The 53555-nt window shown below is 38.3% G+C and overlaps 1 long non-coding RNA gene and 1 pseudogene across 1 annotated transcript; both read left to right on the top strand.

Annotated features, from left to right (window-relative positions):
- The first annotated feature begins 24482 nt into the window (after window positions 1-24482).
- On the top strand, window positions 24483-31656 carry LOC103271972. The gene is made up of 3 exons (XR_505092.1): window positions 24483-24654; window positions 24820-24916; window positions 31192-31656. It is a non-coding gene; the product is annotated as an uncharacterized LOC103271972 (long non-coding RNA).
- Window positions 31657-45478: 13822 nt separating this feature from the next.
- LOC110596664 lies at window positions 45479-45744 on the top strand (annotated as a pseudogene).
- The last annotated feature ends 7811 nt before the right edge of the window (window positions 45745-53555 follow it).

The following is a 53555-nucleotide window of genomic DNA, read 5'->3' as shown; positions in this document are numbered from 1 at the left end:
TGCTAATGTTTTGATTTATTGTAGAGATGAGGTCTCGCCAAGTTGCCCAGGCGGGTCTCGAACCCGTGGGCTCAGGCAATCCACTCATCTCAGCCTCCCAAAGCACGGAATTACAGGCTGAGCCACCGAGCCCGGCTACACTGATGATTTTCTACTCAAGCCTGTAGGCTTATTCATCCCCCCAATATCTGCAACTAAACAGATTTTGATCATGAGAAATTCCCTTTCTTCCTTAACATAACTAAGAGTCTATTTCTTGTGAACTAGTAACCCTCTTTTATTATGGTAAGAAAACACTTGTCTTCCACCTCTTAAGTTTGTCATTTTTTTTCCTCTCTCCTTCTTTCCTTTTTTCTTTCCTTCCTTTGCAGAGGTGGTGGTGGGAGACCAGAAGATATTTAAACTTAGCTTGTTATATATTGTATTTGCCTGTAGCAAAATTTCCAACAAAAATCATTTCTGTTACTGAAATACAATTCCACAAATTTTTACTGAATGTCTTCTATGTGTTGGGCAATACCTAGGTTGTGATTGTTCAATGAACTAGCATTATAAAACTTTGCCAGAATTGGCCAAATTAAGGGGCCTAATATTTGATAATGAAATCAGGATTTACTCCAATTAATAGATTATTAAACAAAATCAGTTGCATGCAACACAGTCAGAAGGTTTGATTATTTTGGTACCAATCTAGAAGTATTTCTTCCAATGCTCTCTGCACCAGTGTTCATTTAACTAACCAGTGTTGATTGAGCACCTAGTATATTCCAGGTACTGTATTAATTATTGTGGCCACAATGATGAAAAAGATGTCCCTATATCATGGAGGAGGCAAATATATGTACTAATAATCCATTATAATGTTTTAGTGATTTAATCAAAGTATGAACAATTAATTCATTGTTGAACAGTTATTGCAGAGGTTGGCAAATTGCTGGCCAACTGTTTTGGTGAATAAGCTTTTTATTGGAACATGGCTGCACCCATTCATTGACTTATTGTCTATGACCACTTGTGTGCCACAATGGCAGAGTTGTTGTAGGAGAGACCATGGCCTAAAAATTTAAAAATATTTACTCCCTAGACCTTTACAGAAAAAGTTCACAGACTCCTAGCTTAGAGAACTTAGGTCTATTGAAGGTAACCTGGAAAGTGTCAAAGAGATTATGTTTGAGCTGGAATTTTAGAATTAGTCTTACTTTTTCAGGTGTACAAGAGGGGAAAAGAGATTATAGGCAGAAAGATCAAAAGCAGAAGTTGAACAGAGATATGAAAGTATAAAAAAGCGAGACCTTTACTAAAATCCACTGACATATACTCTAAATGGGGGAATTATATGGTATGTGAATTGCATACCAATAAAGCTGTTTATTATTTTTTTAACATTGCCTACTTGGGAACTCGTTCAGTGTGTCTTGATGGAGCACTTCATTGAGTGGAACAATTTTATGTTGTGCATTACAAGATGTTTAACCTCCCTAGTTCCCACTTATAAATGTTAGTAAAGTTTTCCAAACTTTATGAAAACCAAAACTACCCTCATACACTTCTAAACACCCCCAGGAATGCGGTAACAAGTTTACTGAGAGCCACTGATAGTCCAGTGTGTCTTAAGCACAGGGTGTATGGAAGAAGTGGCAGGCAGTGCCAGACGAAGGAATTTCAATGGACTATCCAGTAGTGTGAGTCCTTCTCCAAGTCTACAGTTCATGGACTAAGATCTCTCCGCTTAGGAAAAGCTGCCACCTCCCTATAAAGGAAGGCTTTCTATGAGATCCCAAGTGTCAACCTAGGGCAGAAAGTCCAGGAAAAGTAGATGTTTCCATAATTCCATCCCTCACCATTGCCCATCCTGCAGAAGGCTGACCATACTTCCGAACTGTGACCAACTGAAGTGAACAAATTTGCAACAATCATAGAGACACAGCTGGAATATGCAGCTCTATAGTGAACAAACTGGATCATTAAGCATGCATTAGCAGCTGGTAATCCATGCTTTAAAACCGCTATTAACACGCCGATAAGACATTTTAAACAATAAATAAAGGACACCATTAAGAATGATGTGAATGTATTTATATATTCCAAATCCCCACAAAGTAAGAATGATTTATTTTCATCAGTGCTTTTAATCCTTACAACTCTGCCTTTTCTAAATTTATTCACCATTCACTTGAAAGAGGCACAAAACATTCTCATTCTCATTCCTGAGAAGCATTCTCAGGAAGGAATGGATAACATTTCAACATGCTAGAGATATTGGGAGGTAGAAGCAGAGGTTTCCTCCCCAAATCTGAAGGTCAGCCAACTCTAGTACACTCTAAGCAACAGTAATATATCTTAGGCCTTGAGAAAAGGGAATACGTGGGTTTTGAATAAAATGACAGCCACACTGTAACATTGGTTAGGTTGTGCTTCTGAAAGCACTCAAGGACAAAGTTTATTTTCCCAGTATATTGGTGGGGGGGGGCGGTTAGTGAGGTTTTTAGCTGCTTCAATTTTAAAGACAATTTCCTAAATATGTTGCAATTGTATTCCAATCAGCCTACCTACCTTCTCTCTGTGTCTCCATCTCATTCACAAATTAAAACCACATTTTATGAGGCCTAGTTTATTCGAAATTGTTGTAATTATTGCTTCATTGATTACAAACCAGGAACCACCCACTTCTCTTAAATGCAGACAGCTGGGCCATCTGTTCCCTATGAATCATGTAAACAGAAAAGACTTGAAAGAAGGATTTAAACACTTTCCAACCTGGTTTTGCCTTATTTCAAAAATGCAATCAACTGTCCAGATACTTAACAGATGCAATGCTTAAGATCTGACCTTCCAACTTGATCCTCTTGTGTAACATAGAAAGTTCTGGTTAGAAAATGAGGTCAAAGCCTCCAACCTAGTAATATTTGTTTTTCCTGCCCATTTAATTAAGAATTTTTTTAATTATATAGGAAATGCACACAGGAAATAAAAATTTAAGCAGCACATAATAGTACAAAATGACAAGTAAAAAGCTTTTTCCCTGCTCTTGCTTTTGGACAAATCCCTTTAGACCTTTGACTTTTCTATTTTTAGTATCCTTGATATTAATTGCATTATTCTAGTTCTGGGTTTATCAACTTTTAATCTGTATTGAGACTTCTCACTAAAAAAGGTAATGGATTTGGCAACGTCCTCCTCTCTCTTGACGTGGACAAGACCCCTAACTCATTAATTCTACCTCTCCTTTCCTCCTTGACATGTGTGTTGTAGCTTTTAGTTTTTATATTAGTTGTGTAATTCCAAATAACACACTTAAGCCTTGATTTGTTAATTCACCTACTTGGTTTTTATTTTATTATATTTTAATGCAGTCAAATTTAATATTTTCCTTTTTTATAGTTTACACCTTTTGTCTTGCTGAAGAAATCCTTCCTTGCTTCACAAGTATAAAAATATTCTCCTATATTTTATTCTTAAAGTTTTGTCTATTACACTTAAGCCCCTAAACCATCTGGAACTAATCATTGTATATAATATGAAGTGGTGATCCAATTTCATTTTTTCCACAGGGATAATCATTTGTTTCAGCACTATTTATTAAATAGTCCAAGCTTGCCCCACTGTTTTGTCATGCCACTTCTGTTGTATATCAAGTGTTATACACACTTTCAATATAACAGCCTGTATCTGGAATCTTTATTCTGTCCTTTGGTCAGCTTGTTTGAATCGAATGGCTTGCCTTGGGGTCACCACACTCTCTGCGCCGCGGTTTTCTCATCTTTAATCTGGGCTAACAATATCTTGACCTAACTACCTCAAGAGAGTTGGTAGGACATCAAATGGAAAAATGCAAAGACGTTTTGACAACTGAAAAGTGTAATTACAATTATGGAACCTTAACATGCTGGCATCAAAGTGACTTTAGATATCACTTTGTTAAGTTCTATATGTTTACAGAAGAGGAAACTAGGATGTAGAGCAGGTGAGTGATCTGCTCATATAAAAGGCATAATTATTATGCTCCTAGAATATGCCTCCTGAGGCCTCAGCATAAAGCAAAGGACATTTTATCTCATCCCACTAAAAGATCTAGTCAAGGACTTAATCCTCTTGGACTGTCTGTTGGACATTGTTCATGTTTTCCCCAAAATGTGATGTGATTGCTGGAGTCTAATATATTACTTCCTGTGCTTTGTGGCCAATTTCAAGGTTGAATTGTGCAAATGCAATTTTGCATAGGCCACCTCTGATTTAACAGCAGAGATTGATATACATCATAGCCACTTAACAAATGGCATCTATCCAGTTGGTACCTGCCACATAGCTATTATGTGTTAAATATAAGGCACAGTTAGATGATTTATATTGACACTTTATGTAAAACAAGAACATCTGTTTATAGAAACTGGCCCATCTTCAAATTGGCAAACACACCTGAACAAGAAGACAAAAGTTTGACTTAAACATTAAATAGCAATAAAGATAGTTAAAATATTTCATTTTCATTGAGTTAGAAAAAAATTTGTATCAGTCAAATACTGAACTTGGGCAGATAGTCTACAAATGGAGAATAACTATTAGCATTTGATAAAGTGAAGTTATAAAAACATTGTTTCCTCTTTTTACTGTGAAATATATCATTTATACAAAAATATTAAATATACCTACAGTTTAAGGATTAGTAATAAAATTGTTTTTAAAAACCACTTCTGTATCCACCACTCAGGTTAAAAAATAGTGTATTACCAATACCTTAGAAGCCCTTAGTGGGCCCTGTAAAGCACTTCCCATTCCTAGTGGTAACACAATCCTGGATCTAATGTAAATTATTCCTTTGCTTTAGTTTATAATTTTTCCACCTATGTATGAATCCCTAAAAAATGCATTGCACAATTTTGCCTTTAAAAATTTACATAAAAATGAATCATACTGTTTGTACTCTTCTGGCATTTTCTACCTTTATCAGCATTAGAACCTAATTGACTGAGCCTTAGATACATTTTTTACTTATTCAAATTCAACTATATGATAGGAAAGGGAAAGAAGAAAGAAAAATAGTGAAAGAGAGAAGAATGATTACTTAAATAGTGTTGGCAATTTGTCAACATAAAATATAGGCTACAAAGTTAAATTTGAATTTCAGATTTAAAAAACCCAAAATTTTTAAATATAATAACTGCATGGGACCTACTTATAATAAAAATATTATTGACTGCTTATCTAATATTCAAATTTAACTGAATTCCTATTTTATTTTGCTTGCCAAGTCTGTCAACCTATCCCATCACATTCAATGAGCCTGCACCCAAGGTGAATGGGATTGTGGAAAATGTGACTCTTGTATTTTAAAGCATTTTCCAATGTCATGTAACAGTTTTATATGTGAATCCAATACTCAATCATAGGAATAGTAATGTTTTCCAATGATGAAGGTAAAACTGGCTTGTTGGCAGATATGTTGCTCTCTAACATGGCACCTTTCTGGGTTATTTTGAAGGTAATTTTGATTACACACAATTGTATCAGAAAATGAATTCAGTCATTAGTGACAGTTTAAACTAAAGTTTTTTTTTTTTTGAGTTGGAGTCTCAATCTGTCACCCAGAGTGGAGGGCAGTGGCCGCTCCTGGCCACCACAGCCTCGACCTGCTGGGCTCTGGAGATCCTTCCGCCTCAGCCTTCCTAGTAGCTGGAACTACAAGGCGCGCGCTACCACGCCCGGCTAATTTTGATTTATTGTAGAGATGAGGTCTCGCCAAGTTGCCCAGGCGGGTCTTGAACCCGCGGGCTCAAGCAATCCACTCACCTCGGCCTCCCAAAGCACGAGATTACAAGCTGAGCCACCGAGCCCCGCCTAAACTACAGCATTTTAAAAACAAGAACTTATCCCCTCATATGCAGGAAGTCTAGAGATAGGCAGTGCAGTGATGATGGTCTCAAATGTTATCAAGGACTCAAACTCCTAGCTTTCAGCTCCACCATCCTTAGTATTGACTTCTGTCCTCAGGGTCTCTTAATGGCTCACGATGGCTGCTAGAGCTCCAGTCATCAAGCTCACATTAAAGGCAGAAAATATGAGGGGTAGAGGGCAATAAGGGCATTCGCCAGCATTCTGTCTAATTTAAATAGCTTTCTTGTAAATCCCTCCTTATAAGGTACACTTGCATTCCATTCACCATCCTTAGCTTACACATGTAGTTTTAATTTTTTGAGTCGGGGTCTCACTCTGACACCCAGGGTTAGAGTGCAGTGGTACTATCACAGCTCATTGCAGACACTACCTCCTGGGCTCAGGTGATTCTTCCACCTCAGCCTCCCAAGTACCTAGGACTATAGGTATGTACCACCACGACCAGCTAACTTTTTTTATTTTTTATTTTTGTAGAGATCAGGTCTCACTCTGTTACATAGCCTAGTCTCAAACTCCTAGGCTCAAGCAATCCTTCTGCCTCAGCCTCCCAAAGTGCTGAGCCACCGTACCCCACCCAGAAGGGTAGTTTTTGATAAGCACATTACTATCCACAAAAAAACTGAGGGTCCTGTCACTAAAGAGGAAGGGAAAAATAGATACTGGGTAGGCAATTAGTAACCTATGACCCAGTGATTGCCTTATCTACTTAATTAAGAACCCAAACCCTGAGTAAGATAGGGCACTACCATGACTTTTTTTTTTTCTTTTGTGAGTTGGAGTCTCTCTCTATTGCCCAGACTGGAGTAATGTGGCACACTCATAGCCACCCCATCATTGACCTGCTGGGCTCCGGCTATCCTTCTGCCTCAGCCTTCCAAGTACTCAGAACTACAGACACGCGCTACCACGCCCAGCTAATTTTTTATTTATTGTAGAGACAGGTCTCGCCAAGTTGCCCAGGCTGGTCTCAAACTGTGGGCTCAGGCAATCCACTCGCCTGGCCTCCCAAAGTGCTAGGATTACAAGCTGATCCATCGAGCCAGGTCTACCGTGACTATTTACAGGGAAAATTGTCATTCATTGCTTTTTTTGAATCATAGTCAGTCCAATTGTATTAGCATGTTAGGAAAGCAATGAATAAAACAGTATATAAAGATGACATATTTTAATGCAAACTACAACATTGCTATAAATAAGTAGCCTCTTCATTTTAAATACTCCACAAGCAGCATACTTTGTAATATTTAAGTACTAATGGTTGGCACTAATAAATGCAGTCAATCTTTGTAAAGGAACACTTTAGCTGTATTAACAAATCTTAACATCAAGTTTTATACCGAGGAACAATACTGAAAGGATCTTTTACATAGCCCATGTACAGGGACAATCATCATGTCTCCTAAACTCTTTAGAGGGTGATCAGAGATGCACTATTGAGGCATGCTTCTTGTCTGACAGAAGTGTGTTATCTCCTTTACTTCATCAATAAACCATCATATCCAGTGTGGTTTCCAGAATCCTTGTTTCCCCTCAGGGACACTATTTGGTCCTTTATCTTCACCTGAAAGGCATAGAGAGATGCGCTGTAAATAAAAGGCAAACAACTGCATTTTTTCTTTATTAACTGCCGGAGGTGGGGGGACACCTCATCAACAAGGGTACCTGAATAATGAACATTTGTATACCTGACCCTGAATTGTACCTGAATGAGTCTGCAGGTGGGACAATTTTAAAAGATTTCTTTAAAATTAAAAATTAAAAAAAAGAAGTTACAGAAAGAGTCATGTAAGGAAAGAGATGGAAATAATGAAATAAAATTTAATTGTAGAGATATTTGGATATTCAATTTACTAATGATTTCTCACACAGAGTTTGTTTTATGGCAAAACTGTACTATACCCATAGGATGCCAGCTGACTCCAACTTTTCCAAGTGTAAGAGCCAGTTCTGGAAACAGAGTGACCACCAGCTACTCCAGCATGTTCTTTCCCCTAGTAGCCTCCAAAGCAAAGTCCAGGAATAAAGTGATGAGCATCCTTTTGGTTCAGTACTTGGCTCCCACCTGCAGACTCATATTCATTAGCCTGCACAGGTGGCTGCACATATTATGTGCTCCAACTACACAGCAATATAACCCACTATTGTTAAAGGGGAAAGAAACAAAAAATAGCATTTGCTTTCATATGGTGGTACCTTTGATCATGGGATTCCCTCAGCCTGTAATAGTCTTCCTGAATCTTCTTGATCAAATCTAAACTCATTTGTCAAGACCCATGTCAAGGGCTAACCCTTCTGTGAAGCCTTCCCTGGTCTCCTCAAGCAGAACTGATTTAATCTTCCTTTGTACTTTCACAGTACTTTTTATCAGCTCTGATAACTCTGTCTAGCACATATATCATTCTGCTTTGTATAAATAATATTTACGTGTTTGTCCCTTCCACTAGATTGTGGGTAATTTGTGATCTGGGGGGCAGATGTTAATTCATTTTTGTTCATGACCCGGAATCTCTCAGTCCCCATAACTCTTGGTTCAAAGCAGTCTTCCAGCCGGGCTCGGTGGCTCAGCCTGTAATCCCGCGCCTTTGAGAGGCTGAGGTGAATGAATTGCTTGAGGCTGCAGGTTCGAGACCTGCCTGGGAAACTTGGCGAGACCTCATCTCTACAATAAATAAAAAATTAGCCAGGCGTGGTAGCGCGTGCCTGTAGTTCCAGCTACTTGGAAGGCTGAGGCGGAAAGATCGCCGGAGCCCAGCAAGTCGAGGCTGCGGTGGCTGGGAGCAGCCACTGCACTCCAGTCTGGGTGACACAGTGAGACTCCAACTCAAAAATAAACCACAAAACAACAAAGTTGTCTTCCTCCCACTGTATTATTTGGGGAAAAATTAACAGTCATTCCTTTCTTATTCATCATTGATGAGGCATGCATTGTTTGAGTCACAAAGTCCTCCCAAGATATAATTAACCCACTATGAGCCAGCACTTAACAAAAGACTCTCTTGCACTCCATCCAGAGCAGTATGAGTATTGCAAGCACAGAAAGTTCCCTTAAGATGTACCCCTAAAATCAAACCTGCAGAGAGATTGATGGAAAGTCTCCAGTGCACTCTTTGGAAAACATTAGCCAACCACCACTAAAATCTATGCCTACGTCTATTACCTATTCCTCAAAAGCTATTCTTATTATCTCCACAGAAAAGAAGGGATTAAAAACAATGTATAGAGCATCACTTTCCCCATTTTATCAGCCAACTATATAATCAACTGGTGTCTGGAATCAATCCCAGAGGTGAAGTTACCCAGAGTAATCACATATTTTCAACCCATAGATATTGGGAGGAGCAATATGTTGATCTGGCTCTTATTCCAGTCTTGTAGGACTCAAGGGAGGAACAATCTACCCAGTCATCAATTGGGTTTCCTTCTTTCATTATTGCAGACACATCCTTGCAAATACCAAACCTCTAAAGTCAGCACTTTGAACCAGTTTAGTCTACCATCTGGCCCAGTTGAGAATCTAGGAACATAAATTCTAAAATGAATATCAGGGTATTCACTATTGTAGTCCTTTTGGTTGCATGGCACAAGAGATTGAGCAGGGAGGTGCAATAATAAGAAAACTGCTTAGCAGTCTCTACTTTTTCTTCAGTTGGGCTACCAGACAAACCTCTTAGTCTCCAAAGTGATTCATGCTCAATGACACTGTTTTGAGAACAAAAACTCTTTAAATGTGGTGAAGTAGAAAGATTGGGGGGTTTGAAATTAGATAAATCTGGGCTTAAATCTTGGCTCAGTCATTTATGGAAGATTGCTATGTGAGCTTTGGACAAATTACTTAAACTTCTTGAAGTATATATCTATTTTTAAACTGTAAAATGGAATTAATGCCTACCAGATAGGATTGCTGTAATGCATCACTGAGATGATGTAGGACTTAGCACACAGGAAGCATTCATTTAATAGTGTCTGTAATGGGTGATTGTGAGTTGTTAGCAAAGGCTGGTAGGTAATAGGCAGTTCCATCTCTTGAGTATTTTGTATATGTGTGATAGTTTTGGATTTTTGCATGAATTAATAGCTCACGTTCTTCTCCAATAACTATGGAATACCAGACAGTGCCTATGAGGTTGTCTTTCCAGTGTTGTGATTTCTTCCTAAAAGCTTCACAGTCTTCATTCACCTGAAATCTGAAATTTGAAGTTCCCTTTAGTTCCACCTTATGGATCAGCTAAATTGGAAGCCTCAGGAACAATTAAATTTTTATTGGAGTGTTAGTGAGGTACCTGAAAGCAGGTTTTGGTAAAGAAAAAAAATTATGAAGATACTGGGCCTTAGAAGAAGCTAACACCAAAGGGTAGGGGTGAGTAAAGCTAGAAAAAGGAAAACCCTGAACTGAAGCTTGGCCTACATCAAGACTCTTGGGTAAAAAGTCATTATTGAGTAGTGCCTATGTGCCATGCATTGTTCTAAGCCTTTACATGTATTGTTCCATGTAATCCTTGCAATAACCCTCTGAGGTTATTACAATTATTATTTCCATTTTCAGATGAAAATATCAAGGCACAGAGAGGTTAAATACTTTTTCAAAGTCATTTACTGGCAGAACCAGGACTTGGATGCAGGCTGGCTGGATCCTGAGCCCATGATTTTAAGCATCATGTATGATAGCTGATGCTGGGTAAATGTTGATGGCAAAATGTGTGAGACATAGTTCTAAGCACTTCTCATAAATTATCTCATAATGATCCTCCAACAACCCTTGGGAGCCATTGCCATTATTAACCCTATTTGACAGATTAAGAAACTGGTTCTCAAGAAAACAGAAAGAAATGGCTGGATGCAGAGGCATGTGCCTGTAATCCCAACTACTGGGAGGCTGAGGTGGGGAGGATCACTTGCACCCAGGGGTTGGAGATCAGCCTGGGCATCTATCGAGATTCAGTCTCAGAAAAAAAAAAAAAGGAAAGAAATTGTGGTTCAGAGTTAAGTTACTTGTCCAAGTCACACAGCAAATCAGTGACACAGACAAGATTCAGACACATGCATTTTGGTTCTGTGGCATGCACTCATAATAACTGTCTGATACTGCCTTTCCAGGTAGAACAAGTACAAGTTGAATACACTTTATCTGAAATGCTTGGGACCAGAAGTGTTTCAGATTTTAGATTTTTTTCAGATTTTGGAATATTTTCACATGCATAATGAAATATTCTGGGGTGAGACCCAGGGCTAAACATGAAATTCACTTGTTTTATATACACATAGACTGAAGGCAATTTTATACAGTATTTACAATAATTTTGTGCATGAAATAAAGTTTGTGTTAAGTACTTATGTATGAAATTTTCCACCCATGGTGCCATGTCACCACTAAAAATTTTGGATTGGAGCATTTCAGATTTTTGCATTAGAGATAATCGGTGTTATTAAGCACATCTAGTAGATGAGAAACTGGTTTCCAGTGAGTGAGATGCCACCACCATTCAGCAGAAATGGCTCTAAATTCAGGGTCTCCGAATCTTTGTTTTTAGTAGGCTACTTGACCTCTTCCCATAAAGACTGTCCTATGGTTTGGGACTTTAGTTTGCAAGGCCTTTTAAGTTCTGCCTCTTTGTCAAATAGGTAGCTTAAAGGCAGTTCCTCAGTTATTTCACAACACTTTAGTGAATTAATTGCTGTTCTTTTCTGGTATTCCAAAACTGTAAGTTCCTGGGCTGATCTAAGAATATTATAAAAAATAAATTGCCCTAGAATGCTCTTTCCTAACCCTCACCCTCTCCCTCTCCCTCTTCAGGCCTTACAGGAAATACATTGGCAATTATCACAGAATCCCAATCATTCAGCCAGTGCTACCTAACAAATAGCCTTGAACCTATTTTAGAAGTGACAGATGAGTACAAGATCCTGGAAGGCACATGTTCTTTCTTCCTTAATTGCTGCTTGACTAAAAGCATGAGGCAAACAATATTGAGAATCTTATCTCTGAAATGTTCTACCTCAGATGGCAGAATAAGCTCTACATACACCTATTAAATAGGCCTACTGAAATCTCGTTTGCTCAATATTAATTAAGAGATGTGAATATAACCCAGCATCTGTGAACAAGCCGAATAATCTGTTGATTACTGAGACAAGTATTTCATATTTGTACAACCCTTATAGCTTAAGTAATTCGATGTTCTTTTATAAATACTGGAACGTAGTCTTCAAATACACCCAGGATATAAGAAAGGGGCAAATGTTTAGTCCTTCCTATTTGAATTTTAAAAATTGAGACACAGAGATATTAAAAATAAGATAGGTCTCCACATTCTCAACTTACTGCTATGTCTTTAAACTAGAGGTTTTACATTGCAGAAGTGATTCTAGGTAAAAATACAAGGGTGAAATTTGTCTTTGGGCCCTTCTTCATTTTCCTTCACCCGTTCAGCAATCTTCATGTCCAGTCTGTGATTTCTTCTTCCCCTGCTCAAATGGCCTAATGCTAAAAGACTTTAATTATGGCTTCTAATGTGAACCAAATCCATAATCTATGTATGACTCACTCTCTACATCTCCCAGTCTAGAAATCACCTGGGGTCCCATTCCAATAGGACTTTCTACAAAGTATCATGTAGGAAAGCAATTAGATGACCAGTCAATCCCACTCCTGGGAATGAATGTGACAGATATAAAAGTACCAGTTGGTAAAAATAGATGTAGGAAGATGTAAGAGTAAAGTGACCAACTGTCCCAGTTTTCCCAGGTCTGAAGGGATTTTTGGGATGTGAGACTTTCAGTGCTAAAACCAGCATAGTCTCAGATAAACTGAAATAAGCTAGTAACCAAAGGAGAATCATTCATAGTAAGCAAAGAACTGAAAAAATAAAAACCTAGAATGTTCATCAGTCAGGTAATGTTTGAGTAAATTATAAGACATCATTTTATCAAATACCACCCAGTTATTAAAAAATGAGGGAAACCACTGTATATTGAGTAGAAAAGGTGACTACAGAAATTATTAAATGAAAAAGCAAACTATACAATAATATGTCTACTATGATACCATTTTTGTGAAAACTGAAAAAAGACAACTAAAATAGAAAAGCGACATGATCAGATTTGCATGATCCTAAAAATGAAAATAACTTGACATATTAAAAATTCATTTTTGTACTGGATAACACAGGGATGATTCATATATTTTAAGAGGTCATTGGGGTGTTATTAATAGTCATTATTACCTCAGGCCTAGGAATTTTGAAAACAAATATATCCTGCATATATGAAAGAATAGATAAATCTGGAATAACTTGGAATTACAGTATTATATAATACCAGAAAACATGTGAGTATTCAGACAAATGAATGAGCTGGGTATGGTAGCATGCACCTGTCATCCCAGTTACTTGAGAGGCTGAGGCAGGAGGATCACCTGAATCCAGGAGTTCAAGACCAGCCTGGGGAATATAGCAAGATCCCATCTCAAAAGAAAAAAAATGACAAATGAAAAGGATAGTATGACAGAATGAAAATAAACAGGCATTATTATACATGTCTTTTAGAAAGAAGCCTAAAAAGGAAAGCCAAATGCAATTGCTGGTGATGGAAGTGAAAAGAAAGAGAAAAAAACAAAAACCCCAAACATGTAATATTATGTTTATCCAGTGAATAGAAGTGTTAAATAAATAACAATGTAGAGCTGTTTCAATTTGATGGTGATACAGATCTTTGATATAAACAACTTCACTGTACATTATATATGGAAATAAATTTTAAAATGATTTGAAAACTGTTTCAGTGAGGGGACTACAGTCAGTGCAAAAATTGTGTTTTGTGAGTGAAATATGTCATGGAAATATTGAAGACTTTGGGGAGTTGTCAATGTCCTCGATACACAAAACAGTCCACTGTTCGTCAATAGGCTATTGGTTAAATAAATTATGATACATAACAAACAAAGGAATAAATGGAAGACATTTAAAAGAACAAGATAAATATATATGTCATGACATGAAAAGCCATCCACATTATGTAGCTGAATAAAAAACCGGCAGAGGGCAATCCCTTTGGGTTCCCCTTACTGTGACAGCTTTTCTGTACTCTCAATAAATCCTGCTTTCTAAAGTAAAAAAAAAATTTGCAGAGCAAAATGTGTGTAATCCTATTTTTATATGTATACACACACACTTGCATATTTATAGGAACGTCTAGAGGTAAAAAAAAATGTAAACTGTTAAAAGTGATTACTTCTGTAGATGTGATGGAAAAGAGTGGAGAGGACTTTCTCTTTCTCAATGACATATTGCTTGAAGCTTTATTTTTTAATCAAAAACATGTAATATCTTGTGTGTGTGTGTGTGTGTGTTTTTTTTTAACAAAAAATGACTTTTAACCCAAATGAAACATCTGACAGAAAGGATAATTTCTGTATCTGCACAACAGAATACTTAGGCAATAAAATAAATGGGCTATAGCCCTGCACGTCAACATGGGTGAATCTCAAATATAATATTGAGAATAAAGGTTTCAGAAAAATATAAACAGTGGGAATACATGTATGTAAAGATCCAAAACATGCATAAACCCTAAACAACATCGTTTAGAGATACATACATAAAGAAGAACAAGGGAATGACAAACACAAAATCCAGAATAGTCGTTACTTCTGGAGAAGAGAAAGGGACACCCAGGTGCTTCAAGAAATTTCGTTATATCCTATTCCTATTTCTTAGGCTGGGTAGTGGATATTTACGTGTTCGTTTTATTATTATTCCTTAAACAATATGCATATGTTACATATGCTCTTATATATGTGTTAAATTTCATACATACAAATTACATTACAGATGTTATAATTAAAAATATAAACAGAAGAAAAATATTGATGTTATCCTGAAAAATGGCATTACATATACACACATGCATATACAATCAATCAAATAAACTAATTCACATTAAAGTGTTAAAAGCTTATTGGAACTATAAAATCTGACCCGAGATGCAGATGCAATTTAGCTGAGGCTCTATAGAGATGCAAAATCCTACCACCAAGAAATGCATGAATGACTTCTTAGATTTTAGACAGAAAGAAGAGGGAAATATTTTGGGGCAGATTGGGAAAAGAAGTATTCCTGGTGCCTCCACATTACATTTATAACACATAGGCAGCAAACATTTTCTCTTGAAGGGTTTATAAAGTGAATGACTATATTATAAATCTAATCTTCAGGGTTAGTACCAGGAAACCACTCTAATGTCTGATGCACAGACTCCTCCATATTTATAAAGGGCTTCCTGGATGGCTAGTGTCATCCAATGTCTTGGCAAAATATTTCATTGAATTGATCCCAAATATTTGCATTAGTAGCCCTGTGATGGTATAGTTGTGGACACGTACATTCTTCCATGAAACATTATACTGTGAGTTCCTATTCATTAAATTTGAGTTAAACAACATCAAACACCCTACCACCTTTAACTTCCCCCACCATCAAAGAGAAAATAGAAAAGATTTTAATTTGCTCAGACATCTTGATTTTTTAAAAATGATTTTTTAAAAAACTTTTGTTCCTTAATTGATACTTTCCCCCCAGTAATTAAAGCATGACAATAAATAAGGATTTAGCCTTTTATATTACTTGACAATGAAGGGGTCAGGCTCACAGTCTCATATGCATCAGCCTGAGATGGGAAGCAGCAGCAAGATGGGGGAAATCCATCTGTATTTATTAAGACTTGGCACCAAGGGAGCACAGAGAAGAGCTCATTTAGTAAATGGCACTTCCCATTCTGCAAAGCGACAGAACATTTACTGCACTGTCAGCAAGAAAAAGAAATCCACTCAGAGAATATTGTTATATTAGGAAGGTTTAAAGAGAAAAAGCTTTTCAGTGATATTAGAGAGGATAAAAATGTCTACCTAATTATATGTTAATTGAATAATATATAACTAAGTAGAAAAAATTCTTCTCCCAACCATTGTTCATGTTGCCTTTTCCTCCTTTAAGGCTCCTTCTTCTTTTGAACTATTCCTATTTTTTTCCATTATTTAATGCCGAAAACAAGCCTCAGCTTTACCTGAAGGCTTACCTAATTTCAATCCAAACTAACTTCACTTTCTTGCTATCATATTTTCTAGTGGGCATAAATTAGCATTCTAACAATTTTATTATTTCACTATGTCTTTTTGCTTTCAAATTGTTTCTTGTACTAGTTTGTTTTGCCCAACTGATTTTAAGGGTTTTTTGCGTGTGTGAACAGAGACTGTGTCTTAAACACTCTTGGAGCTCCCTTTAGTACCTGGCAGGGTTCTTGACATGTAGTCTTTAACAAATGCTTATTTCTTGATTTTTTTTTTTTCTGCTATAAATCCTATTACCCACAGCAATCATCTTCATATGGCAAAACCAAATAGATTAATTTCTTAAATAACTAAACATTATTTACTGAAGTAATACACACACAGGGTAAAACAAAATACGGTAGGGCTTACGATAAAAAGCAACAGACTTCTACTCCACCATGCAACATTGAATATTTCTGCTCTCTAGGGCAACCCTCTTACTTTATTTAAAGCTGTTTCTTCTTATAGTTACCTCTTCCTATATCTACATAAAATGCCTATGCCACTAGGTCTTACTTATATAATTCCCTCTCCCATCTCCCATTCACCTAATATAATTATATGGTTATTTTGGTTCCTCTCTTAGTTGCCTTTACTTTTCATATTATGAATATAGTACTTTTATTATGTTCCCTTAGTTCTCTTTTCCTCTTTTCCTTTCTTCCAACAATCATAATGAAATCTTCTATACTTTGCCTATAGGTTAACCTGAAAGTAAAAAATCAGTCACCAGTGTTTATATTATTGTGACTACATAAATAGCGCTCACTTCAGAGTCAAGAATTAGATTATATTTTATTTCTTGTACAGCTTTTACCTTTTTTCCTGGAGTTTTTGTTATTGTTTTTGTTGTTGTTTTTGTTTTTGTTTTGCAAGAGTCTCACTGTGTTGCCCAGGCTGGAGTGCAGTGGCATGCTCATGGCCACAGCAGCCTCAACCTGCTGGGCTCAGGTGATCCTTCCATCTCAAGCTTCCAAGAAGCTGGAACCATAGGTGTGCACCACCACGCCTGGCTAAATTATTTTGTAATTTTGGCAAAGACGAGGTCTCACCAAGTTGCCCAGGCTGGTTTCGAACCCCTGAACTCAGGCAATCCTCTCGCCTTCACCTCTCAAAGTGCTGGGATTACAGGTGTGAGCCACCGTGCCCAGCTTTTTCCTGGAGTTTCTAATAACTTTTCCCCCACTCTGCACCATTTGCCTGTATCATATCCTCAGTTTATTGGTTTGTTTTCAAAGTGTTCATCATAACAGGTGAAACTCCCTTTTCTATAGAAACTTCTGTTCCCGCGACTTCAACCTCAGGCTCTACTGTGGGCCAGTTGCTCCTTATGTTTACTCTGTAGCTACTATATTGGGACTTCACTGCTTCCCTGGGTTGGTTACACTCTTTACAAGAATTCATATCTTCCTCTTTCTTGGTTTATTTCCTCTTTTTTTCTGGACTAAAATTTCAATTTCCTTGACTAATATTTGTTGAAGATTAATTTCGGGGGTCCTCACATGTCTGAAAATGTTTTTATTTCATTTTCACATTTGACTGATAGTTTAACTGGTTATAGAATATTGGGTTGAAAAAAGTCATTTTCCTTCAAAATCTTGAAGGCATTGCTCCAATGTTGTCTCACCTGTGAGTTTGTTGACGAGAAATCTGATATCAATGACATTCTCATTTCTTTGTAGGCTACTTACTTTTCTTTCTGGAAGCCCTTAGACTATCTCTATATACTTTCTGAAATTTCACAAGAATATACTCTGAAAATTACCTCATATTGTTTTGTTGATTATTCTCTTTCCTTTGTTCTCTCTTGAATTTCATTAGTCAAATTTTGGATCGCCAGGATTTATTCTCTATCTCATCATTTTTTAGTCTTTTTGTTCTACTTTTCTTTGATACTTCAAGTCTGTCTTCCAGCTCTTCCATTAAATTTTATTTCAGCAACTATATTTTTATTTCTAAGAGGTCTTTCTTGTCCTCTTACTGTTCATTTTCAAACATTCTATTCCTGTTATATGACAGCAATGTCTCCTTGAATACTATTCCTAGTGTTTGTTTTATTTCTTTTTTCTCTCTTAAGTATCTTTTCTGCCTTTCTATTTGTTTACCATTCTCTTTCATGTTGACTATTTCCTCAAACATCTAGTGATAATTTATATTTTGTTTACATAGAAGACTGGGTCAACAAAAAGTAATTGGGGACAGGCACAGTGGCTGATGCCTGTAATGCTTCACTCTGGGAGGCCGAGGCGAGAGGATTGCTTGAGCCCAGGAGCTCAAGACCTTCCTCAGCAACATAGTGAGACCCTGTCTCTACAAAAAAATTAAAAACTTAGCTGGATGTGTTGGTGTATGCCTGTAGTCCCAGCTACTTGGGAGGCTGAGGTGGAAGGATCACCTGGCCACAGGAGGTCAAAGCTGTGGTGAGCCGTGATCATGCCACTGCACTCCAGCCTTCGTGACAGGAAAAAAAAGTGATTGGGAGCTCCATATACATGAGTAGGGAGTTGGCCATGCTGTTGGGAGGTTGCCGAAATGCAAAAATACAAAGGACTTTTCTCTTGGATCTCTCATTTTCTTTAAAGAATAACACTTCCAATTTTTTCAAAGATCATAGAGAATATAGCTAGCCACAGAGTGTTCTGTACACCAGAATGAAGAGGGCAATAGGAGGATCAGCTGTGCAAATATACCTTCATTCTTCACCCCTTCTGCCTTATATCTCATTTGGTCTCTTTGTGAAACCTAGCATTTATGCAGGAATGGCTGACTTTCACTGTATCAACCTTCTGCCAGTATTCTAAACCATGGCTTCTCCTGTACTGCTTCATCAATTACCACCCTCATCTACTTTCCAGCTTTCATCCAACTTGCATCCACCAATAGCCCCTTTCCTTATCATCTTTAGCTTACTTAAATATATATGAAATTTATATTTATATATTAAATTTATATTTATATGAAATTTACATTTATATATTTATACTTATATATGAAATATATATGAAATTTCTTTATTTCCTCTTTAACTTACTTAAATATATAGATTTATTTTGAATACAGGAAGTGGAGCACTAAAGAGTATCATGCTTATTGCTGTGACAGCATCCAACTGATTTGGTAGTAAAAGCCCATTTTACAGTGTAAAAGATTGAAACATTAGAACAGCAAATTTTTATATACTTTGTTCTTAAGCAGAATTTCTGTGCATAGACCAAGAATGTCTCATATATCTTTTAGTATAATCAGTTCATTATATGCCTACCTGTCTGTTCCCTCAAGATGGAGGTCCTTAAACTGGGGAGCTTGTTGAAGTATACAAATTCTCAGGCCTCAGCTTTGCAGAATGTCTGAGAGAGGGCCAAGACTGTGTTTTGAAAGAGCTCCCTGGATGAAAAGCACAACTCTGGTTAAGAGTCATTAACCTGCCGGGTTCGGTGGCTCACCCTGTAATCCCAGTGTTTTGGGAGGCCAAGGTGAATGGATTGCCTGAGCCCACGGGTTCAAGACCCGCCTGGGCAACTTGGCGAGACTTACAATAAATTAAAAGATCAGCTGGGCGTGGTAGTGCGTGCCTGTAGTTCCATCTACTTGGAAGGCTGAGGCGGAAGGATGGCTGGAGCCCAGCAGGTCGAGGCTGCAGTGGCCGGGAGCGGCCACTGGACTCCAGTCTGGGTGACAGAATGAGACTCCAACTCAAAAAAAAAAAAAAACATTGACCATCAGAAGACCAACAAGGCCCATATTTCTCTTCCTCCTCATTTCAACCCCTATTCTTGCTAACTCCAAGAGTACATGGCAGGCTTTAAGGTATTTTTCAGAGATTAGTTGCTGCATGACTAATCTAGCTTTCCAAACCATACTACCTCAATAAAAATCCACCAAGAAATTCAAATAATTGACAGGTTCAATCTGTGCTGAGTGAACACACTTGCCCAACGTCATCAATGTGAGTGATAAATATGGGAACAGTATTTGGATCAATATGTAGTTCAAGCCAGAGTTTGCCATTCCTTACAAATGCCTACATCTGCCTGGCTCGGTGGCTCAGCCTGTAATCCCAGCATTTTGGGAGGCCGAGGTGAGTGGATTGCCTGAACCCGCGGGTTCGAGACCTGCCTGGGCAACTTGGCAAGACCTCATCTCTACAATAAATCAAAAATTGACTGGGCGTGGTAGTGCACGCCTGTAGTTCCAGCTACTTGGAAGGCTGAGGCGGAAGGATCGCCAGAGCCCAGCAGGTCGAGGCTGCAGTAGCCGGGAGCGGCCACTGCACTCCAGTCTGGGTGACAGGGTGAGACTCCAACTCAAATAGATAAACAAACAAATAAATAAATAAATAAATGCCTACATCTATAACAAGAAGGTAAGAAATTACATTGTAATAGGGCTAGAGTTTAGCTCCCAGAAAGAAAAAAAAAACCTTCTGGAAGGATGAAACAAGCACATTCCTTGTATTTGATCAATGTGTGCTAGGTTTTATTGGAGGCAGAAGGTTAGTATTAAAAAGGAAAACTAGAGTCCTAATTTTGACAACCCAACATTATTCACTGTCTTATTTTTAAGATCTGCCAGCCCTTTTAGAACGTTGTCATTTTCATCCTTAGGGGATCAGAAGTGAGCCAAACAGAGCTGCTAATTTGCAAATACTAGAAGCAGATCTTAGACATAGTTATAATACTAGGGCAGGAATATGACACAGTGACTAAGAGCACAAATTTGGAGTCAGACATACCTGGGTTAAGAGGTTAGGCTCTGTCACTTACTAGCCGTGTGATCTTGAGCAAATTACTTAACCTCTCTAAGGTTCAGATTTCCCCTTTTGAAGTTTCCAAAGTGAACCAAACTCTCTCAAGCTTTGGTGCCTCTGAACAGGCAGCTCCCTCTGCCACGTACCTCCATTAACTCTAACTCCTGCTCGTCCTTCAGGTCTCAGATCAACAGGCCTCCTCCTAGAAGCCCTGATTTCCCAGTCAGAGTTAGATAATGCTCTTCTGTGCCTCCTGCCCAAGTCCCCTAAACACATATTCAATTATAATAAATATATGGTAATTGGTGGTTTTAAAACATGAGTTTCTTCTGTAGTTTAGGAGCCAGCAAACTAGGATCCAGAGGCACACATCTGACCCATGGCCTCTTTTTGTACAGCCCTCAAAATAAGAATGATTTTCTTTTACATTTAAAAAAACCTTAGTTAAAAAAGAATATGCAACAGAAACTGTATATAGCCCTCCAAAACCCCAAATATTTGCTATCTAGCCCTTTACATAAAAAATGTGCTGACCCCTACAATAGACCATCGGTATTTTGAGGACAAGTACTCTTCCATTTCACTGTATGCCCTACTTCTAGAACAATGCCTGGTACATAATAAGTACTCAGATGTTTGTTGAATGAAGGAATGAGTTAGTGAATGCAACTGGTATTTGTTTAAGTACAATGTATCATAGAATCAAAACACAACTTTATTTTGTCTCTCAATGTCTTAATAAAATGTTAGCCCGTTAAGGTAAGCTTTCCCTGACCCTGGATGGAAGCTTGAATAGATCACAAGACTTTTCTGCTCACTTCTTTGAAAACAAACAATCTTAAAGGACCCTCTGAGTCACAAAACACAATCTTGATTCAGTAATGGATGTATTCAATCTAAGATATTAATCAAATTCCTCAGTCTTTACTCAAAGATAAGATTTCCACCCCCATTGCCATGCTAAGGCCTGTAATGGTGGCCACTTACCTTTAGAAAAGGAAGAGTGATGGGTTTTCTTCTCTCTACACTTGCCAATTTCTATTTGGAGCTTCGCCAGGGTGGAAGCAGGAGCAGGGAAGAGAGGTAAGGGATTGGTCATTTCTTTCTTGGTAGAATGGCTTCCCAGTCTCTGAGTCTCTGGCTCTTCTGTTACTTCTTCAAAGAAGTCTCCACCAGTGAGGACCTCTCTCTTGTAATTTGGGAGACTTGGAATAATACATTTCTATTTAGGTTGGCAGTTCACAACTCCTTCCTCAGCCCTAGGAATACAATAGTTATCTCCAGCTTCCTGTTGTTGGGTCCTTTAAACCCTCTAGGTGGTTCTATTGGACAGGATCCAGGGTGACCCCACCGTGGCTCTCTATCTCTTACACGGTCCCTATTTGGTTCCCAGAAAACACTCAAACATCCCTTGCCTTGACAAACTCTGGGAATGCAGGTCAAGACAAATAGTCAACAGCATTCCCCTGCCAAGGGTCACATTAGCTTTCTTGTAATGAACTACCTCTCTAATCCTCTGCCTCTATACTGCAATGTAAAGCTCTCTGAGTGGTCTGGTGAAATACTCTCTCACTAGGCTTGAGGTGAAGGAACTAGCTTATCCCCAACCCCATCACTGCTGTGGAAGGTGGAGTGGAGTTTTAACCTGGCAACTGCTCTCTGCAAAGAAATATTTTCACAAGTTTCCCTTCTCACAAACCTCCACAACCTGACTTTTTTTTTTTCTTGGAAGCTGTTCTGGAGCATGCTCTTGTAAATTCTGTATATGATGACCTGGCTTTGGAAAACCCATCTATTGCGAGGTATCTAGTATCCTGTATCAAGTATCCTGGATACTTGAATTTAATATCATGTTAAAAAAAGGTTTTTTGTCTAATTAGGTAAGAAAAGATAAATTATACCTGGTAAAACCTCCAGTTTTTTTTTTAATTTTGTTTTATTTCAATAGCTTTGGGGGTACAGATAGTTTTTTATCTAGGCTTTATGTGTACGCTCTACCCCCATCTGTGCACATTTTACCTGATAAAAACCTCCAGTTAGATTCAAGTAGCCTCATCCTCTTATGACAGCTAAAAATTTGAAACAACATTGACATTAATTAAACATCTATAGAGCATGCTTTAGTGATATTTTTTTCAAATAATCCCTTTTCTATAAATGTCCCTCTTTTATGGAAGAAAAAACTGTCAGATAAATTAATTGAGTACCTTAAGGTAATCCAGAAAATTCAGATCAAAGAGCTGAGGTTAAAACCCAAAACAAAAGATCTATACACCATGATCTTTGAACTTTTCCACGAAAATATCCCAAGTGGCAGAGAAGATTGAACAAGTATCTCTGGGGAAGCCTGGGTAGCCCAAAGAGATCCCACCACAACTGCAAAATTTCTCTGAAGTCTCATGCTTGATCATAAAAAGGCATGCACAATTTGCATATGATTTTATGAGTTTACTGTCATTTAAACTATGTTTAAAATTGTCACTTAAATTATCTATGCTCGATCCAAATATTCAAGTAAAATCAATCCTGTAGAAAAATGCCCTATGTTTAACCTATCCTTTCATGAAGCTTGAGCATACTACTCCAGTTTGAGAAATGGTTGTGCTGGTAACCCTCTATTCATTGTAACCACTGGGATGAGGGAAATGAAAAGACAAGATGCAAGTGTTTTTAAGGAGAATGTGAAAGTAAAGGGAAAATCTCTACAGTAATTTCTTAAAGATTGGTATGACACTGTAATTAATACTGTTATGACTATTGGTACCATAAAAAAATTGTTTATGACCATGTGTTGTGGGATAGATAATGCTCTTATCACAGCAAATTGGAGAAGAAACATGGGAACATTTAGCTGTTTTTAATCTGGAAGCCATGGAGCATGGAAATTATATGCATATTTCTGAGAAAGGGGAAGGTCCCTAGCTTTCATTAGGTCCCTAAAGAAATCGAAGACGCACAAAGGTTAAGACCCACGCTTACAGAGAAAAGAGCAGAGACCTTGGGATCACACTTTGTTTTTCAATGCTAGCTCTAGACTTACTAAACTACAGGGTATACTTTCTCTCTGAGTCTCAGGTTCCTTCTTTGCAAAATGAGATCATAAAATCCAAAGCACAAAGTTGTGAGGATTAAATGAAGTTGTTTTATGTGAACTGCTTGCTACAGAGTAGGCATTCGAGAAATGTTAATCTCCTTCCTCCTGTCACAATATATAAAAGATGGTAAGGGCATTTAAACTAAAGGTGGATGAATCATTTATAATGGAACATATACCCTTGGATAGGTAAGACTTTTTCAAAGTGCTCTACCTAAATCTTAGAACCCCAACCAGAAAATCAGGCTGACCTTAAATTTTCACAAAATACTCAAACCAAATAGCAGTACCTATAAAATTTTTTTCCAAACCTAGAAACATATACATGCATACATTCTGTTTTTAAAGATGGAATTATCTAAATACTACTACATCCTGGCACATTTGGCTTCAATTCTAAGCATATATTACTGTAAGACCTAGGATTTTTTAAAAAAACCCTCTCAAATTGAACAAGAAATCTGATCCTCTTAAATGACATATGAAGCAGCTTTTATAAAGACAGGGAGCCTCAGTTAATCCTACAGATTCATGAAGAAGCCTGGAAGGGGTTAAAGTGGAAAGCTTTTTACAAACTTCGCTTCTCAGTTTCCCCTATCTCCTCCCTCTCAGGCTCCACACTGCTAAGGCAGAGCAGAGCTGAATCACTACCTTTCCGCATACTCTGAACAGTTGCCTGCGAAAGAGGAACTGGGGACTTAACTAATTCAGGCTGCTTCCATTCAAGTGTTCCAGAGGGCACATGCGCATCCAAATAGACTTCTCTTTGCTCTTTGGAGCTTATAAAGGAGCAGGCATCTGAAACTGCACCCTGAAGCTGTAAGTGGTAACTGGCATTTTAAGTAACTAATAGAAGGTGCTTTTCTGTTTTGTTTTGTTTTTCTGGAAAGGGATTACTCTTTAGGGAGATGAAAGAGAAAGCATACTTTGCATGAACATAGTGCTGCTTCTTGGGCAAAAACAAGCTTTCATTCTATTTTCCAGCTATTCCAGAAATGTTCCTGAACAAGTTGCCTGTCGGGGCAAGCTTCAAAAGGGATATTTAAATGGCCAACCCCATTCATACCGTGAGCCAGGAAAGGTAAGAGAGATTTGGAAATATTATAATATTATTCCCAGTGAAGTGAGTGGCATTATTTTATTTATCGGCAGGTGTGACAAATAGGCACCATCTGCCGCAGAAGATACAGCAACTCCCACATGAGCAAGCTTATTACTTAATTGCTCCAGACAGTGAAGAAGCACTTGCCTTGCTAGAATTGTTTCTTCATAGGCAGATGTAGAACTAGATACTCTAACAGCCCTTACCTCTCTTAGTTTTCTCTCCCCCACTAGGCAGATAAATACAAGCAGAATGTGTTAACTCTTGAAAGCTGTTAGAATTGATAGTTTTGACTTTTTTTCTGAATGTTCCATTGATCATTTTCCTTAGCTACTTGGTGAGATTTCTACTCTGGAATTATATAGACAGGTGTCATGCAGAAAAATGTAAAATTGCCAGTGGATTTTTTTTCCAGAAGTTTATCATGTTAAAGAAAATACAAGTAACTAAAAAGAGCACCTCAAAAACTAAGACAGGAATCCAGATACACTTATTTCTATATCCTCAGCACTTAGCAGAGTGTCTGGAACGTGGTTGGCACTCAATAAAGGTTTGCCTAATAAATATCTATCTGCTTTTGGAGGCCTGTGTAGAACTTCGTTGCTCTTGTCAGAAACACATTTCACCTGAGGAATTCCTTTCAGTTGATAGATGGAGAAAGTTCCACATTCCCTTCTCATTTTAAGGAGCAAAATTCATGATCTGGGAATGTATGTTATTTTGTTCCTGTGAGGTTATAAATACTATATAGATGTCAAACATTAGTGAGGACTTGACATTTCAATTATACCAAAAACTCAAGAAGTTTTTTGTTTTATTATTACCAAGTGTTTTATTTTAACCAAGTTAATAACAAAACATGCAATCAGAAAACCGAAAGTGCATTCACATTACTTGTGGATATTTTGATTTACATTAGAAGTTAAGTAAACCAGATGTTCAGGTTAAAGTTGGACATTGGCCAATTATTAATCTCTTTCTCATTTTCCCAAGCTTCTCTTTCTCTTTTTTCATCTTCCCCTTTTCCCAGTATTTCCCCTTCCCTTCCTTCTCTTCCTCTTAATCATTCATTTCTTCCCACCTTGCATCTCCTTTCCACATCTCTCATCCTCTTTATTTACGTCTCACATTTCTTTTTCCCTTCTTTTTCTTTTCCTCTTCCTTCCTTTCTTTTCCCAATTCCTTACTTTTTCCTCATTTCTTGCTTGCCTTATCTCTCAATAGCTTTCAATTGCTTTTACAATGGACTTTTATGAGCTTTCCAGAAAGGACTGCAGGATACGAAAATAATTCCACAAAAATTAGATCCTCCAGTATTAATAGAATTTGTTTCTTTTGAAAGTGCATGGGTTTTTTTCCCAAATGGTGCAGAGTTTTTGACAGAGCAATCACATTAACTGTGTAACTCATTAATTAGTTAGCAAAGAGAGTCATGACAACCCTATTTGGAAAGCATTCATGAGAAATTGTTGCAGATATAGTACTACAGTAACCAATAGGATTCCCCAATACCTAATTTTTTGTTTATTCATTTCAAAGTCCTTAACCAATTTAAAGAATTAAATTGATAAACCTGTGTGAATGATCAGACTGGTTTCCTGCAGACTATAGAGGTTTTAAGAAATTTGTGAGTAATTAGTTCTCCAAATTTTCACAGGAAACATATAAAGAAATTGACAACTGTAGCTGAGATAATTGTTCTCTAAGCTTCTCTAAATTTCACAGAATTCTAATAAATATTTCATAAATATTCAGACCTAAGAAGATTCAGGGTCGGTTGTGTAGGAGGCAGAAAATGTACTATCAATTGTTACTGAAAATAATCTGTAGGCAAAATTGAACTTTTTAACAACTGAGTTTAAAACTTAACTCATTCCCTGTAGTTTTCCTTTGAAATCACGTAATAGCACTTCAAAAGCAAAGTTTTAAACAAAGTGACAGTTCCTTAATTCTGGATTATAATCTGGAATTTAGTCTCCTTTACACAATGAGAGACTACAGAGCAGCAAAGGAGAATAAAAGGAAAAGGAAAATTAAGGCTTTTATCCAAGCTATATCAGCAATCAAATCAGAGATAAGACTGTATTTCTCTTCAAATCGTCAGTGCTAAGTACTTTTCTTCAGTCAAACCCATGCATTTATTTGATAATTATTGAGCAGTTACTGTGAGCACAGCTGTAGAAGGGATAGAATGTTTTAAAAAGACTCTCAAGGAGTTTATAAATTAGAATTTAGGGAAAAACACATCAAATAGATATCTACAGTATTAGACAAATGTAATTCTTCTAGAAGACAAACAAAGCATTATGGGAATTAGAATTGAGGTGGGAAATCAAGGTCAGCTTCATGAACTGAACCTTGAAGGACTGTAGCATTTCCCCATGCAAAGTTGTGTGAAGATGAAAAGAACTGCTCAAACAATAACATGGTAGCAGGAAAGTAGGTAAGAGTAAGCATTACAGTTTGATTGGAAAGGAGGATAACGAAAGGAATTAAGGTCAGCCAGGGTCAGGGCATTGACAGTCTAGATTGTGAAACTAAGGAGAATGGCGTCAAGTTCAAAGACAATATGTGGGCTTCCAAAACGTTATTCCTTTCTCATCCTATTAGAATGGTTATAAATAAATTGTATAGTAATAAAATGTGGAGTAAAAAGAGCAAGTCAAAGATTACATACAGCTTGATATTTTTAAAAATAAAGTTAAAAACAAATCAAACTAGCATATCATTTAGGCATAGGAGTGTGTGTGTGTGTGTGTGTGTGTTATGTAAATACAAGCAAAGTAATAATCACAAATTTCATAATACTGGTTATTTCTGGAAAGGAGTAGGTAGGAGGGTGAGATGAAGAGGAGCATAGGTAGATGTGAAAATTAGTAGTTATACTCAATCCTAAAGTTGGTAGGTGTTTGTTTACAGGTGTTTGTCCATAGGTGTTCATTATATTATTAAGAAAGCAAGGTCAGGTGCAGTGGCTTACACCTGTAGTCCTGGCACTTTGGGAGGCCAAGGTGGAAGAATTGCCTGAGGCTAGGAGGTTGAGGCTGTGGTGAGCCATGATTGTGCCACTGTACTCCAGCCTGGATGGCAGAATGAAACTGAGACTCAAAAAAACAAAAAAGAAAGAAAGAAAGAAGAAAAAGAAAACAAATAGAAGAGGGCCCCAATTTACCAATGATTACAATGTGCCATAAACAAAAGAGTTGGAATTATCCAATTCTGTGTACTTGGGGATTCAAAAGGGAATAAAAAGGTACTATAATATTGTAATATTATAGAGGTTTCTTTCACTTGGCTTGCACCAGCAGTGAGTGTTATTTTTCCTTCTTAGCTCTTCTGGAAGGCTGGTGAAGAAGTAACTTAGGGAACACATGGGTGAAAAATCCATTAAGCTCTTCTCTCTGAGCAGTACAATTCTTCTTCTTCTCCTTCTCCTCCCTCTCCCTCACCCTCTCCCTCTCCCTCTCCCTCTCCGTCTCCCTCTCCTTCTTCTTCTTCTTCTTCCTCTTCTTCTTCCTCTTCTTCTTTTGAGTTGGAGTCTCACTCCATCACCCAGGCTGGAGTGCAGTGGCACACTCACGGCCACCCTAGCATCGACCAGCTGGGCTCCGGAGATCCTTCCACTTCAGCCTTCCAAGTAGCCAGAACTACAGGTGCGCTACCACACCTGGCTAATTTTTTGATTTATTGTAGAGAAGAGGTCTCACCATGTTGCCTAGGCTCAGGCAATCCTCTCATCTTGGCCTCCCAAAGTGCTGAGATTACAGGCTTGAGCCACCAAGCCTGGCCATGAGTACCATTCTTAAGAAAAGGAGCTATCTGGAGAAGAGGTTGTAAGGAGGAAGGCTGCAGGGACTGACAACCTGTATTGACTACAACACACAGTGGGGGTAGCTAAGATCAAAAGATGCCTCTGGATGGGCTGCCTGGAACTGTCAGAGTCCTGATTTTGTAGTGCTCTGTTTGTAGAGTGGTGTTTCTCAGTCCTGACTGCATATCAAAAAATCACCTGTGAAGTGTTTAAGCAATACTGATGTCCATACCCACACAGACCCACTGAATCAGAAGCCCTGGAGGAAGGACTCAGGTATATAAGGTTTTCAAAAAGCTGCATAAATAATACTGAAGTACAGCAAGGACTGAAAAACATTACCTGAAGAGTGTGCTTAGATATTTTAAGTGGGTAGCTTGTTATTAACATAGATTATAGGGTCCTATTTTCAGATACGCTGATCTAAGAAGCAAGAGAAAGGGTGTAGGAATTTGTATTTTTAATGAACACTTTACAGGTGATTCTGATGAGGGGACTTTTCTCAACCACACTGAGAAACATTGCCTCAAATGTCGCAAACAGCAGGACCTCAGAGTGATTACTCTGTTTTTTGTTTTTGTTTCTGTTTCTTCCACTTCCTTGGGCTGCCATAACAAAGTTGTACAAGTGGGTGGCTTAAAAGAACAAACATTTATTCTCTGGGGTCTGGAGGCTAGAAGTCTGGAATCAAGGCATCAGCAGAGGAACGTGCCCTCTGAAATTTGTAGATTCCTTCCTTGCCTCTTCTAGTCTCTGGTATTTGCTGGCAATCCTTGGTGTTCCTTGGATTGTAGATGCATCACTCTGATCTCTTTCTCTGTCTTCTCCCTGTGTGTTTCTGTCTTCTCCTCTTATAAGGGCACCAGTCATTGAGTTAGGGCCAACCTAATGAACTTATTTTAACTTGATTACATCTGCAAAGACCTTAATTCCAAATAAGGTCACACTCCCAGGTACTGAGGGGGTGAGGGCGTCAACATATCTTTTTGGGCAATACAATTCAACCCACAACACTATTTTAAATACTTTGTTAAAAGTAAGACCTCCAAACAACCAAAAAGATAGATTAACTATGTTCTTTAACTGGGCTATCTAGAGAGAAAAACCAATAATTAAAGTCAGTGTGCAAAGAATCACTTGAAAAGCTTGTGTTTAAATGCATGTTTCTGGACCTTGAAGATAACCAAGAATCAAAATAGATATATCTCTAAGTATGGCAAAAATATTTCCTAGACCATTGCTCCAAATATGCTAAAGAGATACCCTCTCTCTTTGCTCTTGTTGCTTGCGAACCAAGTGGCTCTGTATGGGTGGTAGGTGCAGTAAGTAGGTAGACTAAGAAACATATATATTACCAAAAGCATAGTATCGTGGGCTAGGGAATGCAAACTTTAAGCTGAAGTGCTCCCAGGCTAAAAGCAAATGGATGATAGGAAGAATAATATTTATTGTTGGAGCTATTTCTATGAACTCTCCTTGGCTATGTTAACAAGAGACAGAACTAGACTATATTGTCAGCAATCTACTACTGCACATAGAAATGTGACAGGTGATGGCTGTTTATATTGTTTATTTTAGTCACTCATATTCAAAATTAATGTTTGGAATGACAAGCTAAATCATTTTGGAAGACTTCAACAGTAAATAGTCAACTCCATTCACACATTGGAATGTTTTTGTCAATAAAGACAAGGTTCTGTCTTTACAATAATGAAGAACACAGTTATTTTCCCAGAATAGGCATACCCTTTTAATTCCTTCTGGTCTGAAAAAAAAAAAAATTATTCCCGCCTCTCAGATCTAAATGAAAAAGACAGAACAAAAACAAAATTGAGGGAATTCTGCATTCCTGAATCTTGATTTGTTAAGTGACAATTGGCACTGGGACCTGGAAGTTGAAAAACAAATCCTTAAATTTAGGTCTCCTTTGTTTCGATGCTAGACTGTGCTGGTTAAGCTAGATCAATGGTTCTTAGTCCTAGCTACACTTTGATTTACTTGGAGGATTTTAAAAAACAGCAAAGCTTGGGCCCCATCCCAGACCAATAAAGTATGACTCTCCAGAGTGGTACCCAGGCCTTTATTGTGGAGACTGTGTTTCAGAATGTCTAGGTTGGGGCCCAGGGTCTGTATATTAATAAATACCCCAAGTAAATCTTATGATCAGTTAATGTGTAAAACACAGTCCTAATTTAGAATAGTTATTAGCTGCTGTTTAGTGTTCCAAAGTTTTTCTTTAACCTTATAATAACTATTCTCCCCATAGATAAAAAAGCATTCAAAATGATGAACACTCAGCATATAACGTTAAAACTAATTTTAAAACTAACTTGCATATAGCAAACCATTTTGCAATTTATCGGTCATTTTTATTTCAAAATAAATTGCCACTTGTTTTTCACAGAGATACCTGAATCTTTTATTTTTGTTTTTGATTTTTCAGGAAAATAAATCTGTTGAAGAATCTTAAGAGCCAAATCTTCTGAGCCTAGGCCTACTGCTGTCAGCAACTCTAAGACCTCCTTCATCTGAGAATTACCAGGTCTGACAACACTTTCCCTCCAGCCTACAGTGAGGGACGTCAACAAAGCTGTAGAAAACTCACATCCTCTAGACTTACAACCCTCAAGCTGTGCAGCTGGGCAGGAACTTTACAATCTCTATCCTTAAGGAAGATTCAGAAAGACAGACAAGAGGGGTGAAAAGTCAGATATGCTGAACCTGAAATATACAAAAGCCTTTAGAATGTTTCCTTGTGGAAGAAACCAATTAAATCCACGTCATTAGTCCACACATCTAGATGTGCTATAGGCAAAACATAGTCTTTTCTTCCTCTACTAAACAGAGTAAAAGTCTGATATAATACACTAAGAGATTCTTGTCCCAGTAACAGTATTATAAAGCAATTTCATCATATTTATTTTGATAAGTATAAGTGTAGGAGTATGAAAAATAAAGCTTCTTAAAATATATATTTTAAATTGACCAAGAAGCACTGATAAAACCTATTGGGGGGGTTTACTGTGGAGGACATAGAGGGTGTGGCAATTGTCAAATTAGGATGTCCTCATTTTCTGTTTGTGTGCTATTACCTTAGTTCTGAGGGTGATTGGTTTGTATCAGTTTGTTAGGATACCGCCAATATATTTAGAGACAAAGTGACTGTAGAATGCCTCAAGGGCAATAGAAATCAAATAGAAACAAGTACCAACTTAAATCTTGAGTGATGATGGAGGTGCATTTTAAGTACCATGGAAATCTCACTGGGAGAGCCCATTTTCCCACACTGGCCACAGAGGTTGACACCACTTCAGACAAGTATTCCAATCTGTACATGTATGTGGGCTTATTTCTGAGCCTCCTGGCCATTCTCCTCATCCTGCTCTTCACAATGCTCCTTCGACTCAAACATGTCATCTCGCCCATCACCTCTGAGAGCACAGAAAGTGTTCCTCAGTTCACAGATGTAGAGATGCAGAGTCGAATCCCCACTCCCTAAAGCCAGGATGAAAGTGAATTTTAGTGGATCTCAGTGAACCCTTGTAATGTGCATGTCCAGGAAAGCTTTCTTTCTTGCATGAAGCTTCCCATGTAGAGAGTCAACAAGTTGTTCATTTAACAACAAGCTGTTCATGTTTTCTTTGTGTTATTCTTCACCTTAACTCTGCTTGTGGGATATCTATCATTCTTTGAAAGGAAGATAGGAAATGGCAGCTAGTTGAGAGGGCTAGTTTCCATAGTAACCAAAGAGCGCCTGGGCCTTGCACAAACCTCAGACCACAGAAATTCATATGCAGTGGTTATAAAAAACATAAGATCCCTGGAAGCTCCAAAAACATACAAGGAGGATTTGCCTTCAAAAGGGCTAATTGTTGAAAGAGGGTATTCCAAGAAAAGGACAAATTTAGCGTTTTGACCCTAAAGAATCACCTCTACTGAGCTGAAACTAAATCATGTCATAAGTTAATGAAAGGGATCACTAACCCTTTCCCAAGAGAGCAATGATTTGATCATCTTAGGCCATCAGGTTTATACCAAATGAAAGAAGACATTTAAATAAACTTTCAGTTTAAAGAGCAACTTTATAGAAAGAAATTTCTAAACAAACTCATCTAGAAAGGAAAGATGTGCATATTATATCTGTGTTAATTCTATTACTGGACTTTTAAAAACAGATAATGGCAGATGTATTACTAAAATATGGAGCAATGAACTTCCCCCAAATCCAGGAAAAATTTAGTCAAAATATTCTTATGATAATGAACCCTACGTCACATGTGCAGCTTCTTTGCCTTTTTTGCCCTCCCTATCATGCTCCAGGATTGAGTTGCACACAATTATGAGCTTTGTTTAAGGGTAACCTTCAGAAAGAAGACTCAATTGCACTTTAAAGCAGAAATGAAATGATCTTGGTGTTGTTGAATGATTGCGTCCTTGGGTAAAATATTCGAGGCTTCTGGGTCCCAAAGTTTATGTTTTTTATTGTTTACTTTTTGCTGAAAAATGGTTAGAGAGCTATAGCTATTTAGTCATCACTAGACTCTTTTTACACCTGAGTATAAGAAAAATAATGACAAAGGAGGAAAAGATGGAAAAACACCCTCCAACAAATCCTTATTGAGATCAGTGTCCTCAAATGTTACATTTATATTTCCCAGAAAATACTCTTTCCTTCCTGGTCCCTGCCAAAAGATGAAGTGTTTCACTTATTATCTATAAGAGAAATAGATTTTTAGAAAACTTCTCATCTGTAGCCCTAGAATGCCAGTAGTGGAGAGAGAACTTGATTTTTAAAATTAACTTTCAAAAGGGGAATCAGGAGATGAGTACCATTTACAAGTTAAAAATTAGCAAGCTGGTTGTATTCTTGCCACTGAAGGATTAGTACACCTGTATTATATTCTACCTGTTAAAAAAAAGTTCTCTCTTACACCTAAAAAGTGATCATCAAATTTCACAGGGTGCTCTCTCAGGAACTTCAGTGGTGGAAAGAGAGAAATGGACTGGATGTTAGGTTAATGCCACCTCCACCAGACATGTAGCTCCCTATAGTCTGTAACCAATTTAGATCGGCCCCTCTCTTCTGATCTAAATCTAGGTTGGTGGTGAAATTCCCAAGTGCTTTCCACTTTTATACACAGTTGTTTGTCAATGCTCCCCTCTCCAAGGGGTTGCATAGTGTGAAATCCCCACATGTGGAGCTAAACTTAGCAATAAGGCTGACTCTGCAACACCTGTTACAACTGTGCAGTGCCAGAGATGGCAGCTGCATTCTGCACCATTCAAAACAAATTAGCAGGTAGGCTAAGACTCCTATAGGGTATACAGATTCCTTTTGGCTTTATATTTAACAAAACCCAAAGTGACTCATATTATTACATGTTGGTGGTTTAAGTTGTGTGATTATTCAACACTGAGATTTTGTGGTCTTTTAAACTTTGAGCTCTTGGTAGCCATTCATGGACTTTATCAAAGACTGGCAATACACTCCAGAACTTCTTAAGGACACATAGCTCCCCTCATTCCAGGTTCTCCTTTTTGTGCCCACAGTATTTGAATGCACTTTACATTTAAGAAATCAGTGGCTGGATAAATGAAGGAATTGATTATACTTTCGAAAGCAGTGAATAGCAAGATATTCAATACCTAGTTGTTGAATCTGATGAAGACGCAGACTTCAAATCTATTCCTTGCTCACCTGACCTCCCCAACTCAAATTACAGGAGATTAAAACTGCTTTTTAAGCACTAACTTAAATGAAGATTTCTAATTTGTGATTAGGTTACTCACCTAGAAAACAACCATACTCTTTCATCACAACTACCCCATGGGATCCAGATCTTCACTAAGCATTAACCAAAGCACACAGCACAGATTACACTAAAATAGCAGCATAACCCCCCACAATTTCCAGTGATAATATAAATGGAGATGATTTTAAGCAGATGTGTCATTATAATGATTCACATGGTATTTAATCTTTAGAAAAATAAACTAAATATTTTCATCATGGCACACTTACTGTAAAGAAGAGAATTTTTCCATTTATATTAAATTATATTATATCCCTCAATGTATTAATTAACATATATTACCGTTCAAAAAGGCAGCTAGAGTAACCAGTGGGCACAATTTGAATTTATCCTTCTATCCAAAATGCTGACTTGGCAAATCCCTCCCTCACTTTCACTCCCCCCAAAATTGCACATTAGCTGGTATGTAGACAGGCAGATTATTTATATATAGGTATACTCTGTTTTAAGATAAAAATAATTCTTCACTTATATTATGCTGAGCCATATGAAATTGCCATTTTTGTAGGCCAAAAATGATCAAACATAAGCAATTTCATGTAATTCAACCTAATACAAAGATTAACAATGTGAATCTTTAAATAGTCAGCTCTCCTAATATGTTAAAAAATAATTCATTTTCTAAAAATGTACTTTGCATACATTTCAGAATCATGGGCTGTATAAAACAAAGTATATTGTAAAAGGCTTATGTATTATGTATTAGGCAGGAAATATTAAGGCTAATCAAGTAAAGATGGATTCATTCAGCCTAACCTTTCCAACTATGCCAAATCTGAAGCTTTGGACTCATAACTGAGTTTCACCACTGCAATCCCACCATACTTACTAAGTAGGTATAAGGGGTCCATTTGATACATTTAAATGATTATGTTTAGTAATACATTTTAGTCACCTTCATTTGTACAAAAGAAGAACTTTTTTTAAAAAAATGAAAATGTATGTGAAAGAAAAAAATTGGGTTTCTTTTGTTTGAAATAATTGATATTTGAAGCAGATTCATATTGTATAAAAACAAATATATTTGCGTTAATATTTAATGTGTCATTCTTGGTCCCTGGATAATAAATAGTGACTGTTTGGTTTGCTGATAACACGTATCTATTGTCTGAAGAATGTAAAGAGAATGGCATTAGTTTCTTCATCCCAATATAAATTGTAACAACTGTGTATTTGTGGGACTTATAATTTTGAGGTCTCATTATTTTTTTAAATTCCCTAACCTCCCAGTTTTTTATTCTCTACCCTCTTGCAAACTGATTGGTACATTTGTTTGGTTAGTAGTAATATGTGGAAAAAATGAATGACAGCTGTCAAAGAGGGTGACCTGAGGAAAGAATGAGATAAGGTGTATAGAGTACCAACAATCTTCCACATTCTCCCCACCCCCAGAATGTAGCTTCCGTTTTGTACCTTCTTCATTTGATCCTCACAGCAACCCTGTGAATGGTGAATGGAGGTATTATGAACACTATTTGACAAAAGAAAACACGAGTACAGAGAGACACATGAGGCATTCATGATTACACAGAAGCAGTATTAACATTATACCATAAGTCTCTGGATTCCTAATTTAGTACTCATTTCACCAGGCTTTGCTCTCTGAGCACTGAATAAGTATTTCAAAGCTATTCATTCTATAACATTCTCAGTTCTGCAAACAATTGAATTCTGTGGGTGATTAACTCCCTCCACAAATAAGTACAATTCTGCCATTTCTTCAAATAAGTTTATAGCTGTTGGAAGACACATTAACAGACTGTGGGAAAGTTTGCACAAAGACAGACCCTGCAGCCTTAATTTACGTGGATGAAGGGAACAGGCAACTATATGAATGGATTATCATCCACAATGCAAATCTCAATCATCTATCATTCAATTTAACATTTACAGTCAATGCGAATTCTTCACATGCATGATTGTTATACCCCCTCCCTGAAAATAAGAACACCGTCTCTTAAGTAAAAAGTGTTCTATATAAAACTGTATTGTGTTTTGAGTGTTCACAGCAATTCCATTTGTACTCTATAGTAAATAATATGACATTAAAAGGGAAAGAATTACTGATGAAAGAAGTTTCCTCTAGCCACAAAAAGTGAGTTGTTGCACTTGTAGAAAAAGGAGACAAAAATATAGAACATATGTAGAGTAGGAAAAGGAATTGGCAAAATAAATATTGGTGAGGAGATGATGAAAAATAACTTGAGCAATTCCATGTATTCCAATTCATTTTCACATCAAGTGTGTATTGATTATATCATATGTATACACAGAGAAGAATAAATGATTATACAACACACTGGGCTAGGCTCTCCAGGGATCTAATGTTTGCAACCTGAAGGTTTACAATCTGGCAAAGATAATAAATACAGTAATTCATTCATTCATTTAGTAAACATTTATTCAGCACACAATCTATGCCCTGGTGAAGGTTATAGCCTACTAGTATTGATAACACCAACCAAATAATTGCAAGAATACCGTGTTGTGATGGAGAAGTATGGTGCTTGGGTACATATAAAGTGGAGGGCATGTTGCCTAGCCTGGCCTAGAGTGACAGGGAAGACTTTACTAAGGAAACAACATCTAAGGTAAAACCTAATGAATGAATAAAAGGAGAGAGTAAGGTAAACATTCCATAGAGAGAGCAACATGTGTAAAAAGTTCTGAGGAAAAATAAACTTGACACACTTGAAGAAGCACAGTGAGTAAGGGGGAGAGGTCTCCAGAAGACTGGAAAGGTTGACAGGGACCAGAACATCCAGGGCCTTGTGGGCAGTACTAGAGATTTTTAACTTTATCATAAGCATAGAGAAGTCTGGCGGCAGCATAGAGAGTGAGTTAAAGAAAGGCAAGGGAGGATGCAGGAAGACCAGTTGAAAGGCTATGGCAGTGATTCAGGAGAAAGATGATAATGCCTTAGACTTACCACTTATCAAGTGTTAGTGGGTAGGAGTAAAGAGAAGTGGATAGCCTTGAGATAGATTTAGGAGATAAAATCAGCATTACTTGAACTAGCTAAGTGGGGTAAGTAAAAAGAAAGAGTTTAAAATTATTTACCGATTTCTGGTTTGAATAAGCGTCTGGTGACACTATTCACTGAGACAGAGAACAAAGAAGGATAGTCAGTTCAAGGGGGAGATGAATTCTGTTTGAGACACATTTAGTTTGAAGTGCCTTTAAGACATCCATATGCATATGTTAAGTAGGCAGTTGATTATGGGTCTGGAACTCAGAAGAGAAGTTTGGGCTGGAAACATAAATTTAGAAGGTGGTAAAGGATGAGATTGCCCAGAGAGGGTTAGAGTAGACTCAGGAAAGAATGACAATAATGTACATAGAATATGCCCAAATATTCCTCCTTTATTTTTGGAGGGTTAGTCACTTGTCAAGCAGGTTGGAAAAAAAGATTAGGTTTAAGGGTTCTCAAACTAAGGCAGATTGCCCAAAGATACTTGGAAGCAGGGGAAGTAAAAGAGTTGAGTCAGAGCCAAGGTCTTTGAAGGAGAGGTAAGACACCTCACTGGGGAGACCAAATATAATCATTAAGTACAAGGGTTGGGAACAGGACCATAAATAAGAGGGGAATAGAACCAATAATCAGAAAGAAACCAATAGAGCAGTATAGGTACTTGTCAGGAAGAGGGTCCTGAGAGGTTGCAGTGAATAAGGGTGAGTTGTCAAACACAGGTATGTGGTTGTATTGATCATGGTTCTGGCAGAAAACAGGTGGAATTCTCAAAAGGAGTAAATAAACTTTAATGGAAGAACAATTTACAAAGGGGTGGGGAAGGATTAAGGGGCCAATAAGAGATGGCAAAACACCCAATGATTAGCAGCAGCAGGAAGCTGTTTTTGCTCCTAGGCATGAAAGCAAAAAGGGAGGGAGATGTGATTAGAATGTGGCATGCCATGAGAATAAAACAGCATCTGTGGCCTTCAGTAGAGAAATAAAACCAGTATGGAACTGTAAGATTAAATACACCTAAAGGCTTTCTCCCCAAACTTCCGTTCTACCAGCGCTAATTAAATCCACTTGGGGCCAGGCGCGGTGGCTCAAGCCTGTAATCCCAGCACTTTGGGAGGCCGAGGCAAGAGGATTGCCTGAACCGTGGGTTCGAGACCTGTCTGTGCAACATGGTGAGACATCGTCTCTACAATACATCAAAAAAAATTCGCCGGGCATGGTAGTGCATGCCTGTATTCCGGCTACTTGGAAGGCCCAGGTGGAAGGATCGCCGGAGCCCAGCAGGTCGGTGCTGGGGTGGCCGTGAGTGTGCTGCTGTACTCCAGCCTGGGTGACTGAGTGAGACTCCAACTCAAAAAAAAAAAAAAAATCCACTTGGAAGGCAGAGGACAATCAAGCCCAGGTGATGAAGTTTGTAGAAGTCAGCCTGCTGGAGTAAAGAGCAGGGTGAAGAAAGCTAGTGAAAGGATATAGAGGAGAAAACAGAATATCCAGCACAAACATCTATAGCCATGTTGGAATGACTTAAAAATCAGACTTAAAGTTTACTGTATATAATTTTTACCATAAAATAGATTAAAAAGTACTACAGATTTTCAAAGAAAGTGTATCATTCAGAGTTCAATAAGGAAAAAAATCAAGATCACTCTAGCTGTTTCAAATAGAGAAAATTTAATACAAGGAATTTGATCATGCATGTGATAGGAGACAAACGGGATAATGAAGCAACCTAGAGATTAGTAAAAGCAGAAGGAAAACTACCACTAGCCCTAAGGCTTATGAAACAATGAAAGGGGGTGATATTTACAGAGCCCCAAATCTGAGCTCCTCTTAGGTCCCTAGAGTTAGGGAGGGTCCTGCCTGCCAAAAGATAAGAAGGGATTAGAAGGGATTACCTGGTGAAATCTGAACCATTAACAGAAAAGGCTATGTGACAAGAGCTTCAATAATGGAGGAGAACTATTTTGAGTCATTTTTGGTATAGTATGGTGTGATTGAGTGATGATTTATTTTTATTTATTTGTTTATTTATTTATTTATTTTGAGTTGGCGTCTCACTCTGTCGCCCAGGCTGGAGGGCAGTCAATCCGCTGGCTCTGACGATCCTTCCGCCTCAGCCTTCCAAGTAGCCAGAACTACAGGTGTGCGCTACCCCATCGGGCTAATTTTTTGATTTATGGTAGCAACGAAGTCTTGCCAAGTTGCCCAGGCCGCTCTCGAACCCGTGGGCTCAGGCAATCCCCTCACCTCTGCCTCCCAAAGTGTTGGGATTACAGACTTGAGACACCACGCCCCGCCAGGGATGATTTATTTTATGGTGGGAAAGATAATGGAGGCATGCATACCACATGTTATTCATTATGGACATAGATGTATTTCTTTATATTACATCTGTGTAGCATGGAAATATAAAGTGTTAACTTAAGAGCTAGGGGCAGAATTCTTCTTAGGAAAATTGTCTTTATCTGGCAAAACACCATAGTAGGCCGTTTTAATTGTGGAAAGATAACCCATGGGCTGGGTTGGGTTAGAAGCAAGGAAACATAAGAAATAAACAGATATTTGAAGGGTTGCTGAGCATGAACCAGAGATGAGAGATAAAAAATAGAAAGTGTAGAGAAGCCTAGCAACACGGCAGGAGGTTGCAGACCAAGCAGAAGAGTAACCAGTGAAGATTCTTCCCTCAGAAGAACAGCGATGGTGAAAACTCAGTTTTAAGACTTTTGCTTTGATGCCCTAAAATATAATCTTCCTCTATGCTTGAATATTAAAGTCTGCAACCCACATAACCTGGTGATAACAGCACTTTGGTAAATGAAGGGACTGTGATTATGTCTTGAGTGATAATGTCATGCAGAAAAGGGATCACACACACACAAGACAAAACTTAGAGCAAAAATGATAAATTTAGTAAAAAAATAGGAACTTGGATCCAAAGGTAAATTAAGAAAAATATGAGACTTTCCTTTATCCCCAACTTTAGATTCTCTAACTCAGTAGCTGCTTGGAGACAGGCTACTTACACATCTAAACCAAACCCTTCAAAATTTAACATTTGAAACTACCAGAATATCCTATATTTGCTCACCATTCTATTTTTAGACGATGCTAAAATCTACTAGCTAATTCTAACGTTATTTATACTCTAGAGTTCAGACTTATGAGTAGAGAATGTTCTGGTGAATAGGAAACACTGATTTCAAAGGTTTGAAATTTTTCCGCAATGAAACAGTAGAGATTTAACCTGTGTCGTTTCAAAGGACAGAGTAGAACCAACAAATAAACTTTAAAGGGAATAGAGTTTATAGGCAAAGAACTTTGGTTCATTGTATTTCTAGTAACAGAGATTTTTCAAAATAAGGCAAGCTTTCTTGCAAAGTTTATTATTGAAAGAGTTAAAGTGGAGGCTCATGGCTATGCTATATCTATCAAAAATAATGATAATAACAATTGCTAACATATATTGAACATGCATTATGTGTCAAGCTCTATGCTTAATATTCTATATGCATTCTTATTTAAACTTAGCAAAAGTCTGCAAAACAGATATTATTATTACCCCTATTTTATCTATGAGATATTGAGGTTTAGAAAGGTTAAATAACATGCCTCAGATCACACAGCTATTAAATGACACAGAACTGAGATTCTCGCCCATAGCCAACTGACTCCAGAACCCATATACTACCATTCTGCTATACTGCCTGCCAAATGCTGTAGAAATGATCTTATATTGGGTAGGAAGTTAAATCAAATGACCTGGAGGACTTATAATTCTAAGATTCTGTATGTTTGTGTATAAATATGTGTACATAAATGTACATAGTACATATCTCCATACATAAAACATACACAGATATGCATATATTTATATCCCCCCAAATAGATCATACATACTTATATGCTTATATACTTATCTACGTATATTTTTATCTCCATATATAAAAAATCAGATAAACTCCTTAATCAAAGGAAAGAATAAAAGATGGCCCACCCAGTAACAGAAAATCAACACAAATTGAAATCAATACAAATAGAGAGGTGGTTTGTACAACTTTGCTTGACAAGACATGGAAAGTGACCAGGTCACTATGTCATTAGTGACCAAGTCCTATGAAGTTGACCAAGGTAGAGCTAGATAGCCTGGAAGCTATGACTGAGATGCAAAGAAACATCAACTACCTCAATTGTACTGTAACAAGACCACTTGCACATCTTTAAAATAAATAAAACAAAAAATTGGTTAATGTTTATTAAAAAATGCTATTTTTAAAAACTTATGAAATATAGAAAGTCCATAGGAAAATGCAAAAAAAAAAAAACTATTAGAAAAGAGAAACCATTTTACCTGTGAACCCATTACTGTATTTTGTCAAGTCTCAATATTTTGCCATATTAGCTTCAGATTTGTTAAGATAAATAAAACATTATAGGCAAAATTGAAGCCTCTGTGTGTTTCTCTGTGATTCTATTTCTCTACCCTAGTTTTAATTTTTTTTTTCGAGTTGGAGTCTCACTCAGTCGCTCAGGCTGGAGTGCAGTGGCACACTCATGGCCAACCCAGCATCGACCTGCTGGGCTCTGGCAATCCTTCCACCTCAGCCTTCCAAGTAAATGGAACTACAGGCACGTGCTACCATGCCCGGGTAATTTTTTTGATTTACTGTAGAGACAGGTCTCGCCAAGTTGCCACAGATAAGCGATACTCCAAACAGACGGTAAGATAATTGGGCTTCCATATCTACAATGCCCCTCCCCACAATCTGCCCAGCACCAAGCACGTGGAAAAGTTTGCCCTGACTCATGGTTTTTACACTGGAGAAAGTGAGATCAAGGTGGACAAAAAGGTTCCTTGCTACCTTGGGTTCCCTGGCAGGAGATCTGTTTCTACCTTAACCCATGGAAAGCAATGGAAGTGCCTGAAGAAAGGAACATCCCTGAGGATAGCCAGAGACAAAGAGGAGAAACTAGACTATCATCCCCAGCCCTGGAAACTCTACTTGTAACTTGGCCAAAGGAGACACCAAATCAGAGTGGCTGTTGAGCAGCACCATGCTATAAGGGGAACGTTTCACTGGTCCCCTGGGCATGACACCCTAGCCAGCCCTCTCATACTGCCAGGATATCCCCTTTGGGACCTCCCCTATTTGGGATGGGTAATGCTCTGATTGTTTAATAAATCTGCAGCAAATTTGGGCTTCAGGTGCTACATAGTGCCAAAAAGGTAATAATGATCTAGTGAAAAACAAATAAGAAATTCAACAAGTAAATTACAAAGAATCTCTAAGCAAACATATCCAATAAAAACCCAAACAAGAAGACAGTCAAAAAAACTGACAAAGAAGACTGGAATAAATAATTCTTCAATGCAAAGACATAGATATAAGTTTACAAGAAATAACAGCAAACAGTGAACCATGACCCCTCAAAGAAGCAAAGCAAGAACAAGTGACTCACCCTAATAAGATGGTGATATATGAACTCTCTAACCAAGAATATAAAATAACAATTTTAAGGAGACTCAGTAATTTCTAAGGTAACATAGTAAATCAATTCAGAAACTTATCAGAGAAAATAACAAAGAGATGGAAATAGTGTAAAAAACCCAGGAATTTTGTAATGGAAAATACAGGCTCTCAATAGCAGAATGGATCTAGTAAAGGAAAGAATCAGACAGCGTGAAGACAGGCCATTTAAAAATACAAAGGATTGGGGCGCAATAGCCCAATCCTCATCAGTATGCAATATGCCCATGTAACAAACATACACTTGTACCCTCTGAATCTACAACTTTTAAGTTTTTTTTTTTTTTTTTTTAATACAGGAGGAGAGGAGGGACTCGATGGCTCAGCCTGTAATCCCAGCACTTTGGGAGGCCGAGGCAAGTGGATTGCCTGAGCCTGCAGGTTCGAGACCCACCTGGGCAACTTGTCGAGACCTCGTCTCTACACTAAATCAAAAATTAGCCGGGTGTGGTAGCACGAGCCTGTAGTTCCGGCTACTTGGAAGGCTGAGGTGGATGGATCGCTGGAGCCCACCAGGTCCAGGCTGCAGTGGCTGGGAGCGTGCCACTGCACTCCAGTCTGGGCGACAGAGTGAGACTCCAACTCAAAAAAAAAAAAAACAGGAGGAGAAAAAAGAAAAAAGAATGAAAAAGAATGATGATCACCTGCAAGCTATAGAAAATTACCTGGGAAGACTATCTAAGACTTATTGGTGTTTAAGAAAGAGTTGAGTAAGAGCAAGGAGTAGAAAGTTTATTCAAATAAATAATATAAGACAATTTTCCAAAATGTGAGGCAGAGATAAATATCCAGGTACGGGAAGAACAGGGAACATCAAAAAGATTTAACTCAATTGAGCCTACCTCAAGGCATATAATAATCAAACTCTCAAAGGTCAAGGGCAAAGAGAGGATCCTAAAGGCAGCAAGAGAAAAGAAGCAAATGACATACAAAGGAATTCCAATCTGTCTGGCAACAGACTTTTCAATGGAAACCATACAGGCCAAGAGGGAGTTCCTGCCAGGGAACCCATGATGGTGGGGAAGCTTGTTGTCCACCTCCATCTTATTTTCTCCATTGTAGAAATCATGAATCAGGGCAAAATTTTTCATGTGCTTGGTGCTGGGCAGATTGAGAAGAGGAGCATTGTGCATATGGAAGTTCAATTTTCTTACTATCTATCTAGAGTATTTTCACCTCTCTGTGGTCCAGCGAACTGTCTCATCCTCATATCTGAGTTCTGAGATAGCACTGGTATATTTGTTCTTGGGTTTCTGTGGAAAGGAGTAAAACCAGCTTTTTCTACACTACCATTTTGGAGCCAGAAGTCCAAAATGCAATATTTAGATTAATATCACCTGCTTCTTTTTTACTTTCTGTGACACAACTAATTGAAAATTTAAAAATACACATGTGGCTCTATTTGAGGCTTACATTATATTTCTATTTGGCAGTGCTATTCTAGAAAAAGCTAAACTTTTCTATGGTGAAAATATTTAAACAGTGATTTCCTTTGGGAAGGTGGAGATGGGGGTTGACTGGGAAGGTCAGAAAGGAAATTTCTGAAGGGATAAGTATGTTTTATGGCTTGACAGAGATTAGCATTACACAATTTTTTACTTTGTCAAAATTCATCAACTGGTACACTTAAGCTTTAGGCATTTGAATATATGTATTGAATATATGTATTACCTTGAAAAAGAGCCAGAAACAGATGTTAAACTTTAATTAATGATATGAATGCTGAAGTGTTACAATGAATTGTATTGATATATTCAATTTATTTTGAAGCATCGACGAACAAGAATGTTTGAAGAAGGTCTGAAGAAATAGTTACATGATATAACAAATATAGTATAATGCTAACTGTAGAATCTGTAAGGTGGGCACACAGATGCACACTATACAATGCTTTCTATTTTTCTATTTGATTGAAATGGCCATCATGAAAATGAATAAAATAATACATGTAGATAATTTTAAAAATTAAATAGAATTTGTACTTCCAAATGATGGAGTAATAGAAATCCGATTTAGCCTCCTGGCTGCAAAAATATTAAAAACAGATAAAATATAAGAAATAATGGTTTTCAAGGCACTGAACTTCACAAAATAAAAGACACTGGAATCTGGAGATATGAGAAACAACTTAGGTGACCTCTATAATTGCCCCAACCTTAAGAGATTTTCCATGTCATAGCACAAGGAGGAAGTGTTGCGGTAAATGATACTGTACTCTCTGTGTTGAGGATATGAAGCTGACAGACAAGGGAGACCAATACAGCTAGAGTTAACAAGACGGAGACAGAACTCAGAGACTAGCAGAGAGCTCCCCTCAAGTATTCAGTAGAATATCTATTAGTGCATACAGGTGAAAAATCTACCTGAGGTCAGGGAAATAGCAACATGAAATAATTAGATTATAGTGGACACCAGGACTCTAAGATGGCATCAGTTGCACCAGTGAAGGAGAAGAAACGGCATAGATGTCAAACAAGGGGACCTTCTAAGTTGGATATTGATGCTGGACTTCACCCCTAAGGGCATTGTTGGAGCATTTCAAAGAGGTTACCACCACTACTACAACACATACATCAACGTGAAGAAAAGGAGCATCTCTGGTGTTTCTATGGTGCTGGTGGCTACGTGCTTTTCAGCTACTGCCTTTCTTCAAGGAGCTCAAATGTGAGCAGCTACACAAGTATCATTGAAGAGGGCGCACTCTGCTCTCCTGATCATGACCTCCTTGGCCCAACACTCCTCCATGAGGACCTTGACCATTGCTGAATTCTTTCATACCCTAATGAGAACACCCTAATAAAACATGACTGGTACCTGTAAGGGGGGGAGGGGCATTAGATTAGAAGGAACCCACAGAGAGGTAAAAACAGTGCTTATTCCTACCAGTTGTATTAGAAAAAAATCATAATTCACAGGACATTGTGTAGGGCACCCAGGACCCTCACTAGTGAGAAAAACTTTGAAAGATATGAAAAAGAAGCCGCAAATTGAACTTCTAGGGGGTGAAAACTACAATGTCTTTTCAACAAATGGTGCTGGGAAAACTGGGCATCTACTTGCAAAAGAAATGAATCTAGACACAGACCTTATACCATTTACAAAAATTAACTCAAAATGTATCATAGACCTAAATTTAAAATACAAAACAATAAAACCCCTGGAATACAGCATAGGAGAAAATCTATATGACTTTGGATATGGCAATGACTTTTGAGATACAACATCAAAGGCACAGTCCATGAAAGACATAATTGGTAAGCTGGACTTCATTAGAAGTTAAAACATTTGCTCTGTGAAAGACAAGGTTGAGCCGGGCTCGGTGGCTCAGCCTGTAATCCCGCGCCTTTGGGAGGCTGAGGTGAGTGGATTGCCTGAGCCCGCGGGTTCGAGACCCGCCTGGGCAGCGGAGACCTCATCTCTACAATAAATCAAAAAATCAGCTGGGCGTGGTAGCACACGCCTGTAATTCCGGCTACTCGGAAGGCTGAGGCGGAGGGATCGCCGGAGCCCAGCAGGTCGAGGCTGCGATAGCCAGGAGCGGCCACTGCACTCCAGTCTGGGTGACAGAGTGAGACTCCGACTCAAAAAAAAAAAAAGAAAGAAAGACAAGGTTAAGAGAAGGGGAAGATAAGCTAAATACTGCAAGAAAACATTTGTAAGACATATCTGATAAAGGACTGGTATCCAACATATACAAAGAATCTTTAAAGCTAAACAACTAGAAACTGAAAAACTGAGGAGGCAAGATGGTGATGGAACTGGTGGGAGTGTGAAAGTCTCTGCAAAGGTGAGTGTCCATAAAGACAGTCTGCATGAGTGGGTGAGTGCCGCTGGATGAGTGAAAGTTGGTCTGAGAGAAGACTTGGGATCAAGCACCCGAGGCTCCCCTCTGGAGGTGGCTGCAACCCACCACTGCCCTGAGATCAGAGCCCCCAGTATACAGGATCGTCAGCCATTCTCGGGGGTCTCTTGGGAGGAGGCAGCAGAGGTCAGCTGCTCTCAGCACCTGGCACCTGACCCATGCCACTACTGCAGCAGTGGGCCAGGTACTGGCAGAGGGAACTTTGGAGAGGGTGCAGCCACAAAATCTGGAGCTAAGCCCCACCCCTGGTGAGGAGATGCTGAGCACTGCCATTTTCTCTGTCCCAGATGGGCAAAGACATGCATTGGCCCCCTTGGTGCTGGTTAGCTTCCAACCTGGGACCCAGAGGCGATTTCCACACCCCTCTGGGATCAACCATTGCTGACCCAGAGAGGAAACTTCAGGAGGGGACACGGAGAAATGGACGCCCCACCCCCACGCTGGACCAGGCAGACACCTCAGATCTAAGTGGGGGACTTGGTGGCAGCAGCAGTGGACGAGTTGGGTGAGTCGGGATCTGATTCACACTTCTTCCACCACAGTCCAGTGGGGCTAAGGTCACCCTATTGACCTGTGCGGAGACTGGAGGGGACGGGCTGGAGACTGGAGACTGGAACCTGCGGCCTGCTCCCTACTTTAGCAGCAGCAAGAAGCAGCAGCAGTGTTTGGGAGAGGAACCTGAAGTTCCAAAAACGGCCACAGAGGGGGCTCTTTTTTTCTCCTGCTTTTCTGTTTTTGTTTATGTTTTAGTACTTGTTTGGGGGCTTTTGGGGGTGTTTTTTTAGTTTTTCTGTTGGCCTATGAGTATTTTTGAGGGTGAGTGTATCATTAGGGTTTTTTAAATGCATGTTTGTTTCTTTGTATGTTTTTGTTTTTTTCTTGTTTTTGTTTCTTTGTTTATTCATTTGTTGGTGTGCCTGTCTGTTTTCCTTCTCCTTCTCCTCTGTCTTCATCTTCCTTTAGTCTTCTTCTTCTTTTTTCTGTGCTTTCCCTTTTACTTATCTGACTTTGCTTTCAGGGAGCATACATACACCCCCACTGCATGGACAGATTGTAAGATGGTGGGAAGTGGGTTCCAGGGGGCCCACACACCTGTCAGTGGATACTGTGATCTGCAGATAGCTTCTGAACCACAGCTCTGCCCATCACACCTTAATCAAATCTCAAAACTACAAAACGTACAGCCTCCCCCATCCCTAGTCTGGCTTCAAAATTGAACAAACCCAGAAGAACTACATTAGGAAGAATAGGGTATTGAGCAAACAGAAGTGAAAGCTATCCCCCCATCACTGAGCAATGGAATTAAAGAAGGTGGGAAAAGGGAGGAGGAAAACCATCACAAATGAAGAAGAATCAAAGGAAGGACTCAGGCACCATACAGAAGACCCCTAGGAAGAAAAGACCTGAGAATACAGACTTTGGAACTCAAACAATGAAGAGCCCCAAGAATGACTAGTCCCAAACCACAAGTCCAGAAATCAAGATATTAATAAAGAGAATGGATAGAAATAAGGAGAGACAAGAGATGACGGCAATAAATAATACAGTAAATGAAATAAATAACAAACTGACAAGCATGAAAAGCAGAATTAACCAAGCAGGAGAAAGAATATCAAAGCTTGAGGACCAAAATATGGATCTAATCCAAACTGGTAAAAACATAGGAAAGAAGCATAAAAAGATAGAACGAAGGCTCCAAGAGATGTGCAATTATGTCAAGAGGCCAAACTTAAGATTAATTGGCATTCCTGAGGCAGATAGAGAAACAAAGACCACCCTGGAACAAATATCCCATGAAATTATCCAAGAAAACTTCCCTCATCTCATCAGAGATGTGACCATTCAAACACAAGAGATTCAGACAACCCCTGGAAGACATCAAATGAGAAGACAAACTCCTAGACACATAGTAATCTGCTTACATAAAATAGGTATAAAAGAAAAAATCCTAAGGGCAGCAAGAGAGAAAGGTCAAACTACTTACCAGGGAAGACCAATTAGAATAGCAGGAGACTTATTTACAGAAACACTACAGGTTAAAAGAGACTGGAGTCCAATTTTCAAAGTTATCAAAGATAAACAATTCCAACCAAGAATTTCCTAACCAGCTAAGCTAAGCTTCATCAGCAATGGAGATTCAAATATTTTCCAAACATTTAATCCCTAAGAGTTACTGCACCTCCAGACCAACTTTACAATCAATGCTTAAGAAAGCATTAAACACAGAAGAAAGAAAAAAGAATGGCTGCACTCTTCTCAAAAATACAGGAAAAAGATTGAAAACACACACATATATCAACCCCAAAATAAAAAGAAAACCAGCAAAGAAATAAACAAAGAACAATAACTAACCCTATAAGAACCTCATGACTGGGATAAACTTTCACATCTCAATAATTAACCTGAATGTGAATGGACTAAATGCACCACCGAAAAGACATAGAATGGCAATCTGGATTTTAAAAATGATGCAACAATATGCTGTCTTCAGGAGACTCATCTCACCAGAATGGACATTCACAGATTCAAAGTAAGAGAATGGAAAACAATGTTTCAGGCACATGGAACACAAAAGAAAGCAGGAGTTGTGACCTTAATATGAGATAAAATATCCTTCAAGTTATCAAAAATTTTAAAAGACACAGAAGGTCACTACATAATGATAAAAAGTTTGATCCATCAACAAGAAATATCCATCCTAAACATATATACACCCAACACAGGAGCACCAACCTTTATAGAACAGTTTCTGGGTAAACTAAAAAAAGACATTGACTCAAACATTATCATAGCTGGGGTCTTAATTTCCCCACTATCAACCCTAGATAGATATTTGAGGCAAAAAATCAACAAGGAGATTCAAAACCTCAACCTGACACTTGACCAAATAAACTTAATAGGTACTTACAGAACATTCCACCCAAAACCCAGGGCATATGCATTCTACTCATCACCACATGGAATATACTCCAAAATCGACCACATCCTCACACATAAATAAAGCATAAATAAATTTCATAAAATCAAAATACTGTCATGCATGTTCTCAGACCAAGTGGAATAAAAATAAATATCAACACCCACAAAGCTACCCCAAAACCCACAAAGATGTGGACACTAAACAGCATGATGCTGAAAAACTCCTGGGTCAATATGGAAATCAAAGCAGAAATTTAAAGATTTCTGTAAACAAATGAAAATAAAGACACATCTTAACAGAACCTCTGGGATACCATGAAAGGAGGAATTCATTTCTTTACAAACACACATCAAGAAAATGGAAAGATGACCGGGCTCGGTGGCTCAGCCTGTAATCCCGCGCCTTTGGGAGGCTGAGTGAGTGGATTGTCTGAGCCCGTGGGTTTGAGACCCGCCTGGGCAGCGAGACCTCATCTCTACAATAAATAATAACAATAATAATAAAGCAGCCGGGTGTGGTAGCACATGCCTGTAATTCCGGCTACTTGGAAGGCTGAGGTGGAAGGATCGCTGGAGCCCAGCAGGTTGAGGCTGTGGTGGCCGGGAGCGGCCACTGCACTCCAGTCTGGGCGACAGAGTGAGACTCCAACTCAAAAAAAAAAAAAATGGAAAGATCACAAGTGAACTGCCTAAAACAATCACCTGAGGGAGCTGGAAAGACAAGACCACCAAAACCCTAACTTCAGTAGAAGAATCCAGATCACCAAAGTAAAAGCCCAAATATAGGACAAAGAAGACAAAAATATCGAAAAAAATCAACAGAACAAAAAGCTGGTTCTTTGAAAGGACAAACAAGATTGATAGAACCCTAGACAGCCTGACCAAGAAAAGAGACAAAAGGCCCAAATAAACACAGTGAGAAATGCAAAAGATCAAATCACAATGGACCCTGAAGAAATTTTAAAAATTGTCAGAGATTACTATGTACACCTGTATGGAAACAAACTTGGAAACCTAAAGGAAATGGAGGACTTTCTGATATCACATAACCTCCCAAGGTTGAAACAAGAAGAAATTGAGACATTAAATAGACCGATAACAACCCAGGAAATCGATTCTGTCATAAGAAAACTACCCACAAAAAAAGCCCTGGACCAGATGGCTTTCCAGTAGAGATCTACAAAACATACAAGGGGAAGCTGATACCAGTCCTACTGAAAGTATTTCAAGCAATAGAGAAAGACGGAACTCTCCCCAAATCATTTTATGAAGCTAATATCACACTGATACCCAAACCAGGAAAAGATCCAACAAAGAAAGAGTGCCACAGGCCAATATCCCTGATGGACATAGAAGCATAAGTACTCAGCAAGAATCTAGAAAATCAGATCCAACAGCACATTTCAAAACTCATCCACCATGATAAAGTAGGCTTCATCCCTGGGATGCAGGGCTGCCTCAACATCTGCAAGACCATAAATGTAATTAAATACATCAACAGATGTAAAAATAGGAATTGCATGATTGTTTCATTAGATGCAGAAAAAGCTTTCAATAAAATCCAGCATACCTTCTTGATAAAAACTCTTGAACACCTAGGCATAAAGGGAGCATACCTCAAAATAGTAGGAGGCATCTATAATAAACCCACAGCCAACATTTTGCTAAATGGACAAAAACATTTCAAGCATTTCCCTTGAAAACTGGAACAAGACAAGGCTGCTCACTTTCACCCTCTTGTTCAACATAGTGTTGGAAGTCCTAGCTAGAGCAATCAGAGAAGGAAATCAGAGGTATCCAAATAGGAAAAGAGGAAGTCAAACAATCCCTCTTTGCTGATGATGTGATTCTACACCTCGAAAATCCAAGAGAATCTGTTAAAAATCTTCTTGCATTGATAAAGGACTTGGGCAAAGTATCAGGGTAAAAATCAGTGTGCCAAAGACAGCTGCATTCCCATAAACCAAAAACAAACAGGCAGAGAATCAAATAAAAAGCACAATCCCATTCACAATAGCCACATAAAATGAAATACCTCCGCATCTTCCTAACCAGAGAAGTGAAAGACATTTATAACAAAAACTACAAAACACTGCTAAAAGAAATCAAAGATGACACAAACAAATGGAAAAATATTCCTTGCTCATGGATTGGAAGAATCAACATTAAGATGTCCATCCAACCCAAGGCAATCTACAGATTTAACACAATACCCATTAAATTACCAGCATCATGCTTCTCAGACCAGGAAACAACAGTTCAGAAATTCATATGGAATCATAAATGACCACAAATAGCCAAAACAGTCCTCAGCAAAAGAAACAAAATGAGAGGTATCTCACTTTCAGACTTTAAACTTTATTATAAGGCTACAATAATCAAAACAGCCTAGTATTGGTACAAGAACAGGCAGGTAGACCCATGGAACAGGATAGAGATTCCAGAAGCAAAATCTCAATTTCTCAACCAACTCATCTTCAATAAAGTTTCCATTAACCACTGGGGAGAGGGGAACTTATTCAGTAATTGGTGCTGGAAAAACTGGCTGACCACCTGCAGAAGATAAAAACAAGACCCCAATCTATCACCACACACAAAAATCAACTCCAAATGGATCAAAGACCTACATAAAACCTCAAAGTATAAGAACCTTAGAAAATGCAAGAGACATCCTTATGGAAACTGGAAATGGCAACCAATTCCTGATCAAAACCCCAAGAATCCATGCTTTAAGAGATAAGATAGGCAAGTGGGACTACATCAAACTGACGAGCTTTTGCAAAGCAAAAGAAACCATCAGGAGAGCAGGGAGACAGTCCACAGAATGGGAAAAAACATCTGCCAACTGTATATCCAACAAAGGCCTAACATCTAGGATCTACAAGGAACTCAAAAGTGCCAAAAAGAAAAAAACAAACAGCCCCATTACAAAGTGGGCAAAAAATATGAATAGACAGTTCTGAAAAGAAAACATATGAGCAGCCAACAAATACATGAAAAAATGCTCAGCCTCACTAGTCATCAAAGAAATGCAAATCAAAACCACACTGAGATGCCACCTGACTCCAATCAGGATGGCCATCATCAATAATTCAAAAAACAACAGATGCTGGAGAGGATGTGGGGAACAGGGAACCCTTCTACACTGTTGGTGGGAGTGTAAACTAGTACAACCTCTGTGGAAAACAGTGTGGTGATTCCTAAAAGATCTAAAAAATCGACCTTCCATGCGACCCTGCAATCCCCCTGCTTGGAATATACCCAGAGGAACACAAAACACTCTATGAAAAAGATACCTGCACAGTCATGTTTATTGCAGCAGTATTCACAATAGCAAAAACATCAAACCAACTGTGCTCTCATCGAAAAAGAACTGGATAAAAAGATGTGGTACACATACATGATGGAATATTGTGCAGCCATAAAGAAGGCCAAAATTATGAACTTGGCAGCAACTTGGGTGGACTTAGAGTCTATAATACTGGGTGATCTATCACAGAAACAAAGAACTGTTCTCACTCATAAGTGGACCTTGAACAATTATAATAATTCTATAAGAAAGGGATTAGCAGTAGTGGGAAACTGCCAGGGAAGCGGGGGAGCAGGACTGGCAATAGTGGGAAACCGCCAGGAAAGGTGGAGACCCACCTCTTCAACAAGGGTACCTGCATAATGAACATTTGTATACCTAACCCTGAATTGTACTCCACATCTTTAAAA

The sequence above is a fragment of the Carlito syrichta genome, unplaced genomic scaffold, assembly GCF_000164805.1.
Source record: "Carlito syrichta isolate Samal-C Ts95f unplaced genomic scaffold, Tarsius_syrichta-2.0.1 Scaffold312060, whole genome shotgun sequence".
NCBI classification, from domain to species: domain Eukaryota; kingdom Metazoa; phylum Chordata; class Mammalia; order Primates; family Tarsiidae; genus Carlito; species Carlito syrichta.
Note: the sequence above shows the minus strand (reverse complement) of the source record. Positions and strands in the feature narration are given on the sequence as shown.